Source organism: Panthera tigris, chromosome C2, assembly GCF_018350195.1.
Source record: "Panthera tigris isolate Pti1 chromosome C2, P.tigris_Pti1_mat1.1, whole genome shotgun sequence".
Taxonomy (NCBI): Eukaryota; Metazoa; Chordata; class Mammalia; order Carnivora; family Felidae; genus Panthera; species Panthera tigris.
This window is the reverse complement of record NC_056668.1, coordinates 81,954,419-82,024,633: the sequence shown is the minus strand read 5'-3', so window position 1 is coordinate 82,024,633 and position 70,215 is coordinate 81,954,419. Positions and strand designations below refer to the sequence as shown.

The following is a 70,215-nucleotide window of genomic DNA, read 5'->3' as shown; positions in this document are numbered from 1 at the left end:
CACAACATGGCTTCCAAAGCTGTTGCCTGGGTCTACCTCAAGCCAGCAGTCAGAGTTAAAGCTTAGAGATTGTGCGTGGGAGGTTTCTACGGGCCAGGCCTGGCAGGGGCACGTGTCACATGGGCCCTCATTCTGTTGGCTTGAACTGAGCCACACAGCTACACGGAACTGAGAAGGAGGCTGCTAACTGTAGTCTAGCCAGGAGCCCCAGAAGATGAAAAGGCTTCGATACTAAGTTAGCAGTCTCTGCCACACTGTGTTATTAACATCCCTCACTAGCTTACACGTGTTAAATATTTACTGTTCACCGGCAACTGTTCTAAGAGCTTTGCATTTAATCTTCAACAGCTCTTTGAGATACATACTAGTTTAATCTGCATTTTACAAGTGAGGAAACAAGAGGTATACAGAAACGAAGTGAGTTGTTGAAGTCATACAGCTCATATGTGGTGGAGCCTGGATTTGAACTCAGGCAGCCGAAGACCAGAACAGGTGGCCAGAACCACAACTTTGTACTGCATCCAGATGAAGATTGCATAATATTTCAAATGCTTGGATGGGCCAACTTTACGTAACCATTTTCATATTGTGAGAGATTTAGATTATATATTGATTAGGTCTCTAAATAATGCATTGCTGAACATCTTAACGTTTTCCCCCCCTGCATTATGGATTGATTCCTTAGGATTAATTTTTTTTTTTTTTTATTTTTAAAAGTTTGCTAAATTAAGCCTACAAGAGTCTGCTTCCTTTCTGAATTATGCACTGCATACAAATGACCTCATTATTGACAAGACATTCATCATTGGATGCTAACTGTTTTGGTTCAGCTCTCCCAGTTTGCAAATTATTCTTTGCAAAAATATTAATCTGCTTTTGTTGATATTTAGCCCTGACGATACTTGAATAGACAGAGTTCCTCACTTTACACAGCAGAGTCATGAATTTTTCATTGAAAAGATCTCACAGCTTATCTGATCCAATTCCTTAGTTAATAGAGAAAGATAGTTCTAAAAATGGTGGGGCAAAAATAGAAATTTTATAAATTGAATCGCATTTTTTACTGACTAGGGGAGCTTGCTGTCAAAGAGATTCTATGAGAAATGCTTCCTGTGAGTGAAAATTTAGCTTGTGAACAATTAGGAGCTGTGAAAATCAAGATGCAGAAAGGGACCAAACTGTGACAAACTGTTCCTTAGCTTTGGAAGTGATTTGTCTATTATGCAAAAACAGTTAACATTTACGGGGTGCTTATTGTGCATCGGAACACCGTGCTCAACACTGTACATACTTTGTTTCATTTCATCCTGGCAACAAACCTGTGGGGTATATATTGTTAACATCCCTGCTGTACAAATGAGGAAACTGAGAGGAGGCGAGGTTAAATAAGGATGCGCTACTTTAAAAGGCAGAATCACCCCAACAGAATAGCTCATTTCCCCTCATTAACACACTTTATGTCTTTTCAGATTCTTTGTTTGTCAGGGTCAGGGTGGAGTGTGGGGATTCCACTCAGGTAGATAATTCCAAAGTCCTAAAATCCTCTTCGTTGTCAGGTTTAAAAAAAAAAAAAAAAGGAATAGGATAGGAAGTTAACTAGTAGCATGAAAATCTAAACTTTCTTGAAAGCTGAGTGGGAGGGATGGGCCATGTGAATGCTGACTGATTGATTAATGAATGACCTTTCAAGAAGAGGGGACCCACCAGGAAGTCTTTTGTGGGGTTCCCATTCTCTGTCACTTGCTCATTCTCTATTTCAAAAGCCATCCCACCAGGTGTCTCCCTCCTCCTTCTCTTCCTTCCCCCTCTCCTACAGCCTCCTCCCAACCTCTCCTTGGCCCAGCCTTCCTGCCTATCTCTGTCCTTTCCTGTCATTCAAGCCACAACCCTGGAGAACCTTCTCGAGCTTCTCAGAAGGGAGAGGCTGACTTCCAACAGGGTTCATCTGTTTTATTTTTATTTTTTAAATTGTTTTTTCAACGTTTATTTATTTTTGAGACAGAGAGAGACAGAGAGAGACAGAGCATGAACGGGGGAGGGTCAGAGAGAGGGAGACACAGAATCTGAAACAGGCTCCAGGCTCCGAGCTGTCAGCACAGAGCCCGACGCGGGGCTTGAACTCACGGACCGCGAGATCATGACCTGAGCTGAAGTCGGCCGCTTAACCGACTGAGCTACCCAGGCGCCCCAGGGTTCATCTGTTTTAAATGAGACACTCCTTCCCAGATGCAAACCATTATCTCAAGACCCCCTTTCCTCATGTGGAACAGAAGAGTATCAGGGGCCTACATATTCCCCCATATGACTGTCCTCCAGTCTCAGGCAACACAGAAGGCCAAGATCTTGCTCCCAGAGGACGATGGGGGCAGCAGGTCCTAGGTCCTAGGGATCAGGAGTGGTGAGTTCTTTCTGGTGGTCCTTTGGCCGCTGTGTAAAACTGAGGACAGCCAGATACTGGATGAGAGCTTGGCTTGAGGATAACCTACATTCCGGGCCCTGTGGCCTCTGGCGTTCCCACCTGGATTGTGGCAGCCTCCTGTGGGGCAGGGGAGAAGATTCCAGGGAGAGCAGGATCAGAGTGATTGTGCAGTGGGGAGGGGGTTGTGTGGAAAGAGGCCTTGATTCCAGCTGCCTGAGCTGAAGCCCATGCAGTCCAGCCAAGGGGACTGGGACGTTTCCTCATGGGACCCACGCTGACTGGGGCACTGGGAGGCCCACAGGAGGTATCACACGGGCGGCCTTCCTCAGGGGACAACTGCCAAGCCTCCTTAGAAAGGAAAGGCTTGCTCAAGCAGGCCATATTCACACACACGAGGCACGTAAGTGATGTGCAGACAATCCAAGGACAGTGAAGAACAGGCCACTCCAGCACCACGGTGACTGGGTGAGCTGGGCTGTGGCTTGTGGGGGGGTGGGGGGAGGGCTGGTGGGGGAAGTGTGGGCGGGGTTTCTGGGATGGTAGAGCCTGTAGAGCCCGTGGTTCCTCTAAATGAGTCAGAGGACCTGGATTTGGGCCCTGGTGGGATCACTGTTTTGTTTTTGTTATCACTGTTTTTTTTCTGTTGTTTTTGATCATCAAAAGAGAGGCTGTGTGTCAAAGAGCCTGGCAGGTAGTAAGTGCTCCATAACATTAGATGAGCCTGAATCTGGCACATTCTGGGAGGCCTCATGGCCTACATAGGGATTGCCTGGCTCAACTGAGCTCCTGTTAGGAATACATTAGCTACCACACAGCAACTGGTAATGGCAGTTGCCGCCCAGGGGCGGAAATTGTTGCCAGGGACAAGGGAAGGGGGGGTCCTTTATTTTTTTAAATTTTGTCCATATACATCTATTTCTTGTTTCAAAAACTAAGTACCATTTAAAGTTTTTAAAAAAGGAATATACGATTTTGTATTAGGGATTCAAGGTTATCAAAGCATCTGTATATAGATGGTTTTAACTGAACCTTCAAAACAATCTTGGTAAGTGGGTATTATCTTCATTTTATAGAGAAGTTAACTGATGTGAGGTCTCATAGATAAAGAGGCAGAGTCTAGCCCTGAGCCCAGGGCCCTTTATGCCAAGTGGCTTCTAGTATGGTGATTAAGAGCCTGAGACTTTGATCGACTTCCATGGCTTGATGGGATCCTCTGTCCGTCCTGGGGGTGAGGGTGGGGCTCTCCGTGCCTCAGTTTCTCTCTGAGTCAACTGCCCTGGAGCTTCACGAAGAAAGACATGGGATAAACTTGCATCAGCCATGTAAGCCCCCCCTCTGTGCTGGAGAGGGAGCACCCAGAAGTGAACAGATCATCAGCTCTGCCCCTCAGTTACGGGAGGATGGGGTCGTTGACCTGCTGTGCTCCTGAGGGCCCCACGCTCAGCCTGGGTGGGCTGGGGCTGACATCATTTGGAAGCTCCCTGGGAGACGCTGTTGTGCAGTCAGAGTTGAAGGACACTGGGTTTAGAGGATTATGGTCAGGCTGCTGGGCAGTGCTGAGCCCCACCTTGGCTAAAGGCCAGGCCCCCCACCTCTGTCCACATGCAGCAGTGTGCTGTGAACGTTAACAGAGGGAGAAAGCCTGAGGCTCTTGTTTAGGGCCACAAATCCAACTGTGGTGACATGAGTCCGAATCCAAGTCATTCAGGTTACAAAGGTCGTGGTTTCAGGTCCAGCCTCTGCCAGCTGTGTCACCTTAAACAAGTCAACTAAGGTCTCTGAGCCTGCCTCTCAATGAGATGAGAGTGGCAATACCTAATTCTCAAGGTTGTTTGAGGCTAGACTTATCTGAGAAAGTCTACCTGGGGGTACTTTGAAAACCTTAAAATCCTAGTATAATATGGTATATTCTTAAACCACAAAATAGAGGGAAGAAAGAAAGAAGGAAGGGAAGGAGGGAGGGAGGGAGCGGGGAGGGGGGAGGGAGGAAGGAAGGAAGGAAGGAAGGGGAGAAAGGAAGGAAGGAAGGATGAGGGGGAAGGAAATACCTTTCCCTTTACCCAGATTCAACACTAGTCAAGCTCCTTAAATTCCTCTTAGATATTTGAGGAGCCTTCTTCACTTGGCCCGTCCTGGCTAGAGGCTGATTTTCTCACCCCAGCTCCCTAATTCCTGGAATTTCCATGGCTCCACTCTCTGTAACTAGGACAAGAGAAACACGCATTCCTCCCCACATTGGAGTTTCTCCACTTTTGGTGGGTCATTTCCCCGCTCAAGGATGTAACTGCTCAACCAGTGCCCCCTGGTGGTGACTCTTATGAGCCTCTCTAATTTCACTGACCTGGAAGGTTGGCATTCAGGGGAGGAAGTACCTAGATGGGGTACCTAGAAGCACCTGGATAGGGCTTAGGTAAGGAGAATCAGGCTGTGGGGTCCATGTGTGACCTGCATCTTTGCACTGTGGCCACTGTGCCCATCGTGCCGGCACTGGGGTGTCTAATGACAGAGACTGACTGGTATCAGTTGGGTCATTTCATGTACTAGGTTGCTCCGTGCCTCTTCCATAGTAGATGCTCTCTGGTGGGAGTTAACATGTGACACAGAGATCTTCACATTTCTGCCTATTCCCGTATGTCTACCTGCATCCTCTACCCCTGCCCTCGCTATCCTCATCTTCCGATCTTTTTTCCTTCCAGGCCCCTGACCAGCCACGCCATTAGCCATCACCCATGCATTGCACATATTTTCACTTCGGGACACTTCTCTATCCACACAAAGGAAATGATGAGAGGGACCATCCATAACTCTGTCAATTTACTGGAGGGTTTTCACCCTGTTTTGTTTTGTTTTGTTTTTTTTTTTCAAAAGGTCACTCCTAAGAGCGGCTGTAGTGCACTTACCATCATTTTTAGTTGGCACATACCTAGGAAGCTGGCTCATCTGTAACCCCAGCTCTGGCTTTTTAGTCCTCCTTCAGCTGGATGGACAGAATCCCTACAGCCTTGGGTGTGAGCTGAGGGAGGTGCATTGGGAAAACAGCGATGGGGGCCCCGCAGCTTGCCCGTGCCTTCTGTTCCTGCCCAGGCTCAGTGCGGTGGTACCATTTCCATGTACAGGAGGCTGATGCTGGGTTTGCTGGACCTTACAATGTGGAGGGTCCGACCAGACCCAGCTCACGATGGGAAGTTCTGGCCGCGTGGTCACTTGGTGTCCTATGGAAGTTTGTTTTGTTTTGCTGGTTGATGAATAGTTCTCTGCTGCAGACGGCATGACCTTGCTGGAGAACTAAAGGGTCTCATTGTGAGCGTCCCATGGGAGCTTGCCACCAACCCATGACTGAAGCCTTCAGCACCATAATATCGGTCAGTCATATGGTTCAGGAGACAGAGCTGCTGGCGTCTCAGATAATGCAGGGACACCTGCAGACTTGAGAGTGGGGCAGCCTGGATGAGGGCTTCCCCTTCCATCTCAGGAGAAGCTCTGCCATTAAGCATGTTAAGTTCTTAGAAAGAGAGGCAGACAGAAAGAGAAAATGAAGTTGCTCTTTGCTGGCCCCTCTTGTGATCTTTTTATGTAACATCTCTCCCAACTGTGAGTTCCTTCAGGGCAGCATTTAATCGCCGCTCCTCTGCCTATGTTAGCTATGTGATCCTGGGAGAGCCCCCTCACTTCTCAGAGCCTTGGTGTCCCCCTCTGTAAACTGGGGATATATCCCTGCCCATAGTGCCATGGGGCTGTGGGCATTAAGAAAAGAAAGCACACGAGCCCCTGGAATGGTGTCTGCACATCGTCAGCATTCCTGAAAGGCTGGCTCTCATTCTTCTCCCCTGTGACCCTGTGACAGAAGATTACCCCACCCCACCCACAGGGCTCAGTAAATCTGTGCTAATGTGTTAGTGGGTGTCGATGAGTTCATGTAACCTTGGGTCACATGTGGTTAGCATGTGTGTGTTTTAATAGGCTTTTTTACAGTGACGCTAATGATGTGTGGATTGTTTGGGGGCGGTAGGGCTGTGTTCTCGAGTTGTAAACTCACCATTCCTCTACTCCCCAGTATTCTCAGAGTTCTAGCCTATCTCCTCTGCAGCCCTCGCGGGACTGCGGGGTGCGTGCAGTTGTGTATGTGTGTTGTTAATGTGTTGTATGTAAGTGTATGTCTTACAGTTAAGTCCACAGAAGCAGGAAAAAGACACAGACTGCCCCTGCCTGGATACCATCACCTCACCGACCTCCGCGGGCCCAGAGCCCGTCCCTGCTTCCCCAACTCGGCAGTGGACAGCACCTGTGCCCCGATCTTCGTATCTCAGTGTTTAACCCAGGGCTTCGCCTAAACGTGTGCTCAATACAGAGTAAGTACTTCTTTGCTAATTGAAAGTGGAAAGTCCGTCCTGGGGTTGTCTTTTCTGGGCAGCCCTGCAGTGCCCTCTAGTGGACGTTCGCTGAACTTCTTAAAGTTTGAGGTTCTGCGAGCCCTAGAACACTAAAGCTCAGGTCTGTTTTGGTAATCCAGCCAGGCTTGGCCTCCGTTGCTGTTGGTCCCTCTGCCTTGCAGAGGCTGTGTGTGAGAGCTGGGTGAGGCTGGGGTGGCGGGGGAGAAGACCAGATAGGCGCCTGGCAGAAGAGCAGGGTAAATCGGGGAAACCCAACCTGTCCCTTCCTTCCCAAGCTTCTCTTCTTTTCTTCTCAGGTGGAAATGACTCAACAGTTGCCCTAGTTTTGTTAATTTTTAAAAAAAGGGTACCTAAAACAAGATGACACATAAAGGTCCCGATTCTCTTACGCCAAGTTCATGCTTGCATACCCACATTAAGACATCAGCAAATTCTGTTGGTTCTGGATCTGAAACCCATCCCAAATCCACCCTCACTGTCAGGCCATTGCCCAAGCCACATTATCTCTGGTCTGAATGATCACCAATGCACCCTGTGGGTTCTACTCTTATTCCCGTACCATACAGTACCAGACTCCATACAGTGCCAGAATGTTCTTTTAAAACCGTAAGTCAGGGGTGCTTGGGTGGCTCAGTCGGTTAAGTGTCCAGCTTCAGCTCAGATCATGATCTTGCGATTGGTGAGTTTGAGCCCCACGTTGGGCTCTGTGCTGACAGCTGGGAGCCTGGAGCCTGCTTCGGATTCTGTGTCTTTCTCTCTGCCCCTCCTCTGCTCGTTCTCAGTCTCTCTCTCTCAAACATAAATAAACATTAAAAAAAATTTTTGTTTAACCATAAGTCAGATCATGTTGCCACACCCTGTTTAATACTACTTTGTTTCCCATTTCACTTGAAATAAAATCCAAACTCCTTCCTGTGGCCTACAAGACCCTATGTGTGGAACACAAGAATAAAGCCACTCCAGAATAAAGCCACAAGACCCTGTGTGTGGAACACAAGAATAAAGCCACTCCACTTCTAGCCAGCAGAACAGGGCCAGTTGACAGGGGTTGCAGAGCATGAACTTTGACCCAAGGAAGGAAGGAATTTTCAAGAATCAAAGCTGTGCAGGCTGCCTACACAATGAAGGGTAAGGTCCCACCGTGGAAAGTGCAGAGCTTCTGCTGAGAACATTTCTGTACATACAGGTTGGCTGGAGGCTGGAGTAGATGATCTCCTGTTACCTTCCTGCATGGGAATGCTAGATCTCTAGGAATAAGAAATGTGAAGAGGAAATTCCCACTTTACTGGTGGTGGTGAGATAAGCGGGATCTGGACATAGGAAATAGCTCTTTAGGAAGCGTCAGCCTCTGCTTCTTCAGGAACACTTCGTCCAGCGGGGCGCTCAATAGTTGTGTGGCCCTTTCTGTTAGTCGACACCAGATGCAGGGCAAGCCAAGACTGTCTGCCTCCCTGAAACCCTCTTCTTGCTCTCAGTTCTTCCGTCTTGCAGAGTTCTGGGCACTCTTCCAAAACCATGCCAGAGACCATTGTGTATGTTGGGGACATAAGGATGAAAGGTTTATACTATGCTGTCAAGAAGTTCATGGACTCAGGGTCTCTGGGCTGGTGAGCAGTCATAGCGCAAGGACGCTTGGATTGGTGGGATAAGTGGGAAGGGCAGAGTACATAGGAACTGGAATATGTGAGCCTGAAGCCCTGGCTGGGAATCAGCATCACCTAGGGAGCCGTGTGGTCAGGGTTTCTGGAGATTCCACGGGAGGGTCCAGGAATCTGGTGATTTTTAAAAATCCCCAGGTGGTACTAAGGTAAGTAAGACTGTGGACCCCCAGCTTAGTTGGGAAGAGCTTCGTCTTTGAGGCACCTGGATCAGAATCCTAGCTTTGCCACTTAACAGTTGTGTGACTATGGCATCCACCTCTCTCGTCCCATGAGTGAGCAAGAGGAGGAACAGGAAGAAAGGAGGGAGAGAAAGGGAAATAAGGAGAGATTTATTGAGCAGTGTACCCAGCCAGGGGACACTAGGGCGGGGGCAGGGCGTCTTTGCAAGTGGTCACACCACATAGGCCCGGCTGCACCCCAGGCCACGGGTCTAGTCATGGGCACACACTCAGTCTCGTCTCCATTTCTGGAGCACCTGCCTCCAGGGTTATTGCCAAAGGAGCCAAGATGGCGCCTTTTTGTAGGGAACACAGTAAATCCTTGTAAAAGGTTATGGAAGGGTTTTCACGGCCACCCCATGAGGTGGTTATAAGGTGTACCCCCATCACAGAGAAAGAAATGGGTACACTGAGAGGTTAAGTTGTGTGTCAGAGGCACCTGAAGTTAGGTATGCAGACCTGTCCCAAGAAAGCCAAGGATGAGTGTTGTTCAACATCCAGCTAAAAAATATTACATAGTGGAAGCCTCTGGCTTCCTCTGCTGACTCCCTTTCTACTCCCCTACAACCGCTCTCCCGGAGTTGGTGTTTATCATTTTCATGCATCTTTATATTTGTTTAGCATCTATACAAGAATTCGTAAACAGCACGCAGTCCCCTACTGTATGTTTAGAGCTTTTATACACAGTGTCACAAGAAAGAAATCCTCCTGCCACTTGCATTTTTTTCTCAATATTGTTTTTGACATTTATCCACATTGATGCATATATCTCTAACCTACCTATTATCATCACTTTTTAAAATTTATTTTTTATTTTTAAATTTTTTAAAGTTTATTTATTTTGAGAAAGAGAGAAGGCACAAGTGGGGGAGAAGCAGAGAGAGAGGAGAGAGTGAGAATCCCAAGGAAGTTCTGCACTGATGGGCCTCGAACCCACTAACCATGAGATCATGACCTGAGCCAGAATCAAGAGTCAGATACTTAACTGACTGAGCCACCCAGGCGCCCCTTGAAACTTATTTTTTAAAACTAAGCTACAATTGACATTTATCTTTGTATTAGTTTCAGGTGCTTAGTGTCAACGTAATGATTTGATATTTGTATATACTGTGAAATGATCACTACAAGAAGTCTAATGAATGTCCATCACCACACACAGGTACCATTTTTTTCTGTGACAAGAACTTTTAAGATCTACTCTTTTAGCAACTTTCAAATATATGATTCAGTATTATTAGCTAAGGCCATCATGCTATACATGACATCATTAGGACTTACTTATCTTATAACTGGAAGTTTGTACCTTTTGACGACCCTAAGCCATTTCACCCATCTCCCCACCCCTGGCCTCTGACAATAACCAATCTGTTCTCTGAATCTCAGTTTGCTTTCTTTGTGTTTTCCGTTTTTTAGATTCCACATGTAAATGAGATCATGTAGTATTTGTCTTTCCCAGTCTGACTTATCTCACTTAAGGTCCATCCATGTTGTTGCAAAGGGCAGGATTTCTTTCTTTTATGTGACTGAATAATAGTCCATTGTATATATTACTGCATTTTCTTTATCCTTTTATTTGTCAATGGATACTTGAGCTATTTTCCTATCTTGGCTATTATAAATGATGATGCTATGAACATAGGGGTGCAGATATATCTTTTCGAGATCATGATTTCATTTCCTTTGGGATTATCCAGAATGGTATGACTTGGTGGATGACATGATAGTTCCACTTTCAGTGTTTTTGAGGAATCTCCATACTGTTTTCCATAATGGCTGCACCAGTTTACATTCCTACCATAGAAATGCATAATGATTCTCTTTTCTCCACATTCTCACCAACCCCTGTTATCGCTTACACTTTTGATAATAGCCATTCTAACACGTATGAGGTGGTACCTCATTATGGTTTTGATTTGCATTTTCCTGATCACTAGTGATATTGACCACCTTTTCATGTACCCGTTGGCCATCTGTATGTCTCCTTTGGAAAATGTCTATTTAGATCTTCTGCCCATTTTAAAATCAGACTGTTTTTATCATTCCTTTTTAAAATCCATGACTCAGTTGATGGACCTTTGGGTTGCCCTCAATTTTTTTTTTTTTTTACTATGACAGACAATACTGCTGTAAGGATTTTTTGCTCGGCTTTCTTTCTGCACACGCATGAGAGTTTCACAAGGGTATACACCCAGGAGTGGACCAACTGGGCTGAGGGCATTGTGCTCTTCAGATTCATTGTGCAATTTATGCACTAGCAGTGTAACAGAGTTTCTATTGCTCTGTGTACTCGCCTCGCCAGATCTCACATGTACAAGCCTATCTTCGCTTCTGTGCTTAATGGCCTCTTGTGGTAAAAACAATGGGAGAATAGTTACACAGGAATGCATCTAGACTATGTTCTTGGCTATGAAGTCCTCAGCAAAGTCTGGATGGAGGCTGCTAAGGCAATCTGTGCCATTATTAATTCAGAACATCCTGCTACAAAACATGGGGTAAGAAGCAGAAAGCACACTAGGAATTTGGACAGGCTTGCTGGCCATCCCCACCAACGATATGCTTCAAGGCATTATCCTTTTGTCCTCACCTTTTGTTGGAGGGAATAAATAGGAAGCCCAGACTTCTAGGTTTGCCTGTTCACGACAGTTGTCCCAGTAAAATCATTAATAGCACCTCCTTTGACACTCCTTGGGAGTGTTTAGGTTTGAAAGATAAGTTATACAGTCACCCTAGCTATAAGAGTGGCAATTCAAATCAATTTCCTATCCAGACTGTTCAGATTTCTGGTGCTCTGCTGAGGTCAGTGTGGATTTGACCGGTGGCTGGAGAACCTGTGTGTTGCAAGTCACAGGGGAAGAACTGCAATTGTTGCTGCAGTAACGAGGTTTAAGATAGAAGTCGGAGCCCTCAGAACGTTCCAGAGGGAGCTGACCACAGCCCAGAATCCCTTCCCTGAGAAGCTCTGGTGCTTTCACTGTGGAGTCCTGGCCATGCGTGCTGGTCACTGCCCACAGGACAGCCAGCTCCAGGCACAGGTGGTGCCGGGTAGCCTGGCAGGTGTTCCCCTCCTGGTCCCCTCAAGATCAGAGTCTGTTCCAGGCCAGCAGACAGTGCTCCCTGCCAGCCCTTTCACGAAAACAGTTCCTGGATGTGCTTCATGAGTTGTGGCCAAGCTCTTGTGACAACACCTCCTGCAATAACAAAGGGACCCTTTGTGGGCAGTCGGCTCCGGCTAACAGCTTGTGGATGGCTGACCTCCCTCTGGCACTTTCTTTTCTAGACAACCCACCCCCAACCCCTTACACCCATTCAGTTCAAGACAATCTGGGATCCTAGATAGATAATTGGGCCATTTGATCAACCTGAAGAGGTAGGTCAGGGCCGCCTTCCAACATTGAAACTTCCGGAGGAAATGACAGGACACAATGGGAGATCTGTGGTGGGGGACAGCTCAGGGCATCAGCCTTCAGTGGTTCCCTTCCAGCACTGTGCCACCGCCCAGGTGGAGGCCTGCAGCTCAGCAGCATGCTCATATGACAAAGGCTTCTCTTAGAAAGAAGTCCACTCAGGATTTCCAACTGATTGGCCTCGGAGGCTTAGCCTCTTACCTTAAAGAGTAGACCCACTGAGGATTACTTCTACCGGTGGCATTCAAGACTCCTCTGGGAGTCTTTGTTGAGCTGCCCCCACCCTATGTTGGCCCTCTTGCTTTTGTGCCTCCTCCATGATCCACAGTGAGTGTGTGGGTGTGTGCACGTGTGTGTACGTGCACACATACATGCCTGTCATAACGTAATTATTCTGTCAAGGACAGTGACACTATCTTACTTCATGCACTAAAAGCTCAGTGAAAGTTTGTTAAATGAAGAAATGAGGGGCGCCTGGGTGGCTCAGTCGGTTAAGCATCTGACTCTTGATTTCAGCTTAGGTCATGATCTTATGTGTCAATGAGTTTGAGCCCCACACGGGGTGCTCTGTGCTCACAGTGCAGAGCCTGCTTGGAATTCTCTTTCTCTCCTTCTCTCTCTGCCCCTCCCTTATTTGTGCTTGTTCTCTCTCTCTCTCTCTCTCAAAATAAATAAATAAAATTAAAAAAAATTTTTTTTAATTAAAAAAAAAAAAAAGAAATGAGCCAATCCTTTGCTTGGAAGGGGTTGGTCCCAGAAGCAGACTGGATGGAGGAACTCAGTGACATTGCCAAGTCTTCTTTTTTCTTCTGTCCTTCTCTTCTGTCTCATTTTGTAGTGCACAGACTGTCTCCATATTTAGGGAGGATGGCAACCAGCAAGCCCCAATTCACAATAGCTGCCTGGGAAATGAAGGCAGCTCCATGGTCTCCCCTGATCCCTGGATCACCCCTGGGACCATGGCATGGGGTACACTGACCGGAGGGTTCACTAGAATCACCAAATTGGACTGGGGCAGAAGCAGTTTCCCAAAGTGGGGGGATTGAGCTGATCTTGAAGAGACAAAAATAACAGCTTTGCAGGGCCACCACACTGAAGCCTGAGCAGTTCCTAAAAAGACAGTTCTGAGCTGGAGGCCAGGACTGCTCTTATAGGAGGGGTGACTCTGGCACTTCTAATAACCACAGGCCAGCCAGGTTTTACAAGGATGATCCCCTCTGCAAGCATGGCAGGTGGCTATATCTGTAGACTCTGAACATCAACAGTCAGCAGATGTTTACTAGATGCTAGATGCTAGATGTGGGACACTGCGCAGGCCTGGGGGTCAGCGGTCCGCAGCCAGAGGCATTCTCTGCCCTTATATGGCTCACCATCTACTCAATGCCCAAGGTCCCCTGAATGGCCCCCACTGAGCCTCACCTCCAAGCAGGCTTTGGTTCCAGGACAACCCTAAGCTAACATTCTTGGAAATGGGCTTGATGGGCATGGCCCATTTCATCCTGGCAACAGTGCTATAGTGTAGATTTTAGGATATAGGGCCAGAAATAGGCCCTAATTTAAGCAAAAAAGGAGAGAGGAAGAGCAGAGGTGAGAAGGGAGGTGGGGAGGGAAAGAGAGAGAGAGAATATGTTGGGAAGACATTGGCTAGTTCACAGAATTGAAGAAAAAGATGAGTAGCCAGGCCAGGATTTGGGATGGACTGGGACAGGACCAGGGCTTGCCATGGCTCTGTGTGGACCTTGTCTAGAGGGTACTGCTCTACTGGCTCAGCACCAGCTACCTTCAGTCCCTGTGACTTCTCACAAGAGTCCAGTTCCCAAGAGAAGGCTCCGACTGGCCTGATTTGGGCCAATGCCCACCCCTGTGATCAGGGATCAGGTTGTGTATTGGCAGTTCTTCTCTGTGGAGTTGAGGAGGAGTGGTGACCCAAAGGAAGAGTGAGAAGGAAGGAGTATATTGGGGGCAGACAAAAATAGCCACCGTGTACCACATAGCTATGCCTGTTTTCCAGGTGAGGAACTGAGGCTCAGAGAGGTTATATAACTTGCTCAAATTCACACTGCTAGTGAGTGATAGGACTTAAACCCAACCTGCTTGATTTCAGAGCCCACATTCTGACTCTCTATCCAAGGATAGGTGGCTGGTGGAGGTGCCTCACTTAATCACAAATGATAATTTACAAAATATCATAGTAGTCAAAAGTTTGGGGACCAGTTGGAAGGTAACTGCCACCAAACAGGCAGGAGAGGAAGGACTAGCTTACACCAGGGCAGTAGCTAAGATGGATATGAGGATATGAACCACGAGAGAGCGTGAAAAGAGACGTTAAGTGGCTAAAATCTGTCATGACTGATGACTAATAGGATGAGTGAAGGAAGGACAGTAGTCTACATGGACATTCTGGTTTTGGGTGTGGGCACCTGGTAGATGGAACTGTCTGTCCCTCGCTGAGATACAGACCCAGAAGGAACTGGTGGGGCTGGGGGAGAAGGAAGAGGAGTATAATTTTGGACATGTTGGATTTGATACCGAAATGGAGAGATGTCCAGGAGCCAGTGGACAGGTGGGATCTGGGACATGGAAAAGAGCCATAGGCAAAGGTGGTATCCCCCAGGGACACTGTGTAGTATGAGCCCGACAAAAGTCTGTGGATCTGCAGATCGAGTCTGGGGACTCACAGCATTTGGGAGTAATTCAGCATACTTGTTGGGTTCTGCAATTGTGTGAGAAGATATGGGGGAAGTATCTCATTCCTTACTGCACATCAGTGTGATTCTTTTTTTTTTTTTAAGATTTTTAAAAAATTATTTATTTTGAGAGAGGGGGGAGGGGCAGAGAGAGGGAGAGAGAGAATCCCAAACAGGCTCCACACTGACAGTGAAGAGCCCGACCTGGGGCTTGATTCCACGACGCTTAACTGACTGAGCCAACCAGGTGCCCCACATCAGTGTGATTCTTTCCGCCTCTTCTGGCCCTGCTGCTTCTCCTCCCTTCCCTTACTTGGGTAAGTCAGTGTCAATATTTCAGAGGCCATAGCGTCTTCTGAGCACAGCCTTGCTGGCCTCCCAAATGTGCTTTGTAACATCGTAGATCTCTTTGACTGGAAGCTGCATGAAGGCTGAGACCCCACCTGTCTGGTGTCATGGTTGCATCCCTGTAGGAGGTGGAAACCCTCACCCTCTCAGGCTCCGTACTAGCAACAATGATGATGATGATGATGATGATGATAGTGAGTGGTACTAGCATTTATTGAAGACCTGCTAGGTACTAGGTACTCCATTCAAGCCTTTACATACTTCTCTCATTTAATGCTCAGAACTGTCCCATGAGATTGTGTAGTTTTACAAGTGAAAAAACAGAATCAAAGAGTTGAAGTGACTTGCCCGAGGTCACAAGGCTCAAGAGAGGTGGTGTCAGATTTCTTTAAAAAAAATTTTTTTTAACGTTTATTTATTTTTGAGACAGAGAGAGACAGAGCATGAACGGGGGAGGGTCAGAGAGAGAGGGAGACACAGAATCTGAAACAGGCTCCAGGCTCTGAGCTGTCAGCACAGAGCCCGATGCGGGGCTCGAACTCATGGATCGCGAGATCGTGACCTGAGCTGAAGTTGGACGCTTAACCGACTGAGCCACCCAGGCGCCCCCAGTCTGAGAGGTGGTGTCAGATTTCTAAGCCAAGTGCCATGGACTCTGAAGCCCTGCTTTCTCTCACGGTATTCTCCTTCTGGAGGGAAGTAGGAGGGGCATCACATGGAGGGTTCTGGGAGCAGCAGCAGAGACCTGGAAAGGCCTGAAAAAAAAAAAAAAAAAAAGCTTTCTGAGAGGGAAAAGGCCGTTAGGTCTGACCCAAGAGTGGTAGCTTTGGAAAACAGAGAGGAGAAGATGCCTCGCCTGGATAGTACCTGCTGGAACCCTAAGGTGGATGTGGCACCATTTCTGGCTGGGCTGGGAAAGAAGCCCAGGATGAATTGGCCAGAGCCACTACCTGGGCAGGTGCTGGGGAGAGAAGACAAGCAACGAAAAGGGCCTGGGCATCCTGATGACCCTTCCCCACCTGAGGCGGGTACAAAGGACCCACACTGCCCGGGCACCGAGGCCGGGCCTGGCAGGAGAAAGGAGAGCCCCAGACAGAGGCCTCATTGACTCTGGTGGTCCGGAGTGGGCCTCTGTAGGGACTTCTACATCAGGTGAGTGTAAGGGAGGGGAGTGGGAGAAAGCTAGACTAAAAGGCATAATTTTAAAAAGCAAATGGGACTGGCTTAACCCCCTGCTTGAACCTTAAAACCCACCAGGGGCTTCCCATCTCCCTCACCTGAGCTCCAGACTCCCTAACACGGCAATGTGGTTACTGCTGACAGTGTCACCAGTGACTCCTGGACTGTCCCCCAGCACATACTTCATGATCTCCCCACCTGCCCCCAACATTAGACCCACCTGGGGAGCTTTTCAGAGATATCAGTGCTCAGGTCCTGCCCCAAACCAGTGTTTCTGGGGGTAGGCATCCTTCTTTAAAAACAGAAAACAAAAAACAAAAAGCTCGCCAGGTGCTTCCATTGTGTTTCTAGGGCCAAGAAGCCTTGCTGATCTTTCTTATTCTCCGGGCCTCAGCCTGGTCTCAACTCGGTGCCTGCCTCCTCGGGAAGGCTTCTGTGACCCCTCTCCTGGGCAGAGTGGGCTGGCGCCCATTTATGTCTGTGCCCCACAGCATACAGTAACTGTGCAATAAGTGGGCTGAAAGCTGAAATGTTCAATATCAAGTTAAAATCTGTCTCCCAGAAATTTCCCTTAGTCCCTGATATTCCCTCCTTCCTCATTAAACATGAAAGCCCAAGCCTTTTCCATTTTTTTTTTTTTAACTTTCCCCAGATGTCTATGGGTATTGGTCCTTAATTAGCACTTTTGGATGCCTCTGGGTCCTCACTGTCCTCCTGAGCAGGAGCTGGCTCTCTGTTCCCTCAAACATTAGAGTTTCCCCAAATAGCTCCTAGAAAAGGAAGTACGGCTGCTCCACGAGAAAAGACAGTTTGCAAACAAGGGCTTTGTGCAGGCAGGCTCAAAGGCAACCGAAGTGTCCCCTCTCTGGGAGACATTTAAAGCACCTCCACGTAAGATCACAGAGAGATTTAGTCAATACTCATCCATTTCTTCCTCCACCTTTCCTCAAGGGAAGCCAGAACGGAGCTCTTGTCAGAGAGGCTGTGGAATAGCTTCAAGAGAGTGGAGGGGATGATCCAGGTTGGATCGGACAAGGACGAAGGCGAGAAACTGCCAACAGGGTATTAATTGGCTTTGCAACAGCTTAGAGCCTCGCCCTGGTCCAAACAACTTGAGGCAATTTCCAAAAGCAACTGTGAAGGAAGAGGCCTGCACCTTTCTCACCTCTTTCCAACAAGCAGCTCGGAAGCAGGGGGAAGGAGCCAGGAATCCACAGGGCATCCTTCTCCCGCCAACTGCCAGGGCCTGGAGGGAGGCCAGGCCGCGCGCCTCCTGGGGCTTGGGAATGTGCCTGAGTACAAGGAAGCTGCGCCCCCCCCCCCCCCCCCCCCCGGCTCCCTATCATGGAGAGGAGGTGCTGACAGCAAGTGCCCAGGCCCCGCCAGGGTTCCGGGGAAGGGATGGCTGCTGCCCAAACGCTGGGTGTGGACAGCTAGTCTTTGTTGGATTTCTGGCTCCAGTGACTGTCCTTCTCTGATCTCAGTTTCCTCATCTGAAAAGGAAGGTTTTGTTGGGCCAGGTATAAAAGGTCCCTTGTAGCCTCATCTTCTGGGGCTGGTGAGAAAACCGGATGGCGGTGGGGGCGAGAACAGAGGGAGAGGAAGGTTCAGGAGCGGTTGTGACTCAGGGGAAAGACAGGAACCGAGCGCCTTGTCTGTCCGTGGCAGCAGGTTCCAGCCTGGAGGCCCCGCCCATCAAAGAGGGGTGGAAAGACTCCTCTACATCTTGGAGGAGACATCACATGAGGAAGCTGAAGTCCAAGACTCAGCTTTAAAAGACTCTCACAAAGTCATACAGGTAGCTAGAAGGGGACTTTTGTTCACCACAGGGATGGCAGGTAGGTTTGACTTCCTGTGCCAAACCTGATGGGTTGACCAGGGCTGTCTGCATCATGTTGAAGAAAGAGTTCAGAATCAATGAGCAGGGCCTGCCATGGGCTTCGGAAGAAAAAGTGGCAGCATGAACACCACATATTGGCCATACTTACTGACTCGGTCAATAAATTGTTATTGAGGGGCCACTTCATGCAGCACACTGGCCTTATACCAGGGATTCAGTGGTAAATAAAGCAAGCCCCTGCTCTCAAGAAGCTTACAGTCTAGAAAGGAGACAGATAACACACATGTAAGCTAATGACTAAACAGTATAATCTCAATTAGTGCTAAGTAGTATATGGAAATTAAATAGTGCAATGGGCTAGACAGTGATGGTGCAGGAGAGGAGGGAAGAAAGCAAACTGGTTAGGGAGGTGACATCTAAGCAGAGATCTTAATTCTGAGAGAAAGCAGAGAAATAGAGCACCCAGGCAGAAGGAAGAGCCAGTGCAAAAGCCCTGAGATCAAGCCTGCAGGGGACAGAGAGATACCACAGTTGAGGCTGTATAGATGGCAAGGGAGATGGTCAGTGGAGGAGGTGGGAGCTGTGAAGCCAGCTCTCTGCTTCATGTGCATAGTTGGATGTCTGACAGGCCTAAACTTAGCCAGTCCAAAATGATACCCTCAGTCCTCATCCCCCAGCCCCTCCCCACCCAAACTGCTCCTCCTCAAGTCTTTACTTCTCTTCCTATAAATAAGCACCCATGCTGCTGCTCAGATCACTGGGCTACAACCAGCCAGGTCATCATCAACTCTTGCCTGTGGTCACCTTGCTGGTCTCCTTGCCTCCACCCTGGTCTTTGACAGGAGCCCAAAAAGCACTCATCAAATCAAGCCCGCCATCCTTCATTGCCTCCAAGCTCTCTTCTCCCAGTTTTGACTTTTTTGCAACAATCTCCAGCCCACAAGCCCAGGAACACATATTTACTATCTTTTTAAAAGACAATGTGAAGTTGGTCACAGGTGCAGGGGGCATTAAGCCCCAAATCAATTCCTCTAGTTGTCCCCAAACAGACAGGGTTTCCAGAGAGGTTCTGGGCACTGGGTATTAATTGTCATAGGGACCATATATATAACAGGCACCTGCTGTGCTCCTGGCCCTCGGGCCAGAGCATCACAATAGACAAGGAGGTATGGTCATCCCCCCACCTTCATTCCTGTGGGTACTAGGACTCAGAAAGGTTCAGCTTCTTATCGTGAATACCCCAGCTGGTGAATGACCATGCCAAAATTTGCACTCAGGTCTCTCTGACCCCAAAGCTCAAACTCTTGCTTACATGTTAAGCTTTTTTTCAGTCTCAAATGGGCAAAGGACGGTGGGCTCAGTGAGAAGAACCTTGACCTCAGTCTGGATATTTTCCCTTCATTCCAAATCAAGTGTCAGAGCCTGCTCCCTGGGTTCTTTGGTACCTCCTCAGCCTGGAAAGATGGTTTGGACCTTCTGCCCACCTGCTCCCAAAGAGATGAAGGTGTCCCAGCTTTCCTTAACCGGCTTGGCGTTCAGTCCCCACACCTCCACCTGCTCCTCTCTCACATCCGTTCTGTTGGCAGGTGGTCACCTTCCTGCCCCAGGCTGTTGTAGCCAGTACCTCGGTGCCCTTCAGTCTATCGGCCTCTTGATCAGGAAGCATTCCCGTGGGAACCACGGTGCCAACATCCGGTGAGGACGGGCCCTAGTAGCCCTGCTATCAACCCAAGAACAAAGGAGCTTGGTGCCTGCCGCTCGGCAGGCTGTGTTTGTCCAGGGCGAGGCCTAGCCTGGCACAGATGCTGAGCAAACAGGAGTGCCGGCCTCACAGATCTGCCTTACAATGAGCAGGCCTTTGGCGGAGAGGTATTGCTCTCAGGCCACCTGCCAAAACACTACCCTTCCCAATGCCAACCAGCACCCCAGGGCAGGGGGACTTTAGGGCAAGCAGTCCTATCCCTAAGCCTCAAGCTTTCTAGCTCTACAATGGAACAGTTGTACGAGATGATCTCCAAGATCCCTTCTGTGATCTAGAGCCTTGAATGATGTTGTGGGAAGTTCCTAGGGCTTGAGAACAGATCTGAGGTGGAATCTGGGCCTCTGTCTCATGGCACCCCCTGCCTTAGCCCCATGTATCCACACATGTCTGTGGCTGGGAGGATGGACCTCTCTCAGAAGAATGTCTTCAAGTACCAGATCCATGACTTCATTTGCTCTAATGGAGCATCCAGGACTGAAACTAAGGTATTTCATGATCAAAGGATTAAGTATGACCATCTTGTTTCTGAGGCCACCTAGTATGTGATCCCTTACTTTCTGCCCCCCAGAAATCTTAGTGTAGCTGGGGAAGACTCAGAGGGCCCATGGAGGGATGTTTCTCTAACTAGGACAGTGAGAGGCTACACGGTGATATTCACAGACTTCAGCATGCATCAGAAGCACCCGGAATGCTTATTTAAGATACAGATTCCTGGGCCCTATATCCCAGAGACTGAGTCCCAAGGTCCAAGGTGGAATGGGTAGCTCAGGATTCTGAGTTTTTAACAAGCACCTCGGTGATCTTTAGGTCTCTGATGAAGTGGAATGAGTGAGTCTAAAAGCTATACAGTCCTGGATTCAAATCCTACCTCTGTCGCTTATTCGCACTATGACTTGGGGCAAGTCCCTAAGCCATTCTACATGTCAATTTTGTCTGTAAAATGAGGTTATAATAACATCTACCGCTTAATAAACAAAAGCTATTATTTCAGAGTGTTGATTGCACTTTGTAAATGTTTGTCAAGCAAAGGAGGTAGAAGTTCATTGTCAATCCAGAAACCCAGGGGTTCTCCATCTACCACATCTCTCTCAAACACTCAGTCACAAATCTCATGAATTCTACCTCCTAAAACATCTAAGACCTGCCCACTTTTCTCCATCCCCACAGCCTCCACCCTAGTCCAAGCCACCACCTGCTTCTACCTGACGACTGCACAGTCCTCTCTCCATCTCCCTATTTCCACCCTTGCCTCCTCCCCTTCTTTCCAGGGCAGCCCTGCTAATCTGATATGGCAATGCCTCTGCTTCAAGCTCCAGCTCTCAGGAAGGCCTTGAGTCTAAAAACAACTCTTTTGGTCCCCCACACCTACTTCTAAGCCTCCTTTCAGCTCTTCTCAGCCTCTAACTCTACACTCAAGATATTCTGAACTTCTTTCAGATTCCTTTAGTGAATATCAGTTTCTCTTGCCACAGGGACTTCATGCAAAGTGTGTTCCTGTGTCTGAAACAGCCACGCCACCCCCATCCTGTCCCCAAACACACATCTTTCACCTACTACTCATTTTTCATCTTTCAGATGAAATGTCATTTACTCAGGGCCAGACGTAGCCATTCCCCTCACAGGTGCTGTGGCAACTCTGTCCTTCCTCCATAATCACACCTGTTATACTCTGTTGTGATGACTTCATGCCAGCCTCCATCAGTAAACTAACTCCAAGAGAATGAAAAATCTGTTGCTCTAGCAGCAGCAGTAATAGAGTCTATGCTCAAAGGACGACGAAATACCCTGCTGAATGAATGAATAAATAAATAAATAAGCAGAAGACCCTGGTCGCAGGATGTGTTGCAGATGGGCGTCCCCTTGATAGTGCCTCAACTCAGTTTAGGATATGGACGTGTCTGGAGAGAAGACAGCCACGTGGGGGCGTCTCTGGGCAGGTACAGGCCACAGGGGGGCGCCCTCAGCTCGTTGTATGTGACTGGCACCTCTTTAGACTCAGGTTCGGTTACTAATGGCCAATGGGAGATAGGAGGCGGGGTTTCCCTCTGATTGACAGTATCGCTCCGCCCAATCTAATTCATCTTTTTCTTGGCTCCGCCCCCTCCAGGCCTCGGAGACGCTGAGGGTGGGCCTGATGGAGGCACCACCAACTCAACTCCAGCAGAGAGCTCTCGAGGCCGAACAAGCGCGCCTGGCGGTCTGTGAGTGGGCGGCCTGCGGTGAGGGGTGGGGCCACGGCGCTGACAGGCAGGCGGCCGGTCCCGCCCCTCTCGACCAGAGCGGCAGCGCCAGCGCTGGGGACCACAGAAGTGAGTACGCGAGCGGCGCAGCAAGATCCCTGCTCGGACCCCGGACGGTGAGCGCACCCGGTGCCCCGAATCCGAGGCGGGCCCGCGGCAGGCCGCCAGATAACTGTACCCCCTAACTACCACCACTTGCGCCCTCCTGCCCCGGCCCGCCTCCCGGAGTTCTCCGGCTCCGAGCTCTCCAGCGCCCGGGATCCTCCTGGACCGGTCCATCCAGATTGCCGCGGGACCGACCTGCCTGCATCCCCCAGCATCTACGGGCTCGGGCCGCCGCCTCGGTCCCGGAGCCGCCCGCCTGGATTGCACCCTCTTCTTGCCCGGACCTCCTGGGACCGTACGCGAGCGTTCCTCGGAGCCCGCGGAGCGGACCCTCCCCCAGGTGTCCCCAGCCCCGCCGGCGCGGCCCGGCGCGGCCCGGCTCGGCTCCTGGAGCCCTCCCTGGCCATGGCCCGAGCCCGCCCGCCGCCGCCGCCGCCGCCGCCGCCGCCGGGGCTCCTGCCGCTGCTCCCTCCGCTGCTGCTGCTCCCGCTGCTGCTGCCCGCCGGCTGCCGGGCGCTGGAAGGTGAGCTGCGTCGGGGGGTGCGTCCAAGGCTTACGGCGCCCGGGGTCGCCCGCCCTTGGGCCAGAGTGGACCCACGGTGTGGGTCAGATGAGGGCTGGGCGCACGTCGGAGGAGGCTCCGTCACCCGCGCCGCTCCGGGGGCCGGAGGATGGGTGGGGAGGACGCCCCCGGAGCTGCCTTGGAGGCTCCAGCTGGCTCCGAGGCCCGCGGTCGGCGAGTTGTGGACCGCAGGCGGCTTGACTGGGGTGGAGCGTCCCCGAAAGTCACGGCCCAGCTGCGAGCTCTTGTGGGCGAACTCCGCACTCGCCGCAGAGAAGAGGGGCCCTCGGCGGCCGCGGGAGGCGAAGAAGTGGGGGCGACCCACCAGGCGAGGCCGGGCCTCTGAGACTGCCGCGGGGTTGTGGCGGGTGGGGGCCAAGCGGACTCCCGGGTTGGGGGGCGGCGTTGTTTCGGAACCCGTTGGAGTTGAGCGAGAGGTGTGAGTGCCTACACCCCTTTGTCAGGGGATGACTGCGGGGGTGGAGAGGCGGGGGCCTGTTATTGTTTATGGTTTATGGAGCGCCAGTTACACACGAGGTGCAGTGTGCAGTGGCCATCCACACTGCTATGCGGCTCTCCCTCCGCCTTCTAGCAAGACGTCCGAGTGCTTGGGTCTCCACTGAACCCCTGAAGTTCTGGGGTTTGCCCCATTAGCCGGTGGGAAAAGGTTGAGTTTCTCAATAGACTGTGTGAACTACCCAGACGGTGCTGATGCTGAGGGGGTAGCTCCAACTTCCAGATGACTGTATTTGGGTGAACAGGATGCTGTTGGCCCTGGTGGGAGAGCTCACACATAGGCCACTTGACACAAGCCTTGGGGACAGAGAGCCACTGACGCTGGTCATACAGGATAGACACACACACACAGAGTTTCCAAAAATTTTGGAGCCATTAAATGAGGGAAGAAAAAAACCTTTCTTAATGTGGAGGGAAGAACCCACAGAAATTTGGGGGAAACTGGAGCACTTATTTTTGGTATCTTTAACAACAGATCTAGTCACTTTCTTAGTACAGGAACAAAAATATGAATTCTGTGTAAGTTGGTCTGTTCGTATGTTCACAGTAACCGTAAGGGTTGGAAGGAAAAAAGAACACAGTTCCGAAAGAAAGGCATCTTCTGGTGCTTTTTGATTTTCTTTAGGGGAAAAACGTTCCTATGAGCCCCCACCCCCTTTTAGCTCTGAGCCCACTGGTGCTGACTGACCGATTCACACGGGTGGACACATGCAAATGCAAGCAGACACAGTGAGGTCGCGCCCACATGTGTGTGATAGGATCTCAGGCGTGAGAAACCAGTGTGGGGCTTTGTTGTTGATTGCCTCAAGGGTGTGAGCCAGGGAGCCTGTTGGAGTTCCCAGGTCTGTGTCTCTGTGTCTTAGCCCAGGAGAGGTGACACAGACACACACTTAGGGGCTGTGTGTGCCAGGAGCAGGGCCCGTGTTGTCAGGTGTGGTGGGTGCTTGTGCTGGCAGTGGGGTGGAGGGGGTGTGGTTTGGGTCAGGTGCGCAAGGGCTACCTGAAGAGGCTCAGTCCTTCCCCCATTCCTCTTTCCCTCCCCCTTTCCCCCCTTTTCACCCCTCACAATCAGCTGGACCCTCAGAGGCAGGCCGTTGCTGGGAGCTGGCATCTGGGCCTCCAAGCCAAAGAGCCGAGGGGCTGACCAGGAGGCAGAGAACTGATGAACAGCAGCAGCACAGGAAACAGAGGGCAGCAGGGCCACTGCCCCAGCCGTGTTCCCCCTCCCCGCTCAGCTGTGAAGTGGGATCCCTGGGACTACTCCCTGGCTAGGTGGGTGGTGGCTAGGAGGCCAGGCCAGTGTGGGGTGCCCCTAGGACGTAGCAGTGCCTTGGTGTGTGGCTTTTACCTGTTCCCTCACTTTCGCCATACCTCAGACCTTAGGGTTTTCAGTGTGTGTGCGGGACTACGCAAAGAGAAAGAGAGATGCTTCAGGGCTCAGACCCACACTCGGAGGTGTGCCTACCCACCCCTCTGTCCTCCCTCACTGTGACATGGGATAGTGATAGTACCCACTATCCCTGGAGTGGGTATGGACTGAGTCCATAACGTGTTGTGGGGTGCTTAGCACACAGCCATTATTATTCGGGGATTAACTATTATTATTCTAGGATCTGCTCCATGAGGAGGGGCAGAAATGAAACTGGTGTGTGCCTTACCTGCTGGAGGGAGTTTAGAGGAAGGAGTGATGGGGGCAGGAAGGTTGGTCTGGGGAGAAAGTTGTCTCCCCACCTCCATCTCTCTTCAGCTCTGGGAGGGATGGGATGGGATGGGAAGAGAGCTAGGTGGGGGACAGCCGTCCCTGCGTCCCGCCCATCCCCCAGCCCTGTCTAGAGCTGGAAGGGTGAGATGGGGAGACTTGGTGGTCCTGAGCTATGGCCAGCGGGGAGGGTTAGGTGGGTCCCTCCCCACTCCTAAGCTTTATGGGCAGGGTATCTAGCCTCTGCTCCAGCTTTCCATTTGGCTTTGCCAGGATTTGGTTTGCCCGGGGCCTAGGGGGAGCCTTTTGGCTCTCTGAGTTATATTTAGGCCCGGTGTCCTGAGCTGTGGGTGCTGTGTCCTCATGGCTCCATTGGTTAGGTACTGTCTGGCACCTGGTTGTTCTGCCTCCCTACACACTTGGGGTCCACCAGGACTGCATCCCAGGACCTCATTGGTTTTACCTGAGGATGGAACCAGGGTCCTTGCCCCCTCTCCTTGGTTAAAGAAACACCCCTCCCCTTGCCCTCTGATTGCTTACCTCCCCCTTAAACACAACACAAATTGCCCTCAGATTTACCCTCAGTCATAGGGAAACAGGGCCATCCTGTTGCTCACTCTCCTTTTGAGTAATGTTTCCCAGTGCCCCGAGCCAAGATCATTCTCCCCTTCGGTACCAAGAACCGGAAGGTGAACAGACCAGGAAGGTGAGCAGACCCAGAACGGGCATGAGAGGAGGAAGGGTGTCTGAGCGTTAGGGTACTTAATACCCCAGATAGCATGGAGAAGTCTGCTGAGAGCCAACCCTTTTGAGAAAAGAGAAACCATTCCCAGATGTGAGAGGTGGGGACGGGACAGCCGCCCTCCCAGCCAGGCTGTGTTAGCTGAGTAGCCACTGCAGTGCGCCTGGTCCCCGGGTGGCAAGAGACAGTGTGTGAACCCCTCCCTCCGTCAGAGGCAGCAGCAGTGGTCCCTGAGGAGGTGCCAGCTGAGAGGGGTCAACAGGCCTGGCATTTCTGTGGTTTCTTACTTGTAGAGTTGCCTCTGGTGCCCCCCACCCCATCCCTGTTTGTCATGAGCTGGCACTTAAGAGCTGCCACTGAAGGACAGCGGCAGGTATTCGGGGGAACCAGTTTGCTCGTCACTGCCTTCCCTTTAGCCAGAACTGCTGCAACTGCCGTCTCTGTGGCCTCAGCGGCTTGGAGCTAAAGCCTAAGCTGCCGTGGGCAAGGCCTCCGCCACCCGGCCTTACACTAATTAAACAGCATGAAGAGACTGAATCACCAGGCCTGCATAGTTTGAAAATTGTAGCCCTGCCTGTTGTGCTGAGTCAAACTGGTTTGTCGGGATTGGGCAGCTGGGGAGGTGGGGGGGGGGGGACGGGACAGAAGAGACTGGGTACAGCTGGGCACCTGATGGGGTGAGAGAGGCCCCCTACCCCAAGGGCTGCCCTGGCCCCGGATCTCCTATCACCTCCTGCCCCCAGACTCCTGGCCAGGCTTGCTGTGGCTGGGATCCCAGGGAAGGGCTCAAAGGCCTCACAGAAGGGCTAGCTGTCCATCCATCCTGGCTGGCTGGCTGGCAAGGCAGGGACTGGGGCGGGGGGCATGGGTGAACACTGAGGCATCTGGGCTCCTTGCTCTGTGCTTTTTCCTCCCTTCTCCCTTTCAGGTTTATTTAATTATAAATCCCCACGATCTGAGGGGAAGAATGGAAAACAAAATGTGTTCTCTGTTTTGAGATGTTCCCCTCCCCTGCATCCCAGATTTGAAGGCCAAGGGGCCATGAGCGGGGAAGGGAGAGGCGGCCCTGGGGTGAGTTAGGCTCTTCTAGGTCCCATAGCAGGAGCCCCCCAAGTCCCCTTCCTCCACAGGCTGACCACCCTGATTGTGCATGTTGGTACATGCTTATATACACACTGACACAAAGGGTAGGGACAGGATGGAAGAAGACCGGACAGATCCCTTGGGTTGGTTACTTGAGGTGGGAACCCCAGCAAGGAGAAGGGGGACCACCTCAGGGCTGGCATGGGGTTTTCTCCCTCTCTTTGCAGCCAGGGCTTTGCACCTTCTTGTCCAGACTCTACTCCTCTGTCCACTTGCACCTGCACACTGTGCTGGGCCAGCCCAGAAGCGTGACCTTCTGTGTCACCTCAAAGTCCCTGATCTGGAGCTTGGGCTTTATGCTTTTATCTCTGGAGGTTTTTTGTTTTTTTGTTTTTTTGTTTTTATTTCCTGGGTCTCACTGACACGGAGCAGTGTGCTCTGTATGACCTGGAACCTGGGGTGCTGTGGGGTCTGGCAGCTCCATAAAGCTGTGTGTACTTGGCCCTTCACCAGGGCAGTGGCAGGCTTCCAGCTGGTGCCTCTGCACCAGGGCCACCCAATGAGGTCTTCAGACATAGTCTGGGTGCCCATTATATTCTCCTCTTGCTGGGTGCCCAACTTGTGTGTGGAAGTATTGCCTGAAGCTCCTGGGGCTATGTCTCTTCATGATGCCACCCCCTCCCTAAGGGCTCAGTGCTGGGGTCAGTGCCATTGTACTGGCAGGGAAATGGCCTGCTGCTTGGGCAGGGGCTGTCCCTGGGGAGGCCACACCCACCCACACCCAAAATCATCTTCATGTCCCTGCCCCACCCCCAGCCTCGGGACCAGTGACTGCTTCGGCCTGGGCCAGGGCCCCAGGAAACAGGTCTGGGGCTTGCTTCTTCCCCGCACCTCTGGCCAAGACTGGCCTAGCACCTCCGCTTTCTTAGCAGACACTGCCCCTCTCCTAGCCCTACCTCCACCCCACCTGAAGACTCCTCTCATGGAAAGAACATGCTTGCAGTGTGTGTGTGTGTGTGTGTTTGTGTGTGTGTGTGTGTGTGTGTGTGTGTGTGTGCGCGCGCGCGCACGTGTGTGTGTTGCACGTGCATGGAGGATGCACCTCTGAGGCTCTATACAAACGGTAGATGTTGATATTTGTACTGCGTCTGCAGGCTCCTGTGGCCTGTTTCAGTGCAAATGGGCACCAGCGTGTGCAGCTGATGCTAGTTGTGTGTGACTGCATAAGAGCACGTCACTGAGTCTGTAGAGAGAAACAAACTGGTGTTTGTGGTTGCATTTGACCACACTCAAGACTGTGACTTGTGGCCGGCAGTCGTGTGCAGTTGGGTGTGTAAGGAGAATGTACTATTGGGTGTGCGTGCCCTCTGTATATACATATGTCTCTGGAAGTCTGCACATATGAAGACTGTAAGAGCAAGTTTTTGCCTAAGGCAAGCCAGATCTGTGTGTAGGAAAGACTGTGTGTGAATGCCTAAGGAAGGCTAATCTATTTGCACCATATGCATCTGTGTGTCTGAAAAAGGCCGAGGCCGTGTATGAAGCGGCGTGTATGTTTGTGGGCGGCTGTGGCTTTGTGTGTTTTTGTCCACCATATGTGTTGACTTGCCATTCTTTGGCCCCAGTGGCAGAGAATGAGCCCAGGCACTGAGGACTGGGTAATGTTCGTGCGTGTGTGTATTTGTGCACAGGCAGGAGCCGCACAGCTGCCGCCACGTGGCTGTGCTCCGTGGCCCTGTGGAAACCTGAAAGGGGTGCGGCTTCCCTTCTGAGCATTGAAGCCCCAGTCTCAGAACGCCCCCAAGCCTGCTGTCCCCTTCCCTTTTCGGTTTTGAGGGGCTGGTGGGGGGGTTTCCAGCCTGATGGAGCCCCGTATCCGAGAATGGCTGCCCTGTCCACCTTCTGGTTTCCCTCCGGCAGCCACATGGGGGGCAGAGGAGGATGGGGGTGCGGTCGCCAGCTGGGGAGTTTGGCGACTGCTCACTCAGTCCTCTTTTGTCCTTACCCTGTGCATCTCATATCCTTTACCTCAGCGTGTGTACATGCACATGCACGCGGGGCACACACATAGCAGAGAAAAGGTGGGCTCTGTTGGGTTGGGCCTGTCCTTCCCAATGCCACAGACAGATGGATTCTGGGACCTCCTCCATGCCCTTCCTGAGGCTGGGACACAGGCACCTCAGGGTCTCCCTCTTGCTGAAGGGGAGCAGGCCCCTCCCCTCCCCCAGAGAGTAAGCCCCCTCCCCACCAGGGTGACCGGAGCCCTTCCTCAGGCACACATGACTCGAAATCCAAGTCCTCTCCTCATTAATGGGAAAAATGTGCCGAGATTGAGCGATGGCCAAGGCTGAGCGATGGCCAAGGGCCGATCCCCGCCCCCTCCCTCTCCCGCTCCCCAGAAATTAAACAGAAATGAAGAGCCTCCCTCCACCCCTGCCTCCCCCCACCCCTCCCCCTCCCCACCGTCCCCTCCCTCCTCTCAGAGCCAGCACAGGGCTTGTTTTAAACTGTGGAGGAATCTGGCTGGAGGGGGGAGGGGGCTGAATATTTGGGTTTAAACAGTTCCAGATGGGTTTGGCACAGGCTGAGCAGAAGGAAGTGAGGGAGAGGGAGGAGGGAGGCAACTCGAGGGAGCGGTGGGAGCCCCTGCCTGCTCGGGCGGGCGGGTGGCGGGCAGCGGGCAGACAAGCAGGCGGACTGGCTGGCTGGCTGGCTGGCTTGAGGGGGGAGGGGGCGCACTTGGCTCCACTGGCTCCAGGGACAGGAATACTCTGGGCTGCTGTCTGGAGAAGAGGCCACTTGGCAACCTCCCTCTCTATCTCTGTCTCTTTGGGCCTCCCTGTCTCTCCACCTCACTGTCCTCAGCTGGCCACCCCACTGTCTGGTCCTAGCCAGCCGGCTCTATCCAGATCCGAGCCTCTCGCCATCCACCCCAGCAAGGCCCCTGCTCCACTGCCTCTCTCCCAGCCTGTTTCTGGGCCCCTGCTTCTGCCCATCTCTCCTTCCCTCCCCTACCCCCCTGCCAAATGTCTGTGTCTATCTGTCTGTCTGCCAGAAGGGCCCATCAGGCCACCGACGATGAGGCTGGGAGAGCTCACCCTGCAGCCAGGCCCTCCAGGGACCGGTCTCCTCTGGTGGAAGACGAGGGAGCCTCACTCCCCCTGTGTCTTACATGAGGGTCTGGGGCCACAGCTGCCTCATGCACCATCCTCAGCTCAGACCCAGACTGCAGGAAACCAGTGCCGGCCGCAAGCCTGGAACCTGTGGGGTTCGGGGCTTTCTCCTCCTGGGCAGCCCTGACCTGCCCCCTCCAGCTCAGGGCAGAGGGGAGGACTGCTGGCTGCCCTGTCTCCCAGGCTAGAAGGAAGGAGTTGGCATCTTTCCTCTCAGAGAGCCAGAATCCAGAACCCGATTCCTAGGGCAGTGAGTTTATGTTGGAAACCTAAATGGGCCCCCCCTTTGGCTGAGCAGGGGGAGACAGATAAGAAGTGGAAGCTTGGAACAGGATCGGTGCTGTGACAAAGCCCCTGGTCCTGGATGCACAGAGGAAGACATCTAACCTTGATTTGGGGGTCCAGGGAAGGCTTCCTGGAGGAGGTGACAGTTTGAGCAGGATTTAAAGGATACATAGGAGCTTTCTCGGCTTTCTCTATTCCTCCTTTCCCTGTTCTCCCCTTCACACTGCACTCAGAGTGCCCTGGTTAAGGGGTTAGTTGTGGACTCAGACCTGCGTTTGAGTGACATTTCACCCCAAGTCCTAGCAGTTTTGCCTCAGGCCACATAGAAACTTTATCTGGGCCTCAAGCGTTCTCACCTGTAAAAGAGGTGCACCCACAGCACCTTTATTTATCTGAGGATGGTAGGAAGAACTGAACTAGCTTGCAGGGAGCTGGTCTGGGTCTTGCTGGCCCTCACTCCGCCCTCAAAGAGCATTCCTGCCCCATCCCCTAGAGGAGATTGAGTGGGAGGTTGGGTGGGAGCAGGCTCTGCTCCCATAACTGCCCTCCCCTTCCCCTGGGCATGTGTGGCACTGGGCCTTTGTGTTGGGAATGGAGTCAGGGGAGGCCTGGGCAGCAGGGTCTGAAGCATAAGGTCCTTTGTTCCAGGATAAAGGGCCTGCCGCCCCTTTGTGTGGAGATTAGCAGAGCCTGTAGGTGTGTGAACTGGCCCCAGCTCTTGCCTGGGGTCAGCAGCAGACACCTGCCTCCCGCTGGCCAACCCGACCTGACTTCTTTGGGGCTGTGACATTTCCGGAGATGGCTGCAGGGTCTTCTCCAGGGCAGGGTAGCCGAGAGGACTTGGGGGTGGGGTGGGATGGGGCGGTGCCTGCTGAGAATCATTCTCCAGTGGCCTGGCCTTTCCTGAACAGCCTCTTTCTCGCCATCCTGAGCATGGCCTCTGACCTTTGTTCTTCTGTTGCTCCCCAGAGACCCTCATGGACACAAAATGGGTGACTTCTGAATTGGCATGGACATCTCATCCAGAAAGTGGGGTAAGCCTCCCCCACCATCTCCCCTCAGTGTTGGTTGCCAGTTAGGCCACTCCCTACTCCGGCGGCCATTCCCCTCGCCTCACCAGGGCCGGAGAAGGGCTGCCCCTGCCTATCAGGTTCACCTCCTTCATCAGGTTCACCTCCTTCGCCATTCCTATCCTCTGCTTCTGTCACCTTCCTTCTTTGCCTATGGGTGTTTCACACCCTCTCAGCCTTCAGCCTGCCTGTGTCCCCCTCCCCATACACACCACCTTTGTCCCATTCTCCCTCTGCGCGCCCCTCAGCCTGCCTTTAGCCTACCCCCATCCCTTCCCTGCATGACTGCTCTTTGTGTGTCTTCTCCAACCATCTCCCTCCTTCCTGGGTCCCTGGGTAGGGCACTGGCTTGGGGACCAGAAACTTTGGTTCCAGATCTCTAACTTGCTTTGTGATTTTAGCAAGGCAGTTTACCTTTCTGGGCTTCCATTTCTTCACTGTTAAATTCCTGTAGTTCTGACATTTCTAAAATACCCTCATTAACCTCCCTAGGGGCACCTGGGTGGCTCAGTTGGTTAAGCGTCTGACGTCAGCTCAGGTCATGATCTCACAGTTCGTGAGTTCGAGCCCCGCGTCAGGCTCTGTGCCAACAGCTCAGAGCCTGGCGCCTGCTTAGGATTCTGTGTCTCCCTCTCTCTCTGCCCCTCCCTGCTTGTGCTCTCCCTCTCTCTCTCAAAAATAAGTAAATAAACTTCAAGAACAAACAAACAAACAAAAACCTCCCTACGTAGCCTACACAACTGCACTAAGCTCTGTAACGCTGGGGTGGGATGACACCACAGGCCCTCATTCACCAGGCCAAACTGTGTGACCTTGGGCAAGTCTCTCCCTTTGAGGGTCTTGGCTTCCTCTTCTGGAGAGTGAGGACAACCGATGTACCTTCTCATGGAGTTGTTGTGAAGGTTAAACGTGATTGTGATTGCCCTGTATTGGACATTGTTACAAATCCATTATATATGTTAAACTGACTTGATTCCCTACCACCTCGTTTACATCCAATCCCAGCCTCATTTTACAGACAACGAAACGGAGGCGTAAAGATAACAAATATTATCGCTAATACTCCTGTAGTACTTACCAATCGCTCTGTTCTGAGTTCTTTATTCGTTTAAACTCCCTTATTCCTTATTCTCGCCATGTTGCTGATGGGAAAACGATGGTACAAGGAGGTTAAGTGACTTAACCCATAGTCACACAACAAGAACTGGGATTGGAACCCATGTAGTCTGCGTGCTCAGCCACTACACCACAGAAGCATCTCTGTGAAGTGAATACAGATCTGGGCATGTGGTAAGCACCTGGCAAATGTTGGTGCTCATTCCGTCTTTTTCACTTGGTCTGTGCACAGTGGGAAGAGGTGAGTGGCTACGATGAGGCCATGAACCCCATCCGCACGTACCAGGTGTGTAACGTGCGAGAGTCAAGCCAGAACAACTGGCTCCGCACGGGGTTCATCTGGCGGCGAGACGTGCAGCGGGTCTACGTGGAGCTCAAGTTTACCGTGCGTGACTGCAACAGCATCCCCAACATCCCTGGCTCCTGTAAAGAGACCTTCAACCTCTTCTACTATGAGGCTGACAGCGATGTGGCCTCGGCTTCCTCCCCCTTCTGGATGGAGAACCCCTACGTGAAGGTGGACACCATTGCTCCCGATGAGAGCTTCTCGCGGCTTGATGCTGGCCGTGTCAACACCAAGGTGCGAAGCTTTGGGCCGCTCTCCAAGGCCGGTTTCTACTTGGCCTTCCAGGACCAAGGTGCCTGCATGTCGCTCATCTCTGTGCGTGCCTTCTACAAGAAGTGTGCATCCACCACCGCAGGCTTTGCCCTTTTTCCCGAGACCCTCACGGGGGCCGAGCCCACTTCTCTGGTCATTGCCCCTGGCACCTGCATCGCTAATGCTGTGGAGGTGTCAGTGCCACTCAAGCTCTACTGCAATGGCGATGGGGAGTGGATGGTGCCTGTGGGAGCCTGCACCTGTGCCACCGGCCATGAGCCAGCTGCCAAGGAGTCCCAGTGCCGCCGTGAGTGGGGACTGGTCTGGGGGAGGAGGGGAGGACTTGGGCCAAAGCCACGTACTGCCTCCTACCTGCTACTTCCTACCTGCCAGTCAAGGAGGTCTGGCTTCAGGTCTGAGGTGGATGGAAGAAAGGGAAGAGGGGTATCAGGTGCATAGCATGTGGTGCAAGGGGGGAGATGAGCGAAAATGAGGAGACATACTAGAATAATAAGAGAAAGAATAGAACTCAAGACAGAGGTGGAGAAACATGGAGAATCCTTGATAAGGAGGCAGCTGGTCAGAGAGTCAGGAAGCCAGCAGAGATACTTTGTTTGGCCCCAGGTAGACACTTCACCTTGGAAGTACTAGATGATCCCCAGAGCTGTGGGGACAGGGGCTGTGGGTACCTCATGCTTGTCCCTTTTACCTTGAGGCAGTATAGATAGCATAGCGGTCAGGGGCCCGGTCCCTGAAGTCTGAGTCCTCACTCTGTCAGCACCTGTGGGACCTTGAGCAAGTTACTTAACTCTTGGAACCTTGGTTTCTTCATGTACAAGATGGGGACAATAATGATGATTGCTTTATAGACTTGTAGTGGGCTTAAGCAAGTCAATGCATGTGAAGCTCTTGGAACAGTACCTGGCACGTGGTGACACAAGTACCACGTAAGTGTCAGCCTTGGCTCTCAGGAGCCCTGGGATGCATGGGCGACAGGGATTCTCTTGTCCTTATTTCATACAGGAGGAGGTTAGGAGACTTGTCTGTAGTGGCTTGCCAAGACTCTTAAGACCTTACAGTGTCCTAGACTTCCAGCTATAAAACCCATTCACGAAGGGTTCTCATTTGAGTGTCATCACAGTCCTGTAAGGTAGATTCCAGTTATCTCCCCTATTTTGCTAATAAGGAAACTGAGGCTCAGAGAACAATTGTACTCAAGGCATCATAGCTGGGAATGTGGGAGCTGGGGCCACAGCCTCGTCCACGCTCTACCATGCAGGACAAGATGCCAAGGGCTTTGTCTTCTAACCCCTCTGCCCTGGTGCTTGCAGCCTATAGCTCCGAGGGGTGGGAGCTGGCTCTTAGCACAGCCCTAGGTATGAGGGGGCTGGGGCCCCAGCCTGGCTGGAAAACCCAGTGTTGGGTGTTGTCATGGCAAGGTGAATAGTGCCTTGCCCGGCTCCTCTCCACTTCTCTATGGGAACCTGCCCCAGACTTCCTCTTCCTAAGTGGAGAAAGGGGGTGGGGGTGATGAGCCTGACAGCCTGAAGAGGGGCTAACACTCTCCAGGTCCCTGACAGGAAATATATGCTGGTTCCCATAGCAACCAGCCTGGCCTGGCATCTGCCCCCTCCCCCACTGGCTCAAAAGAGCTTGGGTGGAATATCACCTTAGTGAGGGGAGATTAAACCCCAGAGAAGGACATAGCCCCAACTCTGGGCATTCCATATTCTAGATGACCTCCCCAGAGGTAGTCATATAGGGATAGAGTGGCCACATGCTTTTGAGTGTCCGGGGCAGGCCTGGCTTATGCTCCTTATAACATGATTATTACTAGCGGACCTTTTCACCCCCAAAATATTCCAATTTGAATAATAAATTATATGGCTGTCATAGATATGCGGAATCCCACAGCCCAGGTCCAGGGGCCCAAACATAGATGGCAGGAGAGGAAGCAGAGTCGAAGGGATGTTCAGGCACCCATCCCTGGGCTCACTTTGGGGCCAGGGATGCCTTTTGTGGCTGCTTTGGGGCCTCTGAACTCCCGGTGACCCCAGCCTTCCTGCCTGCTGTCTTCTATTCTTACTCCTCTTCGGCCCCCACCCGTGCCCAAGGCAGAAAGGAGCTGCTGCCTGGCTCCTGGTGGGTGGGGAGAGAGACTGGTCCTGTGAGCGGGGCTGTTCTGGGGTGGCCACGAGGATCCTAGGAGTGATTTTCCTCCAGCTTCAAGGAGGGGCGGGAGCATCCTGGCAGAGTAGGGTGCTGCCGGCTTGCCAGTGGTCTCTTCCCCACCCCTCCTCTTCCTTCTCTCTCTCTTCCCTGCCTCAACAAGCCCAGGCTGCCCAGGTGATAGGCCTGACGTCTTCGCCCATGAGGCCCCAGGGTAGGGGTGGGGGGCCGGGGCGGGGAGGAATCCGCTGACGTGGGGTTTCCACAGGGCAAAAGGGCCTTTTGTAGCTGCACTGGAGTTAGGCAATCCCAGTGTGGCCCCCACAGTCTAGGAGGTAGAGGGGCCAAGTCCTGTGCTGGGGGAGGGCCAGATTCTCACGGATCTGAAGAGCATGTCCCTCCTCTTCTCCCCCGCAGCCTGTCCCCCTGGGAGTTACAAGGCAAAGCAGGGAGAGGGGCCCTGCCTCCCCTGCCCCCCCAACAGCCGCACCACCTCTCCAGCTGCCAGCATCTGCACGTGCCACAATAACTTCTACCGTGCAGATTCGGACTCTGCAGACAGTGCCTGTACCAGTGAGTGAACTCCCGGCCTTGCTCTCTCCTGCCCAGGGCCTTCTGTTTAGGGGCCTAAACAGTTGCCATGCATATCCGTTTTCCAGATAGGGAAACTGAGGCTTGGGCCTGGAAACAGTGACTGGCCCTGAGCCAGAATCCAGGTCAGCTGGCTCAGCCTTTCCACCAACATTGAACAAATGCCTACTAGCTCCTAGCCAGGCATCAGGAGTCCCTGGGACTTCTAGTCCCTTGCTCCTTGTGCTGTGTAGAACTGCCGTTCTCTTGGCCCAGTGCTAACCGTTGGCCTCATATCCCTGGGGCAGCCTAGTGTCCTGCCTTCTCCCTGCTGCGGCCTTTGGTGCCAGCCATTGTGCCAGGCGGCCAGGAATGTGGCGGAAAATAAGATACAGTCACAGTCCTACAGGAGCTTGCCACCTGGTGGGAGAAGCACATGTGAAAACAGATAATGACCATATAATGTGTTAAGTGCTGGGCTGGAAGGATGCCCAGGAATTGTGTTACGGGAGTGCAGAGGACAGGAGGAGGAAGAATCAAGGAAGGCTTCCAAGAGGAGGTGACACCTCAAGTTGGGCCTTAAAGGCTAACTACAGTCTTCCCAGTGAAGAAGTGTAGGAGAGATATTCTGCTTATTAGAGCAGAGACCAAGGCAAGGAGGTGGGAAGCAGCTTGTAGTATGCAGGAACTCTGGGTGGAAGGGTGGTGCTGTGGCCCAAGCTCACTGCCCTCTCCCTCCACCTTCCCTCCAGCGGTGCCATCCCCTCCTCGGGGTGTGATCTCCAACGTGAATGAGACCTCGCTGATCCTTGAGTGGAGCGAACCCCGGGACCTGGGTGGCCGGGATGACCTCCTATACAATGTCATTTGCAAGAAGTGCCGTGGGGGCCCTGGGGCCACGGGTGCCTCAACCTGCTCTCGCTGTGATGACAATGTGGAGTTTGTGCCTCGGCAGCTGGGCCTGACAGAGCGCCGGGTCCACATCAGCCATCTGCTGGCCCACACGCGCTACACCTTTGAAGTGCAGGCAGTCAATGGCGTCTCGGGCAAGAGCCCTCTGCCCCCCCGCTATGCGGCTGTGAATATCACCACCAACCAGGCTGGTGAGGAGGGGACACGGGAGGGTAGGGCCTGGGTCATTTTCTCCCACACAGAGCTTAGGTTGCCCAGGGCTTGTCAGTGGACCACCAGGGGTCCCATGGGAACTGGGTCCTTGGGAAGGATGCCAGGGCCCAAGGAGCCCATTGTGAGCCCCTGCCCTGTCTCTTCCCATAGCCCCATCTGAAGTGCCTACTCTACATCTGCACAGCAGCTCAGGTAGCAGCCTGACCTTGTCCTGGGCACCCCCAGAGCGGCCCAACGGAGTCATCCTGGACTATGAGATGAAGTACTTTGAGAAGGTCAGAGCCCTGAGGGGCAGGAGGATGCCTTGGGGTGAGAAGATTACCCCCAGATAGGGTCAGGGGCCCTTGGGAGCCAGGTCTCAGGTACTGAGGCAGCCACAGGTAGGCCCAGGGCTGGCGGGGGCTGATGAGCCTCAGGACCCACTGAGGTGCCTCATTCCTCCTGGTGTTGCAGAGTGAGGGCATTGCCTCTACGGTGACCAGCCAGAAGAACTCCGTGCAGCTGGACGGGCTGCGGCCTGATGCCCGCTATGTGGTCCAGGTCCGTGCCCGCACCGTAGCTGGCTACGGGCAGTACAGCCGTCCTGCTGAGTTTGAGACCACAAGTGAGAGAGGTACGTAGCCCACTGTGCCTGCTCCCACTCACCTAATACTTTCCATCCCCCCACTTACCAGTCCCCTCCTGGTCTCCAGGCTCTGGTGCCCAGCAGCTCCAGGAGCAACTTCCCCTCATTGTGGGTTCTGCCACAGCTGGACTTGTCTTCGTGGTGGCTGTCGTGGTCATTGCTGTTGTCTGCCTCAGGTACTCTCAGGCCCGAGTTGCTCCCATGGGCTGGCAAGAGCTTCCCTTTGGCACCATAGAGCCCACATGCCACAGAGGCCCTTGGTGGGCCCAGGCTCTCCTTGCTGGCAAGGCCCTCTCTAGTTCACGCCCATGTCCTCATACTGTCCCCTGCCTTTTCCCCGGCAGATCCCCTGGGGGACCAAGTCCACCAAGCCCCTTACCCGGAGACCCAGTGGCTGCTGTTACCACTGACTGTGGGACCAGACACCGGGCCGTCCCCTGTGCACCCTGCCCCTCTTGTGAGCCCGAGGGTTCCCTGAACGAAGGGAGCTCTTGGACTTGTCTCAGGCCTCACCTCCATCCCGCCCCCTCCAGGAAGCAGCGGCACAGCTCTGATTCGGAGTACACAGAGAAGCTACAACAATACAGTGAGTTTGTCTCTTCACCCTGTTTCCTCCCCCAGCCCCCAACATTCCCTTGGTCCCTGCAGGGCTGGGAGATACCCTCTTCCCTGCCTGGGGTTTCGTCCATTGTACTTCTATCCTGGACAGCCCCTCCTGCTTCCACTCAAGGGCTGTTTCCTGAGCCCCTGCCTCACTCCTGCTAGCCCCAGAGGTGAATGAGAAGTGACCCCTCTCCTCAAAGGCAGTTAATCCTATGAGAAAGACAAGAATCGTACACACAGGAAAAAAAGGAAAGAACAATTAAGTGTTAAGTTGGGTGTTCCTGTTACCTGTAAGAGCTCAGAAAAGAGGAAGCCTTCCTGGAGGAGGTGGCCTTGGGCTGAGCTACGCCAGGCGGGTTGAGCAGGGTTTAGACAGGTGGGAGAGAGCATTCCTGGCTAGAGGAGCCTCTGGAAGGCAGTGGGTGGGGTGGGGAGAGTGCCCGACTGTGGGGGCAGTGAGAAGACTGGTTTGACAGCTGCCAGGGAGCAAGGCTGGGTAGTTGTGGCCAGTCGTCAGAGGGTCGTGAAAGGCAGGCAGAGGAGTTTGGACTTGACTCCACCATAGGTAATCCGAAAGGCTCTCAAGCTTCGGAGTAATACAATGCGAGTATTGTTTTAGGAAGACAGGTATGCTGGATAGATTGGTGGGAAAAGTCCAGAGGCAGAGAGCCCAGCTGGGAGACTATTGCAAGAGTCTGAGTGTTGAAGGTCTGGATAAGGTCAGGGGCAGTGGGAATGAGGGGAAGAATGAATCTGAGAGAGGTTTTGACATGATGAGAGATGAGAGAGAAAGAAGAATAAGTTCCTCGGTGTCTAACTTTTATGGTCACTGATTCCCACGGAGGGGATGGTGGGGAGGGGCCCAAATGGGACTCCAGCAGAGAGGAATATGGAGCAGACTTAGTAGGGAGAGTGAAAAATGTGCTCCCATCAGGGGGAGAGCATGGGGCAGTACCCTGGGCCTGAGGGTGCAGCCTGAAGAGTTCCCTCACTGTCCCCAGCCCTAGCCCAAAGTCCCTCATGCCCACTTTTCTTTCCTCTAGTTGCTCCTGGAATGAAGGTTTATATTGACCCTTTTACCTACGAGGACCCTAATGAGGCGGTGCGGGAATTTGCCAAGGAAATCGATGTGTCCTGTGTCAAGATCGAGGAAGTGATTGGAGCTGGTGAGTCCCCCTGGGGCACAGTGGGGAGGAGAGGCTGGGGTTACCCTGGGGAGGGACCGGCATGCACTGGGGACAGGGCCAAACCCAGAAGTCACTTCCTACTTGTGCCCTTTGCCCTGCAGGGGAATTTGGGGAAGTGTGTCGGGGTCGCCTAAAACAGCCAGGCCGCAGGGAGGTGTTTGTGGCCATCAAGACGCTGAAGGTGGGCTACACGGAGAGGCAGCGGCGGGACTTCCTAAGTGAGGCCTCCATCATGGGTCAGTTTGACCACCCCAACATAATCCGGCTAGAGGGCGTGGTCACTAAAAGTCGGCCAGTCATGATTCTCACCGAGTTCATGGAGAACTGTGCCCTGGACTCCTTCCTCCGGGTAAGAGGCAGCTCTCTCAACTCCCTCCCCTCCCCCAGAGAGCTGGGTTGGGCAGACCATACCCTCCCACAAGGTTAGACAGACCCTACCCTCTTCAAGTCTGCAAATATTCACCGAGGTGGCATGGTGCAGGGAAGCAGCCAGGGCCTCAGAGCCAGAAAGACCAAAGTTCTCATCCTGACTCCTTCCGCTACCGCCTGTGTGACCTCAGGCTTTACTTAATCTCTCTGCGTTTGAGCTACCTTGTTTGTAAAATGAGAGTGGTCGTAGCTATTTGGATCCTCACTGGGGTTTCCTGGGATGTTGTATACACACAGTTGGGCACGCCCCGGGCCAGCAGGGAAGTGGTGGGCCCACCTGAGCCTGTGTGTTGCCTCTAGCTCAACGACGGACAGTTCACAGTCATCCAGCTGGTGGGCATGTTGCGGGGCATTGCCGCTGGCATGAAATACCTGTCTGAGATGAACTACGTGCACCGAGACCTGGCTGCCCGCAACATTCTTGTCAACAGCAACTTGGTCTGCAAAGTCTCAGACTTCGGCCTCTCCCGCTTCCTGGAGGACGATCCTTCTGATCCTACCTACACCAGCTCCCTGGTACAGGAAGCAGCTGGGAGGGAGACCGGGGGCGGGGCCAACCAGGCAGGGGCTCGGGGCTGGGGACCAGCCCCGAGTCATAGGGTGAAGGGCGTGTGCCCCCCCCACCAGGGCGGGAAGATCCCCATCCGCTGGACTGCCCCAGAGGCCATAGCCTATCGGAAGTTCACCTCTGCTAGTGATGTCTGGAGCTATGGAATCGTCATGTGGGAGGTCATGAGCTATGGAGAGCGACCCTACTGGGACATGAGCAACCAGGATGTGAGTGGGGCCAGCCAGAGTGGTCAGGTGGGTGGGAGCCCTTGTGGGGCAAAACGGCGGCTCACGCCAGGTTTCCCTATTCTCTGTTCAGGTCATCAATGCTGTAGAGCAGGATTACCGGCTGCCCCCACCCATGGACTGCCCCACGGCACTGCACCAGCTCATGCTGGACTGCTGGGTACGGGACCGGAACCTCAGGCCCAAATTCTCCCAGATCGTCAACACCCTGGACAAACTCATCCGAAATGCTGCCAGCCTCAAGGTCATCGCCAGTGCCCAGTCTGGGTCAGTATTTCTGCCTCTTTTCCCACTCTGCTTTTGAGGCAGCAGTCCTACCCCTGCTTCCCTTGCCGTCAGGATTCACCAAGTCTCTCTCTTTTCCCCACAGCATGTCACAGCCCCTCCTAGACCGCACGGTCCCGGATTACACGACCTTCACGACAGTTGGTGACTGGCTAGATGCCATCAAGATGGGGCGGTACAAGGAGAGCTTTGTCAGCGCAGGGTTTGCATCCTTTGACCTGGTAGCTCAGATGACCGCAGAGTGAGTGTGCCTCGGATTTGGTGGGGTAGGGCAGGGGGACCTGTGCAGGGCCCAGAGTGGTGGGCAGGAGGGGAGGGACTGACCCTGCCCTTGGTCCATCTGCAGAGACCTGCTGCGGATTGGGGTCACCTTGGCTGGCCACCAGAAGAAGATCCTTAGCAGTATCCAGGACATGCGGCTGCAGATGAACCAGACACTGCCCGTGCAGGTCTGACACCTGACTCCCACGGGGTGGGTACTCCCCCAAGGACTGTGCAGGGACTCTGACCAGCCGGCTGGACTTTTGGACTTTTGGATGCCTGGCCTTAGGCTGTGGCCCAGAAGATGGAAGTTTGGGGAAGGCCCAAGCTGGGACTTCTCCTACAAGCCTGTGCTCCCTCCCCAGGAAGTGTGTCCCAAACCTCTTCATATTGAAGATGGATTAGGAGAGGGGGTGATGACCCCTCCCCAAGCCCCTCAGGGCCCAGGCCTTCCTGCTCTCCAGTGGGGGATATCCACCACCTCAGACTTTGCTGTTCTTCAGTGCTGAAGGTCCTGGCAGGGTCAGGTGGAGGATAAGCCTGGGTTCTATAGGGCCCAGCCCTGGCAGGGGTCTGGCCCCCCAGGTAGGCAGAGAGCAGTCCCTCCCTCAGGAACTGGAGGAGGGGACTCCAGGAATGGGGAAATGTGACACCCCATCCTGAAGCCAGCTGGCACCTCCAGTTTGCACAGGGACTTGTTCTGGGGGCTGAGGGCCTTGCCCCACCCCCGCCCTTGGTGCTGTCATAAAAGGGCAGGCAGGGGCAGGCTGAGGAGTAGCCCCTTGCCCCCCAGAGACTGACTCTCAGAGCCAGAGTTTGGGTGTGTATGTGAGTGTGTTTGTGTGTGTGTGTGTGTGTGTGTGTGTGTCTGTGCATGCACGGACCCGCACAGAGAGCATGGGTGAGTGTGTAAAAGATTGGCCCTGTGCCCTGCAGTGGGGCCAGCTGGGCCGACAGCGGAATAAAGGCAATAAGATGATTCTCTTGCCCCTTCTCTTTGCACCTCCTGAGGCGGGATTCTCTCATGACCTCAGGTTCACAGTCCCTCAGCGCCAGCCCTCTTCAGAATTCTCTGGAGTCATTGGGAGACCAGTTTTGGGCCTAGCCAGGCTCACCTTCTTTTTTGTGCTTTGGCCTTATTGCATCTAACTTCTTGGAAGTGGGTGGTAACAGTAGAAAGCAAACTGCTCCTGACTTCCTGCCTTCTCAGGCCCAGGTGTTCCTGGGGCCAGGGCAGATGCTGGAGTCCGCATGGTGTGACAGAGCCCTTTCACACCCATTGTCTTTGAGGGAGTGGAGGGTGGAAGGGGTTGGTCAGCTCCCAAGGTCACGTGGTCTTGGACAAAGGGCTCAAGAGGCCACTGGTGTTGAGATGCAGAGGCTAGCTCCTTTCAACAAGCATCAGACCGGAAGTGTGTGTACTCTTTACTGAGCGCTTACTATGCTCCAGGCACCGGGCTAAAATGCTCCATTTATACATGGATCTTTATTTAATCTCACAACAACCAGCCAAGGAAGGAAGTATTTTTATCTCTTTTTTACAGAGGAGGAAAGGGAGAGGTTAAGTAACTTGCCCAAAGTCGCTGAGCCAGTAAGTGAGTCCTGGGGCTGGGATTCCCACCCAGAGACTGCCTGCACACTTGAAAGGTTCAGAGGATAAATAACAAGAACCAGGGAGAGGATTAGGAAAACAGCTTCTGGAAATGTCAAAGGAGAAATTGTGGGGGGGCGGCGCTCAGAGGCCCCTTGGATGCAGAAACACACAGGTTGGAGGGAGGCAAGTGCAGTCGTTTTTCCCAGTGTCAGGAGGGACACTCTGGCAGTAAACCTCTGCAGGGCGTGGAACAGGTTTCCAAGGTACCCGCATTCCCTAAATCAGAGTCTTGGCTGGACCCGGTAGGGGGAGGGGCGTGGACAAAGCCGGGTTCACGCGCCGCGGGCCCCACACATCTCCCGGACATTTCCTGGCAGGGCAGAGTTCTCAGTGGGGGAGGTAGTCCGGGGTTGGCGCTGCTGCGGACGGGGAGGCAAGGGGTAGCTACTTCAGGCGCAGGGGAGCAGGCCCTCGGAGTCGGGCGGGCCAGCGAGCTGAGAGCAGGCGCAGGGGAGCGGGCGGCGGGCGGCTCGCGGTGCGGGCTCCCCGCCCGCTCCAGCCCCTCCGCCGCGCGCTCCCGCGCTCCGCTGCTCCCGCCGCGCCCGCTCCTTAGTATTCCCCCCACGGAGCCGAGCGCCGCGCTGCAGTGGCTGGTCCGGGGGAGGGGCGCCCGGTCAGGCTCTGTCCTCCGCGTCCCCCAGGGTCGGGAGGTGGGTGGGCACCGAGCTCATCCGCGGAACCCTCCTTCCCTGGCTGGGGACTGCCGAGGGTGGGGGGTGACGGGGACGGTGCGCTCCCCTCCCGCCCCCCGCCCCCCCAGGTCGCCTTAGACCCGGGCGCCAGAGCTGTCAACAGCGCGAGGTGTCTCGGGCGGCCAGGGGAGGGGACGCGGTGCGGAGTGGCGTCCTGCACACCCCGCGCCGCATTCCCGGACTGAGGGTACAGATAAAGGGGAGGGGCCCTCCAAGCGCCTGCTCAAGTGTCCACTTCCTGCTCCTGAGGCTCCGAGGTGAGGAAGGGCCCGTGGCTCATGTCTCCTGGACTGACTCCCTCAGCGCCCTACCCGTCACTTTAATAGTCTTAGCGGGAGCCTGGGATGGGGGCTCCACCCGGAGAGGTAAGATATCGCCCCCTACTGGGTCCGCAAGGAGGGCGGGATGGTGGACGTAGAGCGCCACCGGAGGAACTGGGGGCCAGGAGCCCCACAGAGAGGGCACTTGGTGTGTGCACCCCAGGCCGAAGATTTCTAGGGATGTCGAGGGACGTCTTGACTCCAGAAGTCCGGGGTACGTAAGGCATTCTGTTGGATGTGCCCTATGCAGCTCATCGCACATACCTCCCTCCATGTGTGTTCAGATTTGTACTCCCTTGCATGCCCACCTCTCTCCTTTCACTTAACCACTGAAACAGCAGACAGGGACACCCTACACTTACCCAAGCCATACCCACACCATGTGTCTAAGTCACCTCCTTTATTCAGGTTCACACGTCCTCAGTTATAAGACCCTCTGTCCCAACTACCCAACCTACACGCGGCTAGAGCTTCCGTGACTGAGAAGAGGTGGGGGAAGGGATGCAAAGACCACAAAGCACTAAAGCGGACCCCTCCTTGAAGGCCCTGCTCTGGTGCATTCCTACCTGGGAGGCCTAACCCAGCTAACCTGTATCTCCCTGGGGTTTGGGTTGAGTCCTCAAGACCTCTGAGTAGTGATGCAGGGAGGGGTGGGGCGTGGTTAGGGGAGAGAAAGAATGAGGGTATTCAGGAGGGGTCTGTCTTTTCTGGGGACAGAAAAGGAATGAGAGGTAGTGCGGTCTTATTCTGCCCAGTCTTAGTTAATTACACACTCCTGGGGGCAGAAAATTAGATCTCCCAAGTTAGTGCTTAAAAAGGGAAGCCAGTGGGAGGAGGGAGTATTGAGGCTGGGGGAGAGGCACTCTGGCACACCTCTCTTATCCCATCTGCCCCAGAGGGGCAGTTACAGCCTCACATGACCTAAACTCAAGAGTATGGACGGGTAGGGAAAGTAAACGGCTCTAAGCAGTATCTCCCTCCAACAGGGGTGGCTCCAGGGAGAAGGACCTGGACAGCAGCCCTTAGATCTAAGCCTGAGTGGCCAGACCCTGGATTAGAAACTGGAAATCTGGGGGGACTGGGGTAGTGTAGTGGGAAGGGCTGCAGATTTAGAGTCTAGGCAGACCTGGGGTCAAGGCCCAGCTTCCTAGTCTGTGACCTTGGGCAGGTTGACTTCTCTGTGCTTCAATGCTCTCATCTGTATAAAGGTATAGTAATCATTCCTACTTCATGAGACTGTTACAAATATTAAGTCAGTTAATGAATGTAAAGTATGTGCCAAGATCATAGGAAGTACTCAAAAATTGCAGCTAATATTTTTATTAGTATGAAGTGTAAATAACTTATAGGAAAAAATAGGAAAATGCTGAATAGTGCTTGACGCATAGCAGGAGCCAAATAAATCAAGGCACTTGGGGAAATCCACCATCCCCTTTCCATGCAGAGGGTGCTAGACATTTTCCTGCAGGCCAAGCCCAGGCCCCGGCCCACTTCCTGGGATAGGACTGTTGGGGCTTGGATGGTTTGAAGGCAACAAGAGTGCAAAAGTCCATTAAGAGGTAGAGAATCCAGCAAGTTGTGGAGGGAATGTGGTTTCTGCATCTATTCCCTTAGCACACTGATCTGGGATCTGGCTTAGAGTGGGGGGCTCCTCCCCAATATTCACTCATTCTTCAGGTGAAGTTTACTGGATGTCTACTATGTGTCAGGTGCTTTGCTGGGTACTAGGAATTTGTGATGAGCAAAAATAGAGATAGCCACTGCTTCAAAGAGCTCAGTCTAATAGGAACATGGATGCTATTCACATAGTCATACCAAGAAATGGATAAAATTACAAGTCAAGGTAAATGTTAATGGATGTGGGACCAAATCACAGCTCTAGAGACCTGAGCTAGTCTTGGGCAAGGCTGAGGGTCCTTTAACCAGTTATCTGGTGCCCAGGAGAGGGAGCTGGGGCCCCCATTGCCCTCCAAGTCCTTTTAACCTTTTGGTATCTGACCCTGAGCATATCTTCATTCACTCCCTCCCTCACTCATTCATTTATTCAGTTGGACCCTTCTGTATGCCAGTCCCAGTGTATGGAGTTGGGGATACAGAGGTGAACCAGCTATAGCTCCTATTCCTTGGAGGTGCACACAGCTCAGAGGGGATCACCGATAGATAAATCAGCTGACGCAATGTGGTACAGTAAGTGCCGCAGCTAGGTAAGCACCAGGAACTGTAAGGAAGGGACTCAGGCTGGGAATTCTGTCAAAGAAGGGTGCTTGAAAAGGGGACCTAAATTAAGCCTTAGAGGCTATTAGCAGTTAGCAGGAAGGGAGAAGGAAACAGTCTGTGCAAAAGTCTTGGGGCTTGTATGAGCAGGGCAGTCTAGGGGCACAGAGACCATTCTAACTCAGAGGATGAGGAAGAAACAGGGTCGTAGACATATGCCATTGACTAAGCCTTCCCTTCCTCATAATTCATCCCCAGCTCGGCCATTTACTTCTCATAGCCCAGAGGGCCGGTCGTGGGCACCTGGTCCCAGCAGTTCTACAGCTCCGCAGTGTTCCTTGGGCACCCTATCTGTCACCACTTCTGTAGCCCTCTGCTCTACCTCTTCCCTGCCTCAAGGCACATTTGTCCACAGGCATTTCTGAGTACGTGTGATGCGTTCTATCCCCATTTCTACAGAAGAGCTCAGAAAGATTACATGGGTTGCCTGAGGTCCCAGAGCCAGTCAACGGCAAAGCCAAGATCTGAATTGGATCTAACCTATCCACTATTCTGGGTTCTTCCCACTCTAGCAGGATACCTTGGAAGAGGGCCCAGGGGAACCTAGAAGTGCTGCACCTCTATGGCACACCCGGGCCCTTCCTGGGTCACTTCAAATTGACACTCTCCCCACAAGGAGAGGGCTCTGCACACATGGGCAACGGCTACCTAAGCTTTCCTTTTTCAGAGAGGGAAGAGGAGAGAGGAGAGCTGGGTCCCAGGCACTGAAGGCATCGGTAGGAGCACAGTCCAGGAATGCATAGGGTTCCAGCTTGGGGGTGGGGGCACAGGTCTGACAGGCAAGAGCTCTGTCCCTCCACTTCCCCTCCCTGTCCCTCTCTGTTTCTCATTAATTATTCCCCTCTCACAGGGCAGGAATGAAAACAGACTCAGGCTCTGGCTGAAGGCCTGCTGTGACATCAGCCTAGAGGTGGCTGCCCCGACCCTGACTACTGGGGGCTGGGGAAGACCCCCTACCCCACTTTATCCTGCCCTGACAGGGAGAAGGAGAGGCAGGAAACAATTGTCCCTGAACCCCTTTCCCTCCTCTGGGCACTGAACTTGGGGCAGGTGAGAGAGGTACTGGCCTGGAGGACCAGGCAAGGGTGTGTCTCCAGGAATGTGGGGGGTACAGAAGCTGACTTTCCCCAGACACCACAGCCTCCCACATACCCTGCGACTCCCACCCATATTGCCACCCCAGCACCACTCCCAAGCACTGTGCTCCCAACGTCCTCTCTGCTTACTTTTGAAACCACCTCCACTATTGAAATCTTCCCTACACTACCTTCTTCTCATCCTCACCTCCCTCATTTTTTCTGAGCCTCATGTTCACAGTCAGCCTTCTCCCTTGGACTTGGGGTGCCTGGCTGACCAGATTCTTCTCAGCTCTAGCTTGACCTCTCACCTCCAGTGGTGGTGGTGGCGGCGGCGGTCTGGGTGGTCTTATTCTCCTTCTTCCTCTTCTTTTAAAGTAGGCTCCATGCCCAATGTGGGGCTTGAACTCACTACCCTGAGAGTGTATGCTCTACTGACTGAGCCAGCCAGGAGCCCCCTCCAGTGATCTTCTTCATTTCCAATTGGCCTCCAACAACACACTGAGCTACACATTGATCCTTATTATCATCGAGCCATCTCCAAGACTGGAAGTCTGATATTCCAGTCTCTCACCACTTCCTCCTGTCTGCCCAGTTTTGAAATCTCTGGTCCCCAAATCCCTTTTTCTCCCCACTTGGGGGCCTTCTGGGGTGTACCCAACTTGGACTATTCTCACTCACAGACATTGCCACCGTGACCTCTCTGACCAATCCTTTTCTTGTTTTGCTAAGTTTTAGTAGGTGTGCTGCCAAAGCAAGCACTTGTTTTGCTAATTTTTAACAAAATTCTCTGACAGCAGCTGGTACAGACTTTCCTATACTACTCAGGTCCCCCAGTTGCAGCTTCTTCCATTCTCACCTCCTAGTTTACTAAAATAATGCATCCTCTCAACGAACACCTGTTGAGATTTCCTCTTTGCCAGACACTGAGCTTCAGGCAGTAGAGGTAAGTGAGCTGCCCTCAAGAAGCCTACAATCCAGTGGAGGAGAAAGACAGGTAATAGGGTGACAGAAATAGTCCAAGTGTCACTGATGGATTTTGAGTGACATGAGAACGGTGTCTTGGGAAGTGGAGTGAGACAGGTGTAGGATGCACTGGAGGACACAGAGATGTCAGCAGGAAGGCAGGGAAGGAGGCCACAGTGTAGGTGAAGGGTAATAAGGTCCTAGATGGAGATGGGTTGAGGAGGAGGTGTTGTAGAGGTGACGAGGAGGCAGGTGTAAGGGATCTTGCAGAGGTAAGAAGCAACATGTTTAGTGACTGACAAGATGTGGGAGGGGAGAGACAATAGAAGTCTGAGCCTGGGTGATTCTGAGGACTGGGTATTTGGGTGTACTTTGGGACCATTTCTAGATTCAGAAAGTACAGGAAGAACAGTATAGGTGAAAGAGAACAGTGGATTAAGTTTGGAGCTTTCAAGGAGAGATGCCCAGTAGGGCAAGCATTGCATATATGGATCTGGAGCTCAGGAGTGAGGTCTGAGCATGGAGGCCAGTGATCAAGTTTGGAGAACAGGTAAGATTGCCTTCGAGAGTTGTAAAGAGAAGAGGCCGAGGTGGGTATGTGGGGAATGCCCCCCTCACTGCTCCTGCAAGCATCCTTCATGCCTTTCTGAGAGCCCTTATCATAGTACATTGTAAGTGTGTTCCTGTTTGTCTTCTCTGCCTTGATGTATGCTCCTTCTTGATGATGCATGTCTCACAGGAAGATGGGCCCAGGTCTGGCACAAGATAAGGGCTCAATAATGCCTGAGGGATGAATGGATAGTAATAGTGATGTGTTGAGAGCTTAGTATGTGTGGGGCACCATTCTAAGTGTATTACATTTAGTAATTAATCTCCAGGACAACTCTACATTTCTAACTCTCAATTGAAATGTACTCTTTAACATTTCTGTGTTACAGATGGGAAAGCTTGGTTAAGAGAAATTAAGTAACTTGTCCAAGGTCATAGTACTAGTAAGTGACAGAGCCAAGATTTGAATCCAGGTAGTTTTGTTCCAGAGCTGATACTTTTTATTCTCATACTATTCTGCTTCTTAAATAAAATCTTAAAATCTACTGTGATTACCATAATTGAATGCTTACTGTGCCAGGCACCATGCTGAGAACTTTATTATTTAATTTAATTCTGTAAAAATGGGTTAATAGATGAATGTATTGATGGGTGGAATAAAATAAGCATGTACTCATGTGTGTATATGTGGATAAGTGGATGAATGGATGGGTGAATGAATGGGTAGATGAAAAAGTAAATGGAAGGATAGATGGAATGATGGATAGATAGGTGAATGTATGTATGAAAGAAGAATAGTTGGATGAATGAACGATGGGTAGGTGAATGAATAAATGAATGGATATGTGGATGGATGGATGGATGGATGGATGACTGGATTAAAGGATAGGCAAGCAGGTGTATGGATGAGAAAATGCATGGATGGATGGGTGGATGGATGGATGGATGGATGGAGTGCCTGGATGGCTCAGTTGGTTAAGCATCCAACTCTCGATTTCATCTCAGCCCCTCCCCAGGCTCTCTCTCTCTCAAAATACAAGAAGGATGGAAGGAAGGAAGGAAGGAAGGAAGGAAGGAAGGAAGGAAGGAAGGAAAAACGGGAGAGATGGAAAGACTAATGGATACACAAGCATAGATGAAAAGATAGATAGCTGGATGAATGGGTGAATGGGTGGATGAGTAGATAAATGAATGGGTGAATGGAAAGACAGATGAATGGTAGGGTGAATGAATGGGTAGATAATTAGATAATTAGATGAATGGATGGTTGGATGGATGAGTGGATGTTTAGGTGGTTCGATGGATAAACGAAGGAATTCCTATTTTTAGGGCTATAAAAGAGAGTAAGGAAATTCACAAATTATGGCCCCTACACCTTCCTTTAGATATATCTATGCCTTCTCCTGGCCATTTCTTCCACAGTAGTATATAGAATCTGTCCTGTCCTACCCCACCCCCCACCCCTAACAAGGCACCAAAGCTTGGTCCTCATCTACCCATCATCACCCCCAAGTACAGAGACATTGTGGAATGGATTTCAGCCATTCAGTTTCTCTTTCTGTTCTTCTGCCTTGATGTCCAGGGAAAGCCCCTTTCAAACAACCGGGCAGGAAAAAGGCAAGTGGTGGTTGTGAGGGCTCCTCCTTCGGTCCCCTGTTGTGTCTTTAACAGGCCTAACCCTAGAGGCCCAGGACCCAATCAGATGCCAGCGTTGGAAGTAGTGATCAGAGTGGGAAATTAACAGGCATGACAGGAAGTGTTAGGGGCACAGCGTCAGTGGGAAGGTATGCTCTGTGGGGCTGGCGGGACAGCCATATCTATTCTCAGGCAGAGAAGGGATTTTTTGAAGGGGCATTCAGGTAGAATGGAGGAAATAAAGCCTTTCTGAGCTTGAAGACAGTATCCACCTCTGAAGACATCCAACTGTAAGCCCTCAGCTCTATTACATGGGAACTATATGACCTTAGACAACTCACTTAGCCTTTCTGAGTTTCCTTATCTGTAAAATGAACTAATTAACCTCCACCTCACATGGCTACTGAGAGAATAGAACAAGAGGATGCAAAGAGTGTGAGGCACATAGTAGGCCATTAACAAAGTGCTTTTAAGAGGTAATAAAGTATGTAGATTTATTTATTTATTTATTTTCTGGGGGAAGATAAACTCAGGAGCCTCTGCTCCGTGTCTGTTTAGGAGAGTATGGGTTTGGGAGGATGATTACATCACAGGTCTAGGGTCCCCATGGCCTCCAGGTACCAGCAAAGCCTCATGGGAATCACCTTGAGAAGCCGTGTCCTGTTTCCTGTCCCCACAAGTTCATGTCCTTGGAAATTTCCAAGGCTTGAGCAGAAAGAAGTAGCATCAGGGTGCAGGTGGGAGTGAGAGCTAGCCTTGGAATCCCTGAGGAGGCCAGACCATCCCCAGAACTCCTGACTCTCCTTTTTCTGGGCCAGGCGCCAGCAGGCAGGGCACCCAGCTTGGTGCTTAACAAAAAAAGAGCTGCTTGTTGTGGAGGATGAGTCATGGAGACCCTAGAATGGCCCTGGGAGGAAAATGGGGAGAGGGTTCTTCCTGACCCAGGAATGGGCCTTCTCTCACAACCAGACCTCAGTGTGGGTCATGGGCATTCAAGGAAGCCAGAAACTGGGGTTTGTACCCTTCCCTTCCCACTGTTTTATTTCACCTCTCTTGTCTCGTTTTTATCTACACCATGTTTATGCTTTCAGATGAAAGAACAGAGGCTGGGGATCTTGCCTTGGATTTCAGAGATATCTATGATATTGAATAGCTGGACTTTTGACTCTGCTGGGGACACTTTTTCCTCCTAAACTGGGCTTGTACTAGGCTTAAACACAGGATATGTGAAGGGAGGAGAAGGGGATGACTATGTCTTGTATTAGACTTTTTAATCATATATATATATATATATATACACACACACACATATATACATATATATATATATATATATAAACTTTTTAATCTGTATTTTCTAAACAATTTTTAAATGTTTAATTTTGAGGGAGAGAGCATGTGTGGGAAGAGGAGGGGCAGAAAAGAAGCGACAGAGGATCTGAAGTGGGCTCTGTGCTGACAGCACAGAGCCTGACACAGGGCTCAGACTCACGAATCGCGAGATCATGACCTGAGCCAAAGTCAGATGCTTAACCTACTGAACCGCCCAGGCGCCCCTAGACTTTATGTAGTTTTCTTCATAGCAACCTTTGACGTTGTAAGGAAGACAGTATTCCCCCATTTTACAGATAAGGAAACAGGCTCAGGGAAAGAACTTACCTGAGGTCCCATGCCTAGTAAAAGTTAGAGCCTGTATCTGAACCCAGGCTGTCTGAGACTTGGTAAGAGTGGTACCTGAGAGGGGGGCCTTCAAGAGAGGGAGCCCACAGGGGTCTAGAAGAGGAGGCAAGAGGCTGTCGTGGTGTGGGGAGGACTGGGGTGCTGTTCTGTTTAACTCAGCCCCAGGGCTCCTGGCTGCACTTGCAGCCCTGTGCTGGAAGCCCGGTTCTGCATGTGTGAAATGAAGGTGCCGAACAGGTGCCAGCAGGGCCATACCCAACCCCAGCCCCCACCTGAGGGCTCAGGAAATGACACACCTGAACTGTAGAACAGATTGTTGGACCCGTCTCCAGGATCACCTCCCAGGGGAGGGGTTTGCAGATGGTTGCTCAGCTGCCCCTAGGAGGGAGGAGGGCTGAGGAGTGCCCTCCAGTCTGAGCCAGACTTGGCAGTGTGGGGTGGTGGACACATCAGCCTGTGGCTCAAGTCCTGCTGTGTGATCTTAGATAATTTGCTAAATATCTCTGGGCCTCATACCCCTCTTTTGTAAACAAAGGGAGAAACTTCCTTCGGCTTACCTTCTTGGCATAGGGCCTGGAGGAAGAGAGACCCCGTACCCCAAGGAGCTCTGACTCTGGGTCAGAATACAGTCACTAGAAAGAGGTCAGGGAACAGAATCTCTGCCTGATCTCTCTGTTGGTAAGAATGAAAGAGCACCCTGGGGGCTGCTGCTCCCCCCCCCCCCCCAAGTCTGGCTGTTAAGGGGAAGCTTCCTCTTGACACCCTTTCTCTGGTATCTGAAACAGAGCGTTTCCTATTCCTGGGGGCTAGATAATGTGTTCAGGGGCAGGCAGGGAGGGCTAGTAGTATGGCATTCACTCTAACTTGGCAACTAAAGGCTATTGTGGGGAGGGCTGGGCTCTGGGCTCAGATCTAGAACATCATCTGCTCCTGGCACAGGTAGGGTGACTGAGGCCCCAGAGGAGACTGCCAACAGAGCCTGAGCTCCCACATTCTCAGGCCTGAGACAGAGCTGAGCCGGCAGCCTCCTTTTTGGGGTTGCAAGCTGTGTGGAGGCCAGGAGTGCCCAGAGGGGAAGGGGGGATGGCTTGTGTCATTTCAGATTGGGTGGGGGTGGTCAGGTCATCACTTCTCCTTCCATACCAGCCTTGGCCGAGGCAGCAGCCCAGGCGGCAGGGAGGCTGGGGGATGGGAGGGCAGAGCTTTGCAAAGGAGGCAGGAATTCTGGTTGGAAATCATTCAAATGAGGCTATGAAACCAGAATCCAGTCTTAGAACAAATTGGCCAGATTTGGCCTGGGGGGAGGGGGGTTGCTTGGGGAGTGGAGGAGGTTGGGCCCAGGCTGAGGGGGAGGGGCTGGACAGGACTCCCCCTGTGTATTCCCTAGAGACCAGGTCAGAGCTGTGATGGGTAGAGGGGGCAGCTGTCCCCCTGTCTTCCCCTGGACTGCCTGCAGTGGTATAGGAGGGAGAAGTCAGGTGCCCCAGCCACCCATTTTCCTGTCCTGGAGGGAAGGTGTCCACCCCTCGACGACACTCTCTAGGACTGCCCAGCTGTGATCCTCCTACATCCTTCCCCTGTTCCTGCCCTACCTCTGAGGCAGAGAAGTCTCTGTGACTCCCCATCTTACCAAGTACTCATTCAAAATTTTCTGTTTCCTTTTTGAGTCCCCTGTGTTGTGCTAAGCCTGAGATGCAAGGATGAACTCAGCAAGAGGGCTAGGTGGGAAGGAGTCCATCGCTGAGCCTTTGAGGTGTGACTTAAAATGTGGATTCTCATTCCTTGTTCTAACTAGGGAGATGTTCTGGTGGGGAGGGAGGGGGTGCCCTGGGCAGTCTGGGGAATGCCTCTCCTTCCCAGGCAGAGCTAGGGATAGGCATGGGTCAGAAATGAGGGGAGGGTGGGTGGGGGGGGGGAGGGGGGGTTGGGGGGGGTTCACTGTGGGGCCAGGCAGGGGCTTGCAGCAGCAGAGGAAAACCGAAGCCTTCAGAGACTCATCAAAGGAGCTGCTGTGTGAAAGGGGCAACCTTGGAGGGGTCACTCGGGTTCATGCAGCCTGTCGAGAGGGATGCAGGCCTAGTCTGATGGGGGGAGGGGGAGGTGCCTGGGGCTGAGAGAGGGAGTTGCAAAGCACAGGACAGTAGGCTCTTCGCACCAGCCAAAGGCAGAGAGTCGTGGAACTCTTTTCTAGGGAGAAGCTCTGTGTCTGCCTGCCATGGTCTGGGTGTCTGGGCCTCTTTCTAGGGAGGAAACAAGGTTTCTCAGCCACCCCACCCCCAAACCTCCATATCTCTACACCTCCTCAAGAGCCAAAATCAAGTCTCAGAGCCAGCCGGAAGTAGGACTAGGAAACAAGCAGTGACCACCCCCCCCACCTCCCCACCCTCTTTCTGCCCTGATCCTTCCCTGCTCTGATCCCAGCCCAGGGGTCCGTCTGGCTTACTGCTTCTTCAACACTACTGCCATCATGCAAGAGTCTGCCTTTGTACTGCCTTCCGTTCCCATCTCTTCCTTTGTGACTCAAGTTCCTTTCCATGGAGAGGGAAGGAGACACTGTTTTGGACCCCCCCCCCCCCGCTTCCCCACTTCTCCCTGAACCCACTAACCAATGGGAGAACTTATTCCCACCCACCTCCAGTGTGGGGGTCTCAGAGGCCTCTCTGCCCTTCCACGTCCCAGAGCCAAGAGAGGATCCCAGAGTCCTCTCTGCTTTGCCCTCCGTATGGATTCCCAAGGGTCTTCACCAACCTGTCCCCTTAGAGTGTGGGTCACAAGTCTTGTTTGCCACTCCAGACACCCCCACCCCACCTCATTGAGCTCTCAGAATTCTGTCCTCCTCACATCCCAGTGTGGATTTGCAAAGTCTCTGCAAGCCCCAATGGGGGCCGTAGAAGAAAGGCACTTCTCAGGGAGGGAAGCGGGGGCAATTGTGGCTCACGATGGGAGGGACGTCAGCTTCTGGCCCCTCCTTCAGGATCAGACTGGGCCTGGACCTCTACTCTCAATCCCTCCTCTCGACTGAGGGGCCACTGTGGCGGGTGAGTGAGCTGGAGGGGGATAGGAGGGGCAGGGGAGGTGGGGGAACCGGTCTTGTGTTGTTCTTGGCTTGGAGCCCCCGGCCCCAGGGAAATCCTGACTCTGTGGAAAACTGAGCAGGCAGTCAGGCAGGGGAGGAGGAGTTGGAAGAGGAAGAGGAGGAGAAGGGGGAGGAGGACCAAGGGCTCAGGGTGAGGTGGGGGTAGGGGCTCCTCTCATAAATCAATCCCACCCGCTCTCAGGCCTGACAAAAACCAGAGACCGAGGGTCCCTTGGGGGCTGCAGCAGGGGAGGGGGGCACAGACCATCCGATGGGTTGCGGGGGAGGGAAGGCTGAAATGAGGGGCAGCATCCTGCTCAGACAGCCCCGCCTCAAGCCCCCCAAAACAACAGGTGTGTGTGTGGCAGGGGAGGAGTCTAAGAAAACAACTTCACAACTACAGGAGCTGAACCAGGGTGGCTGTGACAGATTGATGGGGGCGGCATGGGGAGCGGGGAGGAATGCCCTTCTGGTCAGCAATTCAGAACACTTTTATTGCCCTGAATTCTGGCCTGGTTCAACTCCTGAGAAGCTGTATGACTTCAGACACGTTGTTTCACTTCTCTAGGCCTCAGTTACCTCAGGCGTATGAGGGTGCGGGGTTGGTTCAGTCCCCTGGCACCGCTGCTACAGCCCTTCTCAGTGCTTGGCAGAGGAAAGCCTGTTGCTCATGAGTGGCCAGGACAATAGCCAAGAGTCCAGCCTCTGCCCTTGAATAACTTTGGCCTTGTGTGGGGCACATAACCTCTCAGATCCTCAGTTTCTGCATCTGTCAAATGGGCATAATAATACCTCCCTGGCAGAGCTGTGGTAAGCACGAAGGAGACAATGTAGTGTAAAGGGTCTGGCGGGGCAGATTCTCAGTCAAAGGCTGTTGATTTTGTGTCTGCCTCTCGGGTGTTTGCAAGTCTCCCAGCCTTCCAAAGGATCACCTCTTTCCTTTATTACTCAAGTATTAATAATGATCAGGTGTCCCCAGCTCCCAAACATAGAAGCCCTTGCAAACCCACCCCCTCAGTATTTGCCTAGACTCTTGAAATGTCAGTGGTTCTGCTCCCCCTCATCCCTCCTGCCGTGGCTGGTGTTTATCTGAGCTGTTGCCCCGCTTGGCTGCTGCCCCGCTGGGGACACATGAACTCTGTGCCTGTGCCTTGCGGGCCATCACTGAAGGGCTGGGATACAGAAGGAGGATACAGCCAGTACAATGTGGCCAGCCATGTGCACTTGAAGATCGGCCACCCTGCCCTAACCGCCTAGTCCTGCCATCCACGGGCCTCTGCCTGCAAGGGTCCAGCATGGTCTTTCCTCAGCCTTCCCCTCTAGGTACCACCTCACAGCATCCCATTCCTGCCTCCCAGTCTGTTCCATCCAGATTCCTGTGGCTACCGCCAGAGCCCCTCAGCACCCCTTTGTGCTGCCCTTGGGTCCCTGCTGGACCTGGCCCTCACCCCGTTTCAACCAGATCCCCATTATGATACATTGAGATATTTCAGCCAACAAAAGGGGCTGACTTTTGAGGTATCTTCTGTTCCTCTGAGAGAATGCTGAAAGGCAGCAGTGTTTGTTTCCTAGAAAATGTTTTCTTTGCAGCTACATTCTATTATTATTTTCCAGGAAAATATCTTTGACCAACCCATCTTCTCCCCACTCCCAGACTCACCTCCTTTTCTAGGTCTCAGGAAATCTCTAGAGTGTAGATGTGTTTGGTTAGGGAGTGTGCAAGCAAGTACAGGCTACTACTCCAGGTCTCTATTCTTGAGTCTGAACAGACCCACTGGGCTGGGCCATGTCAAGGGCACAGCTTGGAGTTGGGAGGGGGTTGGTCTGGTCCCCCTTGAAAATCTCTAGTTGGGGTTCCCTTTTCCCAGGAGGCCTTGCTTTCCTCTAGAATTTCATACCCTGATGTGGCCTCAAGGGACTGTGTCCCAAGATGCAGGGGACAGTGGAATCAGAGGGCCAAGAGGACCTGTACTTTGCTGGGTGGCTCTTGTGGGGACCACACTGCTGACCACGGGGCCCCCCCATGGTCAAGGAAGTATGGGATGTTGGAGGACAGGGAATGGTGATGGGTATCCTTGTAAAGATAGTGCCTTTACAGGGCCGCCTGGGTGGCTCAATCGGTTGAACATCTGACTTGGCTCATCTGATCTCATGGTTCATGAGTTTGAGCCCCACATTGGGCTTTCTGCTGTCAGCAGAGCCTGCTTTGGATCCTCTGTCCCCTCTCTGTACCCACCCCTCTCAAAAATGAATAAACATTAAAAAAAAAAGACAGTACCTTTATAAATCTGTCACCTCCACTAGATGCCAGCCCCTCTGGGCCTCTTGCTCTTACAAGGCCTCATCTTCACTTGGGTCACCCTGGGGCTATAAGGAGACCAGCCAGGTCAGCTGGGTTTGTCTAGGGAGACCATTTCTCAGACCAAGTTCCTCACTCTGCAACCTCCATGGCAGGTGGTCATCTAGCCTCTGTTTGACCATCCCAGGGATGGGGCATTCATTACCTCACAAGGCAGCCCTTTTAGCTTGGGTAGTTGAGATTGAACAGTTACAAATGGAGAATCCAACAAGTATTTATTGCCAGTCCTTCTGGGGGAGCGAAGAGGGGGTCAGGGAGCACAGCTGTGGACGTCTCTATAAGGGAGGGAAGTAAAGCAGGGTTACCTATTTGGAGTGAGGTCCAGGATCCTGGAGAAAAGGCTCAGCCCTTGGAAGCCAGAGATGGGGCTTGAGTCTTTGTTCTGCCACTAACTCACTGTGTGGCCTTGAGGGAGTCCCTCCCTTCCCTGGGCCTCAGTTTCCATAACTGTAAACTTTATGGGCTGGGCTCAGGGACTTCTAAGGGCCCTGCCCCTGGCGACGGATGCTCTTCTGTGAGTCTATGAATAGCTGGCACAGAGGGATCAGGTCTTGGTCCATGGAGGCCAGGCTGGCTCAAGAGTGCTCAGAGAATGGGCCCTGTGTGGGACAGGACAAGGTTCCCTTTCATTTCACGAGGTCTTGGCAGCATCCCAGGGCCCACAGACTCTCCCTCCTGCCAAGGTCAACCCAACCCTGACCTGGGGGGCACAACTCCCTGGGGCAGTTGAGGTCAAGAGCTGGTAACTTGGGAGAGGGAGCCCAGTGCAGAGGTTAAGACTCCTGTCCTCTGGCTGGGGTGAGGATCTGAGCGACTTCAGCTCTGTGAGCCTTGTGTCTCTGACAGTGACCCCGGGCTCTACCCCATCCCCCACTGTAGTCTTCGTGGTGGTCCCTGGAAAGATTTCCACTGGCCTTGACGTCAGACAAACCTGGTGTAGAATCTAGCGCGGCCACTTACTAGTTCAGTGACCTGGGGCAAGTCAATAGCCCTCCTCACCTAGAAGTCAGGGATTCTAATTTCTATCTTGCATGGTTGCTGAGAAGATAGGACACTTGAGGAAGCAGCTCGCACTCCATGGAGCATGGTGTTATTACCATTATCAGAGGCCCAGCTAAGCAGAGATGGTAACAAGGAACAGGAACGGGACTGGACTCTCTTCCTGCTGCCTCAGCCCTCTGTCTCTTGGTCTGTTTGTCCATCAGGGCATTGGGGACTTCCAATTCTCAGGCCCTAAAATCTGCACAATTTGAAGTAGTCAAAACAAATTCTTCACTCTATTTATGCCAAGAGGGAACAAGGGCCTGGCCAGGCCTAATGGGTTCCAGGTGCACTCTGTGCCCTGCAGAGGCTGAACCAGCGTGCTGGCTGTGGCTATGACTTTCCCTGTCTGGCTGGGAAGGCTCAACTAAGTCAGACCTCTCCAGCTTGTCCCTGCAGGCTCTGAAGAGTGTAGAGCCAGGACAGCATAGCATGTCGAGCTCCCCACTATGGTGGGATGGCCGGCCTTGTGCTCAGAGAGGTGCTGTGCCCACCCCCGGAGGCACACATGGGGGTTTCCCAGGCTTTCCTTCTCCACCTCTCCCCACCTACCCCAGTCAATGCTGAATACCTACTGTGTGCCTTGCCTGGACCTCAAGAGGTTTTTGGGTTGCTGGGACAATTTTCACAGACTTGTAAAACTCCTTCTCACGGGAGGCCAACTGAGAGTGACCTCCCAGAGAGGCTCAGAAACCAGGTGGGAGCCCAGAGGGCATGAGTGAGGTTTCTTTTATTACCATTATATATTAATTATCGGGTTATATAATCAGAGTGACAGCCGTCCCTCATTAATGGTGAACCATGGGCTGGGTACTGTATTCAGTGCTTTCTGCACATGAGTTTATCAAATCCTCACAGCCCTCCGTGGCAGAGGCTCATGTTACCTCAAAGGGGACAGAAGGCTGAGGGATACCAAGAGCCTTGCCTGAGGTCACACAGTCAGAAACTGGCTGAAGTGGGATTTGAGCCCAAGGCGTTTGATATCAAGGCAGGACCTGTCCAGCTCTACTATGCTTTTTATGGGCTGGCCCAGCCCTTCCCTAAAGAGTCAGGGAGAGCGCATCTGTTTAAGTGTGTGTACGGGAGGACCCAGTCAAAAGGCAGAGCAGGAGGAATTTTTCCCTGGAGTGATGCTGGAGGCTCACACACTCATCAGTAGGCACACTGCCCCCTCCTCTCCCAGTGCTCCCAGACTCAAGCCTTGGCCCTCACCTGCCTCTCTCCCAGCTTCCTCACCACCTCGGGACTGGGACCTCCCCAGTCCTGAGCTGGCTAGCAGAGGGGACTGTTGACACTGGGGCCATCATCTAATCATCCCACTCCCACCCACATCATCAGCTGGACCCTCTGGGACAGACTGGGTGGTCACCATTGGGGGAGGACTGGAGACCCACTGTAGAATTGTGGGCATGATTACAAATGAGGAGTTGCCTCAGCCCCCCTGTTTGGGTAATTATTGTCTTAATAATCATCTCATCCGTACATTCAGGCGTGCTATTGTTATAACTTCTCAAAGCACCCAGTACTTTCCTTTACAACACCGATTTGTAATTACAAATTTATTTACACATCTGTGTAGTTAATTCTGTCTTCCTGCTGGACTGCAAGCTTCTAAAGGGCAGTCTGCTTTCTGGTGTATCCCCAGGGCCGGCACAATGGTGACACATAGTAGGTACTTGATAAATTTTTGTTGAATGCATTTATGGATAAATGAGTGAAATGGAGCCAGTAGAAAGCTAAGAAAAGGTAAGTCAGGATCATAGAAGGAGGCTAGGAAGGGGAAGAGGTATGAGGATGAAGCTTTTGGAGTCTGACTGTGGAGCTGGGGTAGCGCTGCCCCCGGAAGCCAGGTGTGGCTCTGGGGTGGGGCAGCTAAGCCTTAGGACCTGTTCATCTTCTCAGCTGAAACTTAGGTAGGAAATCAGAAAGAAGCCTGTGGATTAAGACCTCTCTTGAATCTCCAGACCCTCACAACTGTGAAGGGCCACTAACTACCTTGTTTCCCACCCCCCCCCCCAGACTTACCCTCTCAGAATGGAATTTGGGGAGGACCTCAATATTTGGGCCACTTTATGAAGGTCATGGAGAGCTGGTCTAGACTAAAGCTGAGGATGAGACGTTTCCCAGCCTATGTCCCCTTCCTATTGTGTCTCTAGAGCTGTTGAGCACTTGTCTTGCCCCATCCCTCAGTCTCCACTCTTCGCCTTAATAGTCTGGGGGGCATGGGAAGGGAAATCGTGAGGAAGTTCTGAGTTCAAAGCTAGTTCTACCACTTTCTCACTGGGAGACCTAGGACACGAGCCTCAGTTTCCTCATCTTGAGAACAGACATGATAATCTCCACCTTGCAGTGTTGCGGGGTTCAACAAGATCACGTGTGCAGAGCTAGTCGGGTGTGCGGCACCAAGCAGGCACTCAGTGAAGGCCTGCGCTCTCATTCCCGCTCTGCCGCCAACTGGCTGTGTGACCTTGATGAGGACGCATCACTATTCTGGGGTTCAGCTTCATCTATCAAACAAGAGGGTTGGATCAGATCATCTTGAAGGCCCCTTCCAGCTCTGACTTGCTTGGTTCTATTCTGAGCAGGGAGCCCCACCTCTGGGACAGGGGCAACATGAACATTCCTTCAGCTCAGATTCAACCCAGGCACATGCTTGCCCAGCCCCATCCCGCACATTTAGCCCATAGCTGTTGCCACACTGGCCACGCCCTTGGCACTATGCTGCTCCCCCACCCCACCCCGCTTGCCAGGGCCACAGGTGGGTGGATCCCTTCTGGGGGCTGAAGAAGCCTGGGAGGCTAGAGGAAGGGGATGGGAGCAGAGAGGGAAGGGTAGGGGGTTTGGAGGAGAGTAGTGAGGGGAAAAAGCAAGGCAAGGCCTTGAGCCCTGTGGGGTTCTAGTTCTGCCACTTTTAGCCGCGTGTGTCCTTGGGCAAGCGTCTTTAACCTTCTAGAAGCCCGTTTCCTCATTTATGAACTAATAATAATAACAACAATTAAAAAACCCCATTGGGTTTTTGTGAAGGGTAAATGAAATAATATGTATCAAGTGCCTGGCATTCTACAGTTTTGTTCCCTGGGAATGGTCTGGACAAACACCCTTCCTCAGCCCCAGGGGAGGGGCAAGTTCCATGAAGGCCTTGTGGGGGCGCTTGGGCAACTTTCCCTCAGGCCTGCGGTCCTCAACCGGCAGCCGGAGCCTCCCCCCTCCGCTGAGCTGGCAGCCTGGGGTCCTGGGCCAGGGAGCCCCAGCCCGCAGAGCAGGGGGAAGGCTCCGGCCCGAGCCAGCCCCCGCCCCCAACCCGCACCGCCTTTGCCTCGGTACCAGCGTCTTTGATCTGCAACCTTCAGGGGGATTAAGAGCCTGAGAGCCCCGCTCCCCGGGGTCCCCCGCTCCCAGCCGCCCTCCCTCCGGGCTGACCTCCCAGTCGGCGCGGCCCGGGCTGGGGGCTGGCTCCACCGCCGGTGGTCCCCGCCGCGCCTCCGGGCAGGCCACTTGGATTACAGGGGCAGCAGCCGCGGCTGGCGGCTTCGGGGAGCCGGAATGGGGGGGTCGGGGTGGGGGCCGCGGGCCCTGGGGGGCGGGGCCAGGGGAGGCCGGGGTGGGGGTGGCCGGCCCTCCCGGCCATTTTGGCCGGGGAGTCTGTGTAAAGTGTTTAAAAAGAAAAACTCTCCGGAGGAGGACGTAACCTTTTCTTAACATCTGGGGCTCAATTAGCTAATGACAGCAAAGCCTTCTCCGGTGTCGCTGACCCCTGGGCAGCAGCCTCGCTCCCCCACCCCCGGTATTTATACAGCTGCGGCCCCTCGCTGGGGCGCGGGGCAGGGGGCTTGGCTGGGTTATCTCGGCGGAGATCCGCCGCCCACCCCAAAAAGAGAAAGAAAAGGCTTAGCACTCGGTCCCACCCACCGGCCCCGCAGCCCTACGCGTCGAGCTCACTGTCTCCCTCTCTTTCTCCCAGCGCTTCCCGCGGTCTCACCGTCCCCCGCCCGCCCGCGTCTCCTCTCCCTCTCCTTCCCTCCCCTCCTGCCTCCTTCCTTTCTCCTCTCCTCTTTTTGTTGCCTCTCCCTGTCTCCTCTGCTTCTCCTTTTCTCTCCTCTCTTTTGTCTCCTTTCTGCCCATCTTTGTTACTCCTTCACTCTCCCCCTCTGCCCACCACCCCTTTGCTTGTCTGTCTCTCTTTTCTCCCCTCTTTCTCCATCTTTTCTCTCCCCGGCGGCCTCCCCTCTCTTAACTCTGAATAGCTTCCTTGTTCCTCTGGGTTCCTGTCTCTCCCTCTCATTCCATTGCTTCCTCCCCACCTTTGTCTCTCCCCGTCTAAACCCCTGAATGCCTCTCTGTCTGTCCTCCCAGAGGTGCATCCCGCCCTGGCTGCCGGGCAGATATCCCCAAGGGGGAGCAGGGGAGTGCTGAGCCACCTCTGGGCCAAGCATCCTTCCCACTGCAGGGCTGTGCTGGCCTGGGGCTGGGCACTTGCGACTGACCTGGATCCCCAGTGTGGGAAGAATGGGAGAGCTGGGTTTGAGGCACCAACTCTTGATAGAGCCAGAGGGGATCCCCAGCGGCTTCTCTAGATGCCCTGCCACTCTGGCTCCTGGGATCTCCTCTTCCCTGCCACTCTGCTCACCGGACCCCACCCCAACACCCTGTCACGTATTTTGAACCCAGATGCAAGTATAGACACCCACTTTGCTTTTTGTCTTCCTTTTAGCACAGTTAAAACAGGTTGGAGTCTTTTTTTTTTTTAATTCGCCAATACTAAGGAAAAAAGTGATAAGTATGGAAACTATAAATAGTACAAAATAGTCATGTCCAAAGACATGGAATAGCAAAGAGCACAGGACTTGGAATGAGAGGAGCTGTGTTCAACTGGGAACTCCGTTGTTTAAACACTTGTGTAATCTTGAGGAATCAGTTCCCTCTCTGTAAAATGGGGGATAAAAGTAAGTTATTAAACAACAATGAGATTTATCGCCCATAGGTTCACAGCCAAAGAAAGGTGAAGATCTTTCATAATCGCTTTTTGTTTTTCTGGAGAAAATCTCGGAGTCTAGTATTTTTCTAGGATGGCAATGAGTTCCAAAATTCTACCTCTTATTTTTCCAAATACACCTGAAATTCTCACACTCCTTGCAGACTCTTCTACTTAGCTTCCCTTGCACAGAAAAACGCAGATAGCTAACGTGCAAACAATGGAGGTGGGAGGAGGTCCCAGAGCTCCAGGGCTTGAAGACGGGTAGGACCCTAGGCTCACTCTGTACTGGGCACTGTGGCGGGTCCTTCGCATGCGGGATTTTGAATCCTCACCAGAGCCGAAGGCAAAGGGTGCTCTTGCCCCTGATTTATGCCTGGGGAAAGGGAGAAGCAATTGTCCGAGTACCAGGGCTAGCTTGGGGTTGGAGCCAGGACCGGAACCCAGGAGGGTTTCTCTCCTCGAGTAAAGGGTAGAAGAGAGACAGGGTGCTTGAACACCTTCGGTGGCCCGAGCGGGGCAGAGGAGAGAGGCACAGCTGCCCTCTTTCAGGGAGCTGTGGTAGGTGGGCTCCACGCTCGGACCCCGGGGGCAGGCGGGAGGGGGCGGGGACAGAGGGTGGGGTGCTGCGCCCTGGCCGCTGCTGCGCCCGCGCCGGCCCCTCCGCCGCCCCCCAAGCCTGGCTCCCCGCGCGCCGGGCTTGCTGCCGGCACCGGATGGAGAGTCCCGAGAAGGCTTAATTTGCAGGAAGACATTCTCATCAGATCTCGTCTCCGGCAGCCGAGAGCTGCTGCCGGGGGTCGGGCCGGGCTCCTCCCAGCACCCCTCCCCCGGGCCCTGGCTGGACGAGAAACAGAGATGGTGGCAGCAGAAACTGGAGCCCCGGCGCCGGAGCGGCCGCGAGGGGCCGGGGCCTTTGAGGGCTTCGCTCCTTCTTGCCAAGGTCAATCCAACCCCTCCCACGCTCAGGCGGTGCGCGCCGCGTGCTCCTGGCAGCGGGGGGAGAGGGGCTGGAGGTGGGCGTCCCGGGCCAGGCCAGCCCAGTGTGCTGCAGGGGCCGGGCCTCAGCGCTCGCCGCCCGCCCACTCTCCGGGCAGGTGCTCGGAGATTCCTGGGCACCGGGGAGGTTGGGAAGGGGTGCCGGGCCAGAGGCTGGGATCCTGGCGGCTGGGTTGACCCACCCGGGCGGAAATGGAGACTAATTAGGGACGTTTTTATGCTAATATGCACCTGGCTGAACTTTTCTAGGGCCGAGACAGTGTGTAGAATTGAAGGGAAGAAGTTCCGGAGAGCCAGAAACTTCCGGAAGCACTTGATTCCACGATTAAAGACTACCCGGCTCTACTGCTCACCCGCTGTGTGGCTTTGGGGAAGTTACTTGGGGACTTCAGTTTTCTCTGAAAAACCGGCAACTCGGGTCACGTTTTTTTCCCAAGCTCAGTCATTCAGCGAAGAGAGGAAATCTGGCGGTCAGGTTGCTCCCGGAGGATAGAGGGGAGATGGGTTGCAGGAGGGGTGAGGTGTGTGGCAAGAAGAAGAATCCCGTCCGGTGCAGAGCATCGGAGTCGCAAAAGCCAGGAGCACATTTCCAGGGGTCTATGGCTGTCTCCACCATTGCCCAGAGGTGAAAATGAGGCGGGCCAGGGGAGGGAGACTGAACAAAAGTCCCCGAATAGATGGCAGGAGGGCAGAAGGAGGTGACACTGTGGTTAAAGAAGACAGGGAGATGGGGTGGGGAGCAGGGTAGAGAAATGGGTGTTTTATGGTGGCACCCACCTGAGCTTAATCATAAGGTGGGGGTGGCAGGGAGGGATGGCTGTGTGAAAGGGGAGATGACTGATGGGGTCATGTCCTGAAGGCCGGTGAGGGTTGAGAGCTAGGGCACATGTCAGAAGAACAGGAGACACATTTGGGGGAGGGTAGGAGAGGATATTTCAACCCTGAGGGAAGTCTTCATTGGTCTTATTCAACTCATTGTTGGAGGAGGCCTCAGTGTTGTCACTGACTGACGAGTAAGTGGACCTGGGAAGACTCCACTATGGAGACCGGATCATTAGGGTGGGGGTGACGGAAGTGCTGATGAGCAGGGTCACAGCTGAGGCTGGGTTGCAGGAATTTGAAAGCAGTGTAAAAGAAGCTTTTGTGGGGATGGGAGAGGGCCAGTATTTACTGAGATGGTCTTGCACCCGTCTATACTTTGCCTCATTTAATTCCCATTACAGAGTGCAGCAGGTGTTAGCATCCCAGTTTATAAATGGGGAAATGTAGGCTCAGAGTGGTGAGGAAACTTACCTAAGGTCACTCAGCTGGTAATTGATGAACATGATTTGAACCCAGGTCTGTCTGCTTTAGAATGGAGGCTGCTTCCATTGTGCTCCATGGGGCAAGAGACCTGACCCTGGGGCCTCAGCAGTGCTTCCTTCCCCAGGTGTGGCCATCCTGGGGCACTGACCCATTTGGCTGGAAGGAAGAGGCTGGGCTTTTGACCCAGGGCAGCCTGTCCTGAGCCAGCCTGAACTTAGCAGGAAGCCTCCACCCAGCTGAGAGGAGGGGGAAAGGGTGGGGATTTTTGTTTTTGTTTTTTTTCTTTCCCTAAATGAGATCAAACCATATATGTTGTCCTGCAACGTGTTATTGTTTCTCCTAATATTTCCATGCATATGTATACATATATATATATATATATATATATATAATTTTTTAAAGTTGTATAGTATTCCTTTATATAGATATTCCACTTATTATTTATCTAGTCCCCTCCCTCTGACATTTATATTTTTTTTTCTTTTCTTTTTTTTTTTCAACGTTTTTATTTTTATTTTTGGGACAGAGAGAGACAGAGCATGAACGGGGGAGGGACAGAGAGAGAGGGAGACACAGAATCGGAAACAGGCTCCAGGCTCTGAGCCATCAGCCCAGAGCCTGACGCGGGGCTCGAACTCACGGACCGTGAGATCGTGACCTGGCTGAAGTCGGACGCTTAACCGACTGCGCCACCCAGGTGCCCCTCCCTCTGACATTTATATTGACTCCAAAGTTTTGCAGTCACAACAGTTCTATAGTGCACATCTATCCTCATAAGAATATCTTTGTGCAAACAGAAGTATTTCTATAGTTTTATTATTCAGAGACCGGTGATTTGGGAACAGTTATAGACATAAGTACCATTAGTAGATTGCAGAACTAGCCCCAATTATGTTCTCTTCCTGGATCCACACATTGTAATGCTGTTCTCCTTTAATCCTGCATTTGGCCAGCTCTATAGGATAAGTTCCTAGAAGTGGCATCATTGGGTCAAGAATATGCTCATTTTAATTTTATTTTTTTTACATTTTATATATTTTTGATAGAGCACAAGTGGGGGAGGGGCAGAGAGAGACGGAGACACAGAATCCGAAGGGGGCTCCAGGCTCTGAGCTGTCAGCACACAGCCTGACGCGGGGCTCAAACTCACAAACTGCAAGATCATGACCTGAGCGGAAGTCGGACACTTAACTGACTGAGCCACCCAAGTGCCCCAAGAATATGCTTGTTTTAAATTCTTACAGTTAGTACTAAACTTCCCTGCAAAGAGGCCATATCAATTCATACTCCCTCCATCAAAATATGAGGGTGCTCATTCTTTCACATTCCTGCCATGGGTATCATAGAATATATACAGATTTGCCAATCTAGTGGGACAAAAAGAGTTTTTCACTTTTGTTTTCATTTCTATTTTCCTGAGTCTATATAGCTCAGCCACAGGCCCATTAGCAGAAGAAAGCATCGTTTGTGAAGACCTGAAGAAGAGCTCAAGAATGAGTAGCAAATTTAGGGCAGCCCTGAGGAAGAACTTAATGCCAGTGAATGAATGCTCTCAGGATCTAGGTAAGGGAAGCAGCGGAATTGCTTTCTCTGTGCACATTCCTATGCTCCGGGTCGATCAGGACCCCCAGAGCTCTGGGCGAGGTCTGGGTATCTAGGGTCTCATGGCCAGCAGCCAGATAGATACCCATCGGTGAAGGCTAACAGGCCACGTGGGGCAGAGGAGGGCAGGTTCCAGGGAGGGCACAGGGAAGATGAGGGTCACTGGGTTGTGGGTGCGAAATGAAAGCTGGGAGAGCCTCAGGCTGGGGAGGTGAATGATGGGAAAAGAATGGGACTCCAGGCTCAACAAAGGTGGGGGGGAGTAGATATAAAGTGCTGGTGGTACCCTCCCCAGATCCATATGGACTTCTGTCCCCAGCCTGTTCATAATACCATAGCTGATATTTTTTTTTTGAGTGCTTATTGTATAAGACATTGCTCTAAGTGTTTCAGTTTATCAAATAATTTTATACTTGCAACAATGCTATGAGATAAGTATAATTATGATCCCCACTGTACAGATGAGGACATGGAAACATAGAGTTAGTTGCTTATCCAAGGTCACACAGCTAAAAAGTGGCTAGGTGGGGGGCACTTGGGTGGCTCAGTCAGTTAAGCTTCCGACTTTAGCTCAGGTCATGATCTCACGGCCTGTGAGTTTGAGCCCCGCGTTGGGCTCTGTGCTGACAGCTCAGAGCTTGGAGCCTCCTTCAGATTCTGTGTCTTCATCTCTTTCAGCCCCTCCCCTACTCATGCTCTGTCTCTCTCTCTGTCAAAACTAAACATTAAAAAAAAAATTTTTTTTTTAAAGTGGCTAGGTGGGATTGGAACTCAGGCCACAGGGCTTGAGAGTCCATGCTTCCAACCACCACATATGATTTTTTATGGCCTTCATTAGCTAATATAATAATAACCACCATTAATTGAGAGCAGACCAGGCATACTGTTTTTGTCTCTGATGCTTACAAGTAGCCTATGTAATAGTAAGTGTTACCCTTAATTTAAAGAGGAGAAGGTGAAGTTCAGAGAAGCTGAATATGTTGGTTAAGATCACGCAGCTAAAAAGAATTTGAGCTAGAATTTACACACAGATCCATATGAATCAAAAGCTCCTGCCCCTTCCACATCACCCCAGGGCCTTTCACAATGTAAGGAGAGGAGAAATCACACGACCACAGAACAGCCAGGGCTGGAAGGATCTCTGAAACCATCCAATCTGAATCTCTCATCATAGGTGGAGAAATGGAGGGTCAGAGAGGGTACTTGCCCAAGGTTACATGGCAAGTCTCAGAACAAAGCACATCTCCTAGACTCCTGGTCCTCTCTGGAGATTAGAGGCTTTGCCTCATCCCTGTAGAGGTGAGAGCACATGTGAGTGCAGCTTGGAGGGAGAATATATGTGTGTGTGTGTGTGTGTGTGTGTGTGTGTGTGTGTGTGTGTGTGTGGTTGTGGGGTACGTGCGGGCAGGGAGCCACATGCAGTGCTGGGAAAGGCACTCCCTCATCAGCAGGGCTGACCGGGACACAGAGTGACAGTTTGGAAGGGGAATCTGAGCATGCCATACTTTTCCTATAACCAGAACCTGGAAACTCTCCCCTTCCCCTTTCCCCTTCTACACCCCCACCGCATATACATGACCAACCTGCATATTAGCATAAACTGCTGTCCTAGACAGAGCTTTTAAAGGGTTCCGAGAGCCTCCTACCATTCTGGATGACCCAAAGACTGCCTTTTCACCTTACTGGGCCACATGATCCAAAGGTACATGTAAAATGCAAAGTACCCTGGGACTTAGCAACAGTGAAGAGGGTATATGTCATTCACACTTTTCTGGGAATTAGTTTGTTAGCTAGGACAGTATGTCACAAACTAGGGTATCTATCCTCAGAATAAGTTCTCTGAATACTTTTAAAATTTGGATTCTACTCGTATTCAAATATTTTAGCAATTATAAGGACAGGGCTCTGAATTTAAACATTTTCATGGACTAGGATTTCAGTTCCTTCAGTTGGTGTGCACCAACATGGGCCTGGGAGCTGCTGGGAGCTGCTGGGAGCTTGCAGATGGGATCTATGAGAATTACCTTCCCTTTTAAGAGGTCTGTTCATTCGCAAGTTTGGGAGACTCCGTGCAAGGACCACTGTGGCGTGAGCTCTTTGCTATGGCGTCATGTCTGCCAATGTGCTGGGGACAGATCTGGGTTCTAGTCTCAGTCATGTGGTCACTTGGGGTCTCAGTTTCTTCAGGTGGAAAATTCACTTGCCCTTTATGCTTGTAGTATCCTGTGTGCCAGACGTGTGCTGGTTCTGAGAGGGACAGGAGATGAAGGAGGTTTAAGCCTATGAGGTCCAGACAAGCTGGTGAAGGCACTGAGCCTGGCACCCTCCTGTGTGACAATTCAAGACAGAGGGTGGGAAAAACCTACAGGGTGTAACAGAGGAAGAGGTTGGTCACTTGTGCCTGCTGGGTACAGGTGGGCTTTGTGACAGAAGTGACTTGGAGGGGCACCTGGCTAGTTCGGTCAGTAGAGTCTGTGCCTCTTGATCTTGGGGTCGTGAGTTCAAGCCCCACCTTGAGTAGAGAGCTTACTTTAAAAAAAAAAAAGTGGCAGTGGCTTTGAGTTGGGCCTTGAGAGGGTTGGGCGGGGTGGGCTTGGGGACAGAGCTGAGGTGTGAAGTACATTTAGGGTACTAGACCTATAGTTGAAAATATAAGGATTATCTCATCCAACTTGCTAGTTCTCTTATATATAAGAGAACATCATGAATCCCAAATTGGCTCAAGGGCCTTCCCAAGGTCACACAGCCAGTTAGAGTCCTACAGACAGCAAGGAGGTAGGCAAGAATTTTTTTTTTTCAATCTGGAGCCGAGTTTGCAGCCTCGAGAATGTTTTCAGGGAGTCCAGCCCATGCTGGCAACCCCCTCTC

The 70,215-nt window shown here is 52.5% G+C and overlaps 1 protein-coding gene across 1 annotated transcript; it reads left to right on the top strand.

Moving 5' to 3' along the window:
* The first annotated feature begins 22,659 nt into the window (after positions 1-22,659).
* Positions 22,660-42,108, top strand: EPHB3 (EPH receptor B3). The gene is made up of 16 exons (XM_042956653.1): positions 22,660-22,777; positions 31,284-31,348; positions 32,733-33,405; positions 35,685-35,840; positions 36,590-36,940; positions 37,113-37,237; positions 37,416-37,575; positions 37,655-37,763; positions 38,121-38,173; positions 39,234-39,356; positions 39,479-39,726; positions 40,107-40,322; positions 40,434-40,583; positions 40,675-40,868; positions 40,972-41,127; positions 41,233-42,108. Exons 1-16 carry the CDS (start codon positions 22,660-22,662, stop codon positions 41,339-41,341), a joined length of 3,006 nt encoding a protein of 1,001 aa, XP_042812587.1. The 3' UTR covers positions 41,342-42,108.
* Positions 42,109-70,215: the final 28,107 nt, after the last annotated feature.

What these genes read in the sequence shown, in the direction of transcription:
- EPHB3 (XM_042956653.1), top strand. Translation starts at nt 22,660, where the DNA reads ATGGCCCGAGCCCGCCCGCCGCCGCCGCCGCCGCCGCCGCCGCCGGGG. An exon ending in CGGCTGCCGGGCGCTGGAAG is followed by an intron (nt 22,778 to 31,283) that starts GTGAGCTGCGTC and finishes GTTGCTCCCCAG; the next exon opens with AGACCCTCATGGACACAAAA. An exon ending in AGAGAAGCTACAACAATACA is followed by an intron (nt 38,174 to 39,233) that starts GTGAGTTTGTCT and finishes TCTTTCCTCTAG; the next exon opens with TTGCTCCTGGAATGAAGGTT.